General features: G+C 36.9%; 6 protein-coding genes across 45 annotated transcripts in view; 2 read left to right on the forward strand and 4 right to left on the reverse strand.

Annotated features, from left to right (window-relative positions):
- nfya (nuclear transcription factor Y, alpha) overlaps positions 1 to 6,893 on the forward strand; it is a 6,991-nt gene extending 98 nt beyond the window's left edge. Inside the window, exons 1-10 of one of the 38 annotated variants that reach the window (XM_084101529.1) lie at positions 1 to 28; positions 1,711 to 1,847; positions 2,062 to 2,136; positions 3,163 to 3,309; positions 3,794 to 3,946; positions 4,070 to 4,175; positions 4,300 to 4,448; positions 4,563 to 4,739; positions 4,890 to 5,000; positions 6,231 to 6,893. The exon at positions 1 to 28 is cut by the window's left edge and continues 98 nt beyond it. In XM_084101529.1, coding sequence (XP_083957655.1) covers positions 1,767 to 1,847; positions 2,062 to 2,136; positions 3,163 to 3,309; positions 3,794 to 3,946; positions 4,070 to 4,175; positions 4,300 to 4,448; positions 4,563 to 4,739; positions 4,890 to 5,000; positions 6,231 to 6,290 — 1,059 coding nt within the window. In that variant the 5' untranslated portion in view covers positions 1 to 28; positions 1,711 to 1,766 and the 3' untranslated portion in view covers positions 6,291 to 6,893. Of the gene's footprint in view, positions 694 to 1,710; positions 1,848 to 2,061; positions 2,137 to 3,162; positions 3,310 to 3,793; positions 3,947 to 4,069; positions 4,176 to 4,299; positions 4,449 to 4,562; positions 4,740 to 4,889; positions 5,894 to 6,230 lie in introns of those variants that run through there. The other 37 variants (XM_084101498.1, XM_084101532.1, XM_084101502.1 and 34 more) reach the window with 37 other exon arrangements.
- cav4a (caveolin 4a) lies at positions 6,575 to 11,040 on the reverse strand. The gene is made up of 3 exons (XM_084101535.1): positions 10,634 to 11,040; positions 8,736 to 8,923; positions 6,575 to 8,342 (listed from the first exon to the last, which is right to left on the reverse strand). Exons 1-3 carry the CDS (start codon positions 10,850 to 10,852, stop codon positions 8,192 to 8,194), a joined length of 558 nt encoding a protein of 185 aa, XP_083957661.1. The 5' UTR covers positions 10,853 to 11,040; the 3' UTR covers positions 6,575 to 8,191.
- Positions 11,041 to 14,967: 3,927 nt separating this feature from the next.
- Positions 14,968 to 20,827, reverse strand: LOC311074762 (putative G-protein coupled receptor). Its single transcript, XM_084101625.1, has 2 exons — positions 20,606 to 20,827; positions 14,968 to 18,402 (listed from the first exon to the last, which is right to left on the reverse strand). Exon 2 carries the CDS (start codon positions 18,298 to 18,300, stop codon positions 16,990 to 16,992), a length of 1,311 nt encoding a protein of 436 aa, XP_083957751.1. The 5' UTR covers positions 18,301 to 18,402; positions 20,606 to 20,827; the 3' UTR covers positions 14,968 to 16,989.
- A 1,032-nt stretch (positions 20,828 to 21,859) lies between these two features.
- On the forward strand, positions 21,860 to 28,540 carry rrp9 (ribosomal RNA processing 9, U3 small nucleolar RNA binding protein). 2 transcript variants are annotated; one of them, XM_084100224.1, is made up of 15 exons: positions 21,860 to 22,062; positions 22,195 to 22,280; positions 22,380 to 22,492; positions 22,592 to 22,659; positions 23,290 to 23,331; positions 23,433 to 23,559; positions 23,677 to 23,801; positions 24,611 to 24,703; positions 24,985 to 25,085; positions 25,176 to 25,310; positions 25,486 to 25,548; positions 26,664 to 26,818; positions 27,066 to 27,145; positions 27,367 to 27,440; positions 28,326 to 28,540. In XM_084100224.1, the coding sequence occupies exons 1-15, from the start codon at positions 21,994 to 21,996 to the stop codon at positions 28,417 to 28,419; spliced, it is 1,425 nt and encodes a 474-aa protein (XP_083956350.1). In that variant the 5' UTR covers positions 21,860 to 21,993; the 3' UTR covers positions 28,420 to 28,540. The 2 variants fall into 2 exon arrangements, with proteins under 2 accessions (XP_083956350.1, XP_083956351.1); XM_084100225.1 differs by having other exon boundaries at positions 26,664 to 26,809.
- Positions 28,541 to 28,693: 153 nt separating this feature from the next.
- Positions 28,694 to 50,229, reverse strand: grm2b (glutamate receptor, metabotropic 2b). Of its 2 annotated transcripts, none has more exons than XM_084100226.1 (6): positions 49,823 to 50,229; positions 43,625 to 44,207; positions 34,571 to 35,408; positions 33,040 to 34,103; positions 29,815 to 29,995; positions 28,694 to 29,738 (listed from the first exon to the last, which is right to left on the reverse strand). In XM_084100226.1, exons 2-6 carry the CDS (start codon positions 44,090 to 44,092, stop codon positions 29,665 to 29,667), a joined length of 2,625 nt encoding a protein of 874 aa, XP_083956352.1. In that variant the 5' UTR covers positions 44,093 to 44,207; positions 49,823 to 50,229; the 3' UTR covers positions 28,694 to 29,664. The 2 variants fall into 2 exon arrangements, with proteins under 2 accessions (XP_083956352.1, XP_083956353.1); XM_084100227.1 differs by lacking the exon at positions 49,823 to 50,229 and adding an exon at positions 49,610 to 49,748.
- Positions 50,230 to 53,438: 3,209 nt separating this feature from the next.
- tex264b (testis expressed 264, ER-phagy receptor b) overlaps positions 53,439 to 71,414 on the reverse strand; it is a 47,320-nt gene continuing 29,344 nt past the window's right edge. Inside the window, 2 exon segments of the mRNA XM_084100475.1 lie at positions 53,439 to 56,244; positions 65,168 to 65,336. Coding sequence (XP_083956601.1) covers positions 55,961 to 56,244; positions 65,168 to 65,336 — 453 coding nt within the window. The 3' untranslated portion in view covers positions 53,439 to 55,960.

The raw sequence follows: 71,414 nt of genomic DNA on the forward strand, positions 1-71,414 counted from the left end.
AGAGGTGCATCGGGCGGCGGCGAGGACGGTGAGTGAGCGCGGCTGCTGGGAGGGGACGGGACTCGGTCGGTTAGCTGGGGATTGGTGTGTGACGGACCAACCAAATGACTAAAATCATTATAAACAGGAATAGTGTGGATTGTGTATGTCAAGGTCCACTCAGTGGACGGCATGCACGTGTATGTCTCTAATTATGTTGTTAAAACGATAAACAATTTCGAGATGTGGTTTAATTCAGTTGTTTCTTCCGTTAAGCAGCGCTGGCGTCTCATATAGGCCCAGTTTTAGGCCAGTCTTTGTTGTATATTTTCCTGACTTTCGCAGGGTCTAAAATGTCGATTGGAGCCAGTATGTTGAAGTATTGGTTTTAATCAACCAAAAGAGGGTTATTAAGTCTTAGTATTTGTTTGGCTTTAATCATTGGTCTGCTAAAAAATACACGCTAGTGCGTGAGACACGGAGATCGATGTGCTAACGCAGCGCCAGTAATGTTAGACAAAGAGAAATAAGCCACCATATTTTTATTAACACCATATAAACACTGCAATATTGACAAGTCTTATTTAAAATGTGCTGTTTAAAGTAGAAAGAGTTTCGTTTGTGAGAAACATGCATGTTGCAACACAACAAAAGCGTCAGTGACGATACAAAGACTCGACGGGTGAAACTGAAGAACAGCAGATACATTTAATGGTAATAGAAACTAGCAGCGAAACCCAAACACAGTGTTCTTCTTTGTACTTTTAGTAATAGAAAACTATTTTCTCGCCGTTTCCTATATTTGATTTATATTACTGTAGTAAATCTACAAGCAAGGTCAACAACAATATGCTTGTAATGTCATTCAGCATAGCATTTATATTTCAATCATGTAAATAGGAAAAGATTTGCATATATTTCATATGCAGGATAAAATCTGATTATAGCAGATTTATTTTCTTTTGCTTCTCAGTTTAAAAAGTATGAAGACATAATATCAAATTTAAAAATATGACATGTTTTTCTTTAACAGAAAATGGTGTCCCAATCCTTTACAGATTTTTTCTTATTGATTTTTTTTTTTTTTTTAAGCATGCAAAAACTTCAGGACTCAAAGCAAAACGAAATGATATTGAGAGATGAATATCACTATAATAATCGCAACAAAAATGGTTCTTACAGAAAATTATAATATCTAGGGTTTTCTTGTTTTTTTTTATGCATGTTTCGTATTTCTCAGGGAGAGGAAAAGAGGACCATAAAAGTGTTTCTATCTTTAAAATATATTTTTAAATGTACTTTGTATGTGTGTTTGTACCATGATACAGTTTTGGTATCAAATGGTATTACTTTGATATACACCTTGATACTATTTCTGTACCATTTATACTTATATGGTACACCAAAGTACTTAAAAGAAAACCATTGTGCTACAAGTCTAAAATCAAAATACTTAAATAAGTCCAGTAAACTATAAACATGCAAAGGTAACAATACAGGGAATTAATTTAATTACAGAAATTACAAAAATACTTTTTTTAATTTCCAATTGTTTTTTGGGGAAAAACGTGCATGTATAAATGTAGGATCTGCTCACTACTGACTAAAATGATGTATGTAAACCAGCAATACAGTTCAGCATGATCTTTTAAGCTTTTTTCATTAGATGCATGTGCTGTTGTATAAGAGATCAGATTAATGCAACAACATGTTGTTGCTTTTTTTTTTCAGACTTAAGTTCCATTTTGATCTCATCTCTCATAACCCGCAGAAGTCAGACGGCAAACATGGAGCAGTACACCACCGCCACGACAACTAGTGGAGAGCAGATAGTGGTGCAGACCAACAGTGGACAGATCCAACAACAGGTAATGTGTGAAACTTACAGACAGTATCTGGTAATGATGTACTCTAGTGAAGTCTGTACTTCGAAATGCATCAAAAAGACTAGTATATGTAGTAATAAAGCATCTCAATGTGGTATAAAACCATAGAAGGAACGTTTTTGTGTGTGTTTTTACTAATCTGCAAGTCACGTTAGTCAGTATGTAGTATGGTGACAGTCCCTTATCTCTGGCCCAGGGCACAGTGACTGCGGTGCAGTTGCAGACTGAGCCTCAGGTAGGCCAGACTGCAACCCAGCAGGTTCTTCAGGTAGTGGTTGGCTTTCTGAGCCCCTCTGCTGTCTCCAAATCCCCATGCATGCCGTTTCAACTCGCATTGCCTCTGATCTGAGTCTGAGATCAGTTTGCTAGTATTGCATTGTAATGACGAATGCAATGTTAAGGTATCAGATATCTGTGACCTGTGTGCTTTTTGCATCTGTCTCAGTTTAAGTTTATCACTCACTATGATTTACAAGAATTTCAGTGTCCAAAGAACACCCACATGCATGAGTTTTTAGCATGCTTTGTTTTGCAAACTGCATTATAAAATTTCCAACAAGTTTAGAACAGCTGCACCACTGACTTTTTGCATTTCGGACATTTACATGCACTGCATTTTGTTGCATGCATCTGTGTTTTGCATTGCCTCAATGTATATCATAATGAAACCGCTTTTACAAACTGAAATATTTCATATCCATATGCCTGTAATGTATGGAAGCCCATTTGTGCCACATAAGAAAAAAAAAAACATGCTCTGGTAAGTCAAAATTATAACCTAAAAAGTCAAAATTATGACAAAAGTCATTATGACATAAAAAGTCGAAATTATGACATACTAAGTCACAATTATGAGATTAAGAATAATTACTTAAAAAGTTGCAATTATGACGTCAAAAGTTGAAATTGACTTTAAAACTCAGAATTATTACAAAAGATCGAAATTATGACGTTATCGTTAATTTATGAGATGAAAGGTCAATTATGAATTGAATAGTGAAAATTACGACACTAAATCGAAATTAAAAAAAGATTATGATTTCAAAAATTGAAAATATAAGATTAAAAAGGTGAAATTATGATTTGAAAAGTAACAATTATTACATTCTAAGTCCGTCAAAATTCTGACGTAATTTTTTTTAATTATGATTTTAATACTTTTAAGTCATAATTTCGGCTTTTTACGTCAGAATTTTGACTCTTTTTTTCTTGTCAGAAATGGGCTTCCATAGGTAAATTATATTAAAGTTGACATAAAACTAATTATTATTATTTTTTGCATGCATCCTCTTCTAAGGTCCAAGGGCAGCCACTTATGGTACAAGTCAGTGGGGGTCAGCTCATCACTTCCTCTGGGCAGCCCATAATGGTACAGGCCATGACAGGAGGACAAGGTCAAACCATCATGCAAGTACCAGTATCTGGTACACAGGGGCTTCAGCAGGTGGGTGGAGCTCATTTTACATGCAGTTGCTGGTTAAAAATGTCCCATTTTTACCAACTTATTTAATTTCTCTAGTTATTTTAATACTTAATGCTATATAGCAGTGGTTCTCAACCAATTAAATTGATTTAAAATAAGACAAAACAACAGAAAATCAAGATATTTCTTATTTTAATTCAACTTTTGTTTTTGAAGAACCAGGATTCCCACGGTCTTGGAAAACCTGGGTAAACGAGGAAGCCTTATTTTAACACTGTGATTTCTAGACTTGGAAATACATGTAAATTAATACAATTTTATAACTCTATGGGCATTTAATATACATTTATGATAAGCTCTAAAATATATACTTGTGAGTAAAGAATTAAAAAACAACTGGAAAAGTCATGCAGTCTAAGTCAAAAAGGTTGAGAGCCACAGCAGTATAGTGTTCCATCAAGATATTGGGGATGTAATTGTAATGAAATGACTAAATTTGCCACAGATTCAGTTGGTACAACCCAGTCAGATCCAGCTTCCTGGTGGACAGACTTTACAGCTACAGGGTCAGCAGGGACAGACCCAACAAATCATCATTCAACAGCCACAAACTGCAGTCACTGCAGGACAGAACCAGGTATCCTACGATATATTCCAGGTTTGCTAACTTCATTTTGACACATATTTCAACAAACATAAAGGAGCACCTGCTAGAAGCATCTCTTGCAGTTAAATATGCAAGTTCCTGTTAAATAAACACTCATCCTTTGTATATTCTCAGGGTCAGCAGCAGATCACTGTACAGGGTCAACAGGTGGCTCAAACCGCTGAAGGACAGACCATCGTTTACCAGCCTGTTAATGCGGATGGGACCATCCTGCAGCAGGGTAACACTGCTACTCCACTGCAAAACACTAACCCATAAACATCATGCACTTTTAAGCAGTTAAAAGTTAGGTTAAGCTAGTCATACGATGTGCATTGAATGCATTTTTTTATTTTTCCGTACAGGAATGATCACCATTCCAGCTGCATCTTTAGCAGGAGCTCAGTTGGTCTCAGCTGGATCCAACACAAACACCACTAACACCGGCCAGGGCACAGTTACGGTCACTCTTCCCATGGCGGGAAACATGGTCAATGCTGGAGGAATGGTCATGGTGAGTATTTCTGGTCACTTTTATCTATAACCCAAAGGGACTTCTTGCTATACAGATCATCTATTTAGGCCATATTTCCTAACATTTGTGTGTGTGTTTTTATAATTGAATCAGATGGTCCCAGGGGGTGGCGGGTCGGTTCCCACAATGCAGCGCATTCCTCTTCCTGGAGCAGAGATGCTGGAGGAGGAACCTCTGTACGTCAACGCTAAACAGTATCACCGGATTCTCAAAAGGAGACAAGCCCGTGCCAAACTAGAGGCTGAGGGCAAAATACCCAAAGAGAGAAGAGTATGTATAATTTTACTGCAATAACTAATGCTTTATCTGCAGTGATAAAGATAATATGACTCATTATACATATTTCATTGAAATGTGATTGACTGCATATATGCGAATAATCCTGTTCCTTGACCACCTCTTCAATGTTTTCCCTTCCAGAAATACCTGCATGAGTCCCGTCATCGTCACGCCATGGCCAGGAAGCGCGGAGACGGTGGACGCTTCTTTTCTCCGAAGGAAAAAGAAGAAATGGCCATGCAGGCTCTTAAGGTGAGCGAGGGGCTTGAGCTCAGCTCTCATTGGCCAGCCACCTCTGCCCCGCCTCTGGGGTGATCTATCCAATCCCAGCCCGTGTTCCACACGAAAGACTGAACTCGCTGTATACACCTAATTTAACTTAGATCATCCATACGCTGCGGCTCTGTGCCTGAGCTACCTCATGCGTCTGTGACATATTCATGTCCGAACTGTCTCTGTCTGTGAGTTTACTGGCATTTCCAACTAGTTAAACTGAACATGCATACTAAGATACTTAGTATATATGTTCTAGTATATAGTTTGAGCAAATACAATGTACAGCTTATTCCCATGTTTATAACTGATGTGCTTCCTTGCAGCTTTTTTAATAATTTCATTTAGCTGCACGTTAAGTGTGTAGCCTAAAGATATTATGTTTGAGCTCTGCTAATTGGAAACGGCTTCTTTCAAAAAGCTTCAGCTGTAAACATGGGTGATTAGCACATTTTACCCTGTCAATGTTAAAGGTTTCTTGTCTTAAATGTCTAACTGCTACTTTAAAGGGAAATCTTCAGCCTTGCCATCTTTGTTCTGTCTGCATTTCTGCCGTTTGTCCTTCCATGCTGTAAAAACTCACTGGATGCTAAGATGTATTAAGCTGTGTTTATTTGTCCTTTTTACCATCTTACTGGTATGAATAGTCATTCAAAATGATCTGTTTTCATTTGTGATGTATGGCTTGGCTTGCACCTTTCAACGCTCTTCTGTCTTTGTCCAAAGCTGTGGCTTTGTTATTGCTTTTGCTATTTTATGTTTCTTACAGCGGGCTGTATGTGGGCTCTTGTTTGCATTTACATTACAGTTATGTTTGTTACTTGATTATATATGCCCTTTTTATGCAAATAAACCATTGTTCTTGATTTATACTTTGTTAGTAATGCCGTGCATTTTTTTTTACATGCTGATAAAGAGTTTTCCCCATGTTAAATATTCAATTTCTATTGTGCAAAGGGTTGCATATAAACAAATTCTTCAATATAAAATGTAATATATTTTTAGGCTCATTAGTTGATGAATAAATCTCATAGATGGTTTGAAATGAGTCGATCACTAATATTTTGTATATCAGACAATTTGATCACTAGCAGAAAATTCTCTCAATCAGTTCAAACAGGTAAGAGTTCACTCAACACCAGTCATCCCCTAATAGCACATATTGATGAAATTTTCATCATCTTTATTTATCTTCCTTTCTCCTCACAGAAATCTGAGCAGGATCAAGCTGAAGAGGACACAGTGGGCCAGATGATTCAGGTGGCATAAACGACCCTTTCCTCCACGGTTTAGTCAGTCCTTTATACTCAACAAAAAACGAGACCCTCTTCATTCCAACACATGTTTTTTTACTTCCCTGAAGCCCTGTTTATAATATGCTTCATTTCCGTTCTCGTATAGACTGAGCAATTGTTTTAGTTATCCAATACTGCCAGGTAGAACATGGAGATATTGGGAATTTTGAGTTTTTAAACCATCTCACAAGGCTAAACGATGTACAAGGTGTTTACTGTATTCATGAGGAAAGACTTTTTTCAATAGGGTCAAATGTATTCATGATTTGTATAGGCATTTCATTCCACTCTATTTCTTTATTTAATTAAAAACTAACATGGTAAGACATAAGAATCACAAAAATGTGAATTGCATTTTAGTTTTGTTCTATGGGATGTGCCACTGGTTTTTGCCTATACTGGATCAGACTGTGAAATGTTACGATTTTCTATGCACTTGCGCTTTTTTGTTGATCCCCCCAACCATTTGTACATCCACCCGCACTGAAACATCTCCCTTTATTGAAAACCTTCTGTTATCTCTTTGTATTTTCTACTTATGTCTTCCTTGTTTGAAAATAAAGGTTGACTTTCTGTACATGGTTGCAAAGACTGCTTTTTAAACTCAAATGCAACATTTTAGACATCCAATGAAACACTGACATGTCAGACTATTTTTAGCATCTACACATTCTCTTGGTATGTGTCAAGCCATGCTTGTGTTTTCCTTTTCTAAGTAACAGACACACCCGTTTGATTGCTATTATTTATAGATCCATGATGCATCTGTACCCTGAGCTCTACTGGAGTCATCTTATTGGAGTTAAAGGGATAGTTCACTAAAAAATGAATGTTCACTTTATTCTTTTAAGTTCCACAGAGGAAATAAAGTCATTCAGGTTTAGAATGATATTAAGGTGAGTACATTTACATTTTTGGGGTGAACTATTCCTTTAAGACCTTTAGAGAATTTTGAATGTGCTTTAAAATGTCATTTTGAACTGAGGAGCATTTTAAAATGGGAAGTGCATGGATCTGATCTCCCCAACACTAGGGTGCGCTAGAATGGAGCTAATCAGATTAAAATGACAATGGCAGATTGATTGTTTACACTTAAAGCTGAGTGCATTATATAACTGAATCAGCCCTTACTGTTATTTTGGAGGCCTCATATTAGCATATGAAGAGTGAGCCATTTAATTGGATCGTTGGGAACAATTGGTTATATTTTCAAGTGAAAGTGCTTTTGCCTTGAGAATACTTCAAAGAACACACAATGTGTCCTCAATGCAATGCAAAACAGGTCATCAGAATACACAATAGATGTTAATAGCCGTATGTTTAACCATAATCATGAACCAAAATGCAGGATTTCTCAACCCGCACCAGCTGCAAACATGTTTTATGGCACCTTTGGTAGGAAATTAAGAAATTACTAAAAACGAAAACATTGATGAAGTCTGTATAAAACACACAGGGTTAGTTCATCAGAAAATGAATATTCTGTCATCATTTACTCACTCTCGCGTCGTTCCCGACCAGTATGACTTTATTTCTTACATGGAACATATAAGGTGATAAAAATTACAAAAAGCTCCACAGAAGAAAGACAATCATGTGGGGTTTGAATAACACGATGACAGTGAATAAATGACAGAATTTTCATTATTGGGTGATCTGTCCCTTTAAAAATACATTCATACATAAGCAACCTTCATGCATTTCCAAATATCTTTTTCTTGTCAGTCTTTGGCAGTGAGTTAACATTCATCCCGCTTAGCATTTGGGCATGGTCCCCCTTGACATGCACCAGGAGCCAGATGGCCACACATCTGCCCAAAAGTTCAATGTGAATTCCCATTTGAATTTGATTCAACCGATTCCAGTGAATGTTTCTCATTCCCGTGAGAGAACAACATTAATCCCTCTGCAGCACTTGGCTACGCTTTGGAAGAAGGGTAGGATGATTATGTCTAAAACGCTGCTCCATAAAGTTTGCAACCACCCGGTGTTTATCAAGACAACCTGCACACATGGCGTAAAGAACCTGAAACAGAGTAAAAAGTGAAAGCTTAGGATTTCTTTCTCTTAATTGAAATAAATTAGTAGCCTAATTAAAATGTCTTCTTACACCTGGAAACAAAAATAAGTTCTTTATAAAAATTGTGTTTAGTATGCCTATCATATCTATATGCAGGGAATTATGCTGGAGATTTTAGCATGAAAGACCAATTGCAATCATAATATATATATATATATATATATATATATATATTTTTTTTTTTTTTATATATTTTTTTTTATTATTAGGCCTATTTATTTATTTATTTTTTAAAGTTGGCTTTCCATAATATTCAGTGTTCCATGAAGTACATTCCTGTGCAAGCAATGGCAATGGCAAGGTCATGGGTTAAAAGCATTATGTAATCTGCTCGTATACCATATGTGAACGAAGCTGAGGACGGCCAAAAGAATCCCAGCAATGAGGGACACTGGAACAGCCAGCAGAGCCGTGATGATACGGTAAAACCAGACCCTGGACACTTCGAAAAGAGCATGACTCCAGATCCACACCCGATCCCCACTGCGCACCGACACCGGCTCTGCTATCACATCCTCAAAACGAACCTGTCAGAAGAGAAAATTCAGTAAAGTAGCATCTTTTGTTCGCCCTCATCTACCTTAAATTGAAAATGACGCTTTAATGATAGTCGGGTCACCTGACAGCCATCTTGGAAAGTGCACCATGTTTTTATTAATTTTAGTCCATATGAACACTACATTCAAATACAGTAGCCCTTCATTTTATACAAACAGGGAAAGAAGTTGGCTAAACTAATATTGGCTACGCTAATCTTTTACCAGCATACATTAATTCACCAATGAACCTGCCAGCAGTAGTCATAAATCATGATTTAGATTTGATTTTACATTTTAGACATGAATACATTTAAATGTATGAATACAATTAGCTTCTACATGAACAGGGAAAAACAAAGCTGGCTAAGCTAACACTGGATATGGGATATGCTAATCTTTCACTAAAATACATCACCAATGAATCTGACAACAGTAACGTTAGTCAAAAATCAAGATTTATTTTTGATTTGGCATTTTAGATATGATTCTGCATTTAAATATATAAATTCAGCTTCTACTTGAATAGGGATAGACAAGCTGGATAAGTAATCAAGTCCCGCCTTTCATTTAAAACAGCCAATCAGCTGTTTTACTATACATACATGAACTATTAGCCTAATATGAGCTAAAAAAAAAAAAAAGAAAGAAAAAAAGCTACATTTAAAAAAAAAAATTTTTTTTTACCATTGTTAGGTATTGATGTTAGTGAAAATTAGCTTAGCTACAGCTCCGAGTTGAGGGTATATTTTATTTCTCTTCGTCTTTTCCTATATCTGTTTGTGGTACTACGCAGTATTTGGTATGTATTTCAACCTCTTCAAGTATTTTAAATTGAATACTGCAATCTGCAATTTAGTATTAGCAATGGTTCATAACATAAACAATAGTACAGTAGCCCTAAAGCTAAAAGTAGTGTGTAATTTGTCTGGTCAGCTCATTCAAGAAGTTGTTGCTATTATTGTCTACATCATTGAAGATATTCACACATGTTCTTCTAATCCATCTCCTGCTACCAGCTGTGGTTGTCTACAATGTCAATACAATGTTCTTTCCTTTGGATCCAGAGTAAATTCAGTAAATTCAATCTAATTTAACCTAATCTATGTCATTAAATACAGAGGTTTTAGGAATATGATTGATCAAACTCTGTATTTCCCAGTACAAATATCTTAAAATTCTTAATTCAAGATTTACTTGAGAAGGAGAATGACTCGAGATATTAAGTCATGTTTCCTGAAAACAAGCAACTTAATACCTTGTCTTTTTTATTGAAAATTCATTCAATATTAAGCAAGAAAAAACATAATTATTTTTTTCTTTGACATATCTTGTTTTAAGAATAAACTCAATAAATTTGACTCAATTTATTTTATTAAGACTTGTTTATCAATATTTTTTTCATTTACAGATTTTCAGTCTTAAAATCATGTTGCTTCTCAAGTAAATGTGTCTTGATTTAAGAATGTTTAGATGTTTGCACTGGAAAACAAGATCATTTGATGGCTTGGAGATTTTGAGACTAAACACTCACTAGTACAAATAGTGGTTTGTCATGATTTCACCAAGCACTATTACCGGTATGTTCCTGGTTCTTGAAGGTCCAAAGCTCCAAAGTCACTGTCACCATCAAAAGTGACATTCTATAGACTCTATAGTGCTGCAATAAAGACATATTGTAGTCGGACATGAAGCGATTACCTTAAGACACTCATTTATCTGTCTTGGGTCCCGTTCATTGATCAGAGGCCTGGTGTCACTCTGTGTAGAGATCATATCTTCTTCCTCCTCTTCCTCCAGGACGGTTTCCAGCTGCGTCTTCCACGTCTGTTGTCCCTCGTCGTCCTCTCCATCCCCTGCATCCCTCAGGTCGATCTCAGTTTCCCTTGCGTCCGTACTCTGCATCATGGTGCCCGTCATCAATATGAAAGTCGTAAGGTCATAAAGCGGGTCATCAACAGCATCAAAACATGCATAAACAGTTTCACACACTCTCACACATATACACTGTGAATGGAGAGCCGAAGTGCTGTCTTGAAGCTGAGACAGGGATATGGGATATATTAGGAAAGTGACCGTGCCCTAGCAGGCATTCCCAAACAGTCCCCAATGGGAAGATGCCAGCCCCCACTGATACATCTGCTATAAATACTCCATTAGTGACTGGTCAAATACAGGCCACTGGTTATAAGCTTAGAAGAGCTCTTTAAAGAACCTGCGGGTCAAGAACGGAATGACATTTATAAACGGAAGCATTGATTATTGCGCTTGTAAATTTGCTCCAGTGATTATAATATTAAACTCTTTGGACATTATTAGTGAATGAGTATGTGACTTTTTTGTCCTTTAGTATGTGTCTGATAGCTTTGGGGCCATCCATATACTAAAAGTTGGCAAAGTAAACTTTTAGCAGATATGTATTTGAAAAGGCTTCCTCTTCCAGGAAAACGCAGCCAAAATATTAATATGAATAATGTTATTTTCTTGTATAACAAAATATACACAAAATTTAGAACCTAAAGTATTTAGGAAAGGAACAGGGTTATTACATTTTTGTCACTTGAAATTAATATTTTTTTACTGAATTTCAGCTAGTAACTAAAACAACGATTCTCGTTTTCATTTTCAAATTTTACCTAAAATTTTTACCTAAAAAACGGTTTTAAAATGAAAACTGATTCGAAGTATTAATAAAAACTTAATGGACAGAATAGATAACTAGCAATATCCAATAGCAAAACTGCTTTTTGCCATTTAATGTTCACACACACCCACACACACACACACACACACACACACGCTCAATAGCGACCCCCTCTGTTGGCTTTTGGGAAATTCTTGCAGATTTCACATTATGCTTTTAGGAAAATGCGTTTCACTGTTAAAGCCATTAGCAGATCATTGGTTTCTATTTATAACCCAACAGCTGATCTTGTAGCAAATACTAAATGCATAACAATAAATCTGAAATCTGAAAATGTTCACTCTCACGTTAATTCATACAGTGTTTATTACCACATGTTCGTGATTTTGTATACATTTGTATTACTTTTGAGAAAACAGAAATCTTTTTGTAGCTAACTCGCCATGATAGGGTGTTGTGAGTGGTTGCCAGGGTGTTGCTACTGTATGTGGTTGCTAGGGTGTTCTGTTTGGTTGCTAGGTGGCTGCTTGCTTACTGAAGAGTTCAAAGGTTCATTCTTCAGTGATATTTGTCACCTGTTTCATCGTCTGTTTTGTCTGTACTATCATGGTCAGATGTCCTCGTGGTGTTTCATTCTGGAAAGCTCTCATATTAATCACCATCATTGTTTAATCTCACAGTATAAAGCATTTTTTCCAGTTCACCTTTGCTCAGTTTGGATTGTGCGGTTGGATCATCGCTTTTCAAAAACATTATTTTGCCAGCCGCCCCATTTTAGTTTGCTTTATCCGTTAAGTCTAATCTGCATGCAAATCTCCCATTAGAATTAAAAACATGTCCCTAAAAATGATGGAGATATAATTACATGAAACATGCTTTCAGATGATATAGAGCTGAACCGAACTACACAGAATTCAGCTAAAACATCTGGTTAAATACTTGCTGCACGAATACTGTGAAACAGCTGTCCTCTGGCAGATTTACTATGTTCTATAACTTTGGAATAAGTCATAAGATTTTCATAAACACAGAGACAGAAGTTCAATAGCAGAACAAGAATATAAGAGACTGAGTAGAAATACACAAATGCTTTTTTATTTTTGTAATGATTTTGAAAGAAGTCTCTTCTGCTCACTAAGGCTGCATTTATTTGATAAAAAATATAGTAAAAAGTAAAACTAATTTTGTGAAATATTTTTACAGTTTAAAATAGCTGTTTTCCATGATAATATATTTAAAAATGTAATTTATTCCTCAGATGCAAAGCTGAATTTTCAGCATCATTACTCCAGTCTTCAGTGTCACATGATCCTTCAGAAATCATTCTAATATGATGAGTTGCTGCTCAACAAACATTTCTTATTATTAACAATGTTAAAAACAGTTGTGCTGCTTCATATTTTTGTGGAAACTGATAGACTTTTTAATGATTCTTAGATGAATAGAAAGTTCAAAAGAACAGCATTTATTGTAAATAGTTTGTTTTCAACACACTGAATGGCCCTCATTTATCATTCTTGCGTAGAAAAAGGCGTATATGTTGGCGTAAGATTATGCTTACACTCCTCTCACCGCCTGATTTATGAAGCTGTGCGTACCTTTGAAATCCAGGTGTACGCAATACCTGCCTTTGATAAATGCCGCGGCTGAAAACGATCGTCATTAGAATAACACGCCCCTATATATTCAAGTCTCCGCTTCCCCCACGCCCTCATTTTACGCCATGGACACACGGAAGACGGCAAAGAAGATAAACTTGGATGAGCAAATTACCTATCACAATGCATTATTTTACAGCACGTGTTTTGAAACAATTAGCATTTAATTTCGTATCACCTCACATGTATTGGGGTGTACAATAGTGATGATGATGTGATGTGGAGTACCATATATTCACATTAATAATTGCATGACAATTTGTAATATTCTTCTTCTTATTATGATTTTTATTATTAATGACGCTTATTGTTATTTAGAAGAAGAATGTCGTTATTATTATTATTTGTATTATTATTATTATTATTTAAAAGAAGAAGAATGTCATTTTTATTTTGATCAGTGCATAATTTATCTCTTCAACATGTTGTATATGAGGCAATCTGCCACAGTTTTTAAATGAAACAGAAAACTGGCCTAACCATTGTTTCAAAGAATAGTACGATGGCGAGCGCGTCGAGTAGCCTATAGAGTATAAAGCCTTGTTTATACTCGACGCAGCCGCAAGATCGCGAGGCGCGCGCGGCAAAAATGACGTCATTGCGGAGTGGGCGGTCTCGCGCGTTGGGTTCGCAAGACCCAATTTCGCCTGGCGGTGTGCACGGCATTTTTTGTAACAACGCGCGCGGCGCCGCATCCGAAGATGAACGACTTCGAGCCGAATCTGGCCGAGCTCGAATTTCTCACCACACCGGCACCCAGTTTGCAAGTCTAAATGAGTTGCTTACATTTAAAAAATGAGCATACAATAGCATAAAAAGTATTTTTAATGAACATAAAGGTCCATGTTTAATAAAAATGTTCACGAAACTTAATGAAATGTTTAGTGAAATTAGAAAATATGTAAGAGATTGTTAATTTATTTATGTATACACATTCTCATATCCATATATTTTGTTTTATTGTCACTAGTAATAATCTCAGGGTTTAGCCTACTGGGGTTTACACGATTCTTTCTGTAGTGTGGTATTGGTGGCGGTGTACTAAAATAAACATTGTCACGTGTGTATAGCTTCTTCTTCTAACCGCTGATTCCTGATGGTTTAGAGGATAATTACTTGAGTCGCCCCCTATCGTTTCAAAGAATAGTACACCGGCGAGCGCGTCAAGTATAAACGCCTCGTCCGTTTGCGGAGGTGCGCGCGCAGTCTGCGGAGACTCGCGCTGCGGAGCCAGGCGAAAGTATAAACAAGGCTTAACTCGTCCGTTTGGGGAGGTGCGCGCGCAGTCTGCGGAGACTCGCGCTGCGGAGCCAGGCGAAAGTATAAACAAAGCTTGAAACGTCAGGTAAAGCGCACAGGCTCGCAACTGAAGGAATACATATGCCTACAAATCAAATGCTTTGGTAAAGTCACACAAATTAAACATTGAATTCCATGTTGCACAAAAATAAACACTGAAGTTTATAATTAATATATTGGTGTTTTTTTTTACAGTGGGTCATAATATGTCATATCTTTTAGTTTGTCAGTGCGTTTTGTGGTGTTAGGAATTGGTTTTCTGCGCATTTCCGCACTAACTCAAAACGTGCGTACACCACCTCCTGAGCTGGCGTAGGATTTGAGCGTGCCGTACGCCAACGTCCATATTGATAAATCTCAAAGTCACCGTGGTTTTGGGTGTACGCCAGGTGTACGCTGGAAATTTGGTGTACGCACTTTTGATAAATGAGGGCCAATGTCTTTACTGTCATTCTGATCAATTTAATGCATCTTTGCAGAAAAATACATTTCTTACCCCAAACTTGTAAATGATAAATAATGTTAGTTACTGATAATGATGTACTTCAGGCCGTATAATTAGCCTGCATGAAGATGTACATCTGAATAAACAATGGCAAGAACCCAGCTCTATACAGTACCATCCTCCCATAAAAACATGGATACAGCTCTTATCCATCTCCATGACAACAAAAGACAGTAAGGGTCACATTGTTTTGTATAAATAAATACATTGTATGATGTAATGGGTGGCTCCATATAGCACACCATTCAAAATAAGGATAAAAAGATGGTCCACATAAATCAGCACAATGAGCTGTAAACTCAACACAACTCAACATATTGAACTGAATCAGTATCTGTCAAGCTTTCTGTGACTATAGTGTCTTTATTAAACAACGAAAAAATCTGGCTTTCTTACTTTATCCCATGTGTGATATCTACAATGGAAAAGAAATACAGCAGATAGCCAAGTGCATTATAAATAATAGAAATAAATATGTATAAATTGATTCAAAACACTTTTTATAAGTTCTTTTTGTCATTTATGTTACTCAATTGTTTTAAAGAAAGTAAATACTGCAGTAGAAAAAGGTGTTCTCTGTAATGCTCAAAAAGCTGAAGTTTTTAGAAAATTTTGAATATGTTAATAAACCATATTTTAAATAAATATTAAATATATCAGTATCTTTCCAAATGAAAACAAGGCTGAGAGGTCGTTTTTACAACAAATGTTGTAGGCCTATGTGAATTAAATATGGCAAACCATGACTATGTTTTATTTAAAGGTTGGTTATGCTTGATGACATTAAAAGTTTAGGGAACAAATAAGTCATTTCAGTTCATAATGCCATTCAAACCCTAATCAGCTCTGTGTTTGTAAACATGTGGGCGGAGTCACCACTAGGAAGAATTGTGATTGGATCAGAGCCATTAGCTCTCAATGGCTGTTGATTGGATTAAAGGCATTTGTTGTTCATTGTGTCACAATTCCTGTCTTTCCATTCCAGAATTTAGGATCTCTTAAAGGCCCCCTGAAATCAAAATGATAATTTTTTAGCTTTTAGTATAAATATGTTAGCCTTAAGGTTATAAATAAGCTGCCGTGTTCCAAAACAATGACAAAATTCGCATTTAGGAGATATAAGCATTCAAAAGTTATAGTCCCTCACTTCCGCTAAAATGGATCACGGATTTTTATGCTTCGCGGACTTCACATCTTCTGTCCAATCAAATGCTCTCTAGAATCTAAAGCTCCGCCCGTATGCTATAAATACCACCTGGCCAAAGCGACCGTTGACATGTTACGGAGAAATATGGGTTGGAGATGTGTGTTCGATTTCTTAAACACTCGAGTTTTATTCCATTTTCCAACTGTACGATGGCTAAGAATGAAATTTATTCAAACCTCTACTATTGAATCCAACGTATCATCAGTGCTCGGATTCTCTTTCATGGTGCTGTCAAGTACGACTTGCAGTCTGTGAGGTAAACTAAACGCTATTGGCTATTTGAAAAAGGGGAGGAGCCATTCAATACATCCCGCCTTAGCTTCCTGTTTCAGTGGAAATTACGTCAACGCATCATACAAAGCTGCGCGTTCCAAGGCACTTCAGTGGGCCTTTAAAATTATCATTAAGACGTTTGGTATACCATTTCAGACTTTTTATGACCTTAAATTTCCCAAACCTGATTTTTGTTTACTTTTTAAGAAATGAGGACTTGAAATGTGCTCTTAAATACATTTTACTATTTTAAGCGCAACTGCGAGTTGAGCATGCACTGTTGATCCCTGGGATGGATGAATCGTTCACAATAAGATCAATAACATGCCTTTAGAAAATAGACGGAGAATTTTCATTTCATGCTGTCTTTAAAGAAAAATTAAAAAGCGCTTAAAAATGCATCACAGAAATGATTATGAATTTGAATGTTTTTGAGTAACTCCTCAATGTCATGAAAATCTCATGCATATTTTAGGTCATTTCTTCTGGTATTTGCCCCGGTATCCTAAAACTAGTCTGGTCCAGCGTGCTCCTCGGTGTAGCCATGTGGTAGCTGCATCTGACCCCGTCCCTGTCGCCGCTCCTGTGCAAAAAGTGAAAAAAGTCTTCGTGGCCTGAACGTTCGTGGCCCGACACCGAGGGCCGCACTGGCCTGCCGACTGATCGGCAACACAAGAGCGTCTTGCACAACTCCTCCCTGATCTGACGGTTCAGCAGGCCGTAAAAAAACGGGTTTACCGCGAACGTGGAGTACGCCAGCCAGGTGACGGGTCCCTCAGCTTCTTCTGAGGTACTATGGGAGAATCCCAGCGACAGATGCAAGTGGAAGGCAAAGTAAGGCAGCCAGCAGAGCAGGAACTGACCCACGATGATGGCTAAAGTCAGTGCCGCTTTCCCGCCAACCAGCGTTCTCTTCTTCCTGCGAGGGACCGGATTTCTCCGGATGCTCGTGCTGGTGGTGATGATTGTAGTCTGGCTGTTGACGGAATCAGACCGACGCTTCGGATGAGCGGTCGCCATCGTCCAGCTCGGGATCGGCCCTCTTTCCCGGGCAGCCGTGTGGGCGACTTTATAGACGTGCCCGTAGACGGCAATAATAATGGCAGCTGGCACGCAAAAGCAAACCGTGCAGAACAAAATAGCAAATACTCGACGGTGTCCGCTGTGGCTCCAATGGAGAGAGCAGTGGGTTGCGGCAATGGAGCTTCTACTTCCATAACTGGGCCATCCGAAGACGGTAGCAAGTCCCAGCAATGTAGACGCCACCCAGACGAGTCCCATCACAGCTGCGGACAACCAAGGGGTCATTTTAGCCTCGTACCTCATGGGGTGCACGATGTAGAAGTAGCGTTCGATGCTAATCACGGTAACCGTGAAGATAGAGGCGGATATGAGAAAGGCATTGAGGAATATGTACAGTCTGCATTCGAGTACGGAGAAGATGACGCCGGCGAAGAAGGGCGAGCCGCAGACGATGCCGAGAGGCATGAGGAGCGCGGCGCACAGCAAATCCACGATGCAGAGGTGACACACCAAACTGAACTTGCGGAGGTGGGGGACTTTCACTACGACTGCGAGCACACCGCTGTTGGCCAAGAGTGCCACCGCATTAAGAGTCACCATGACTACGAGCCCCGATGTGTCTCGCAAACGAGATTGTGGGTTAGACATGCTCCCTAACTGCATGCTGGGAGCCAGATGCATAGGGTGGCCATGACTCAATGTCTCATTAAGTTCAGTTTCGTTAAGCTCTGTTGCAGGAGGTAATCCAGACGCCTCCATTGTTTACAGTGTAACGCACCCAACACAAAGCAGAAACACAGGCTTCTCCATCTTCCACCAGTCAGGAATGGGGACTCATTGGCTGGAGGTCAAAGGTCAGCGCTGTTGAAAGAATAATATAAAACACAGAATCAGTATAACTACATTATAATAAAATAAAATAAATGGAAAAATTGTAAAAAATAATAAAACTACAAAGTGCATATATACACACATGCACACATATGCAATAAAACACAAATAAAATCAATAGAAAATTAGTTACATAAGTAAGTATAATAATAATAATAAATGCTTGATTTGAAATCGAACATGATTCGATTTGCTTTAGATTTTTGTTTTTAATATGCTGGTTGACCAAAGTTTTAAAATGAAATAAAAAGTTCTTGACTAAAGTCAAAAGCAAGCTATGATACATTTGCTTGGTCTTGAAAAAAATGGGGCGTTCAACACCTCTACATGTTTTTGCTTATGTTTAGGGCCTAAAAATACTATGGCAGTACCAATGTACAGTGATGCGTCAGATGTACTATATAACAGTACTATATTTATATACTGTACCATGGTATACTTCAACTATGTCAAAGAATACCATGGTATCACCATTATAGTGTCCAAAATGACATCCGTGGCATCGTTTACAGAAAGATAGCATAGTACTTGTAAATCTGCAGGTTATTAGCGTAACATGTCCAGTGCATTATCGTGATTCTTTTTTTGGACCCGTGGCTCAACATTGAGAAAGCGAGAGAGGCTTGATCAGTTGGAATAATTCATGGTGCTCGTGGTGCTCTAACCTTTTGAAGCGGAGCATAATGAGCTCACTTGTTTGGCTGCAGCTGCTGGGGTTTCTCTGGCATTAGCGTTAGCATGAGCTCACTGTCACCTGCACATCACTACAGTGTGCTCACGCCACAGACTTCACTCTCACACTGCCACAGACATCATCTGACTGATGCCACTTACTGTACTGTCACTGTAATGCCTAGACAACTCCTCATCACAAACTCTTAAGATGAAGTGTGTAATGCAGAGACTAATTTAAGTAAGCCATAGGTCCCCAAAAAGTCGAAACATTTATATATATATCATCTATATATATAGGGATTAGTAAGATTTATATAAAAAGAATACTTTTGTTCAGCAAGGACACGTTAAATTGATCAAAAGTGACAGTAAAGACTTTTACGCTGTTACAAAAAAAATTGCAGCACAACTGTTTTCAACATTGATAATATTACGAAATATTTCTTGAACAGAAAATCAGCATATTAGAATGATTTCTGAAGGATCGTGTGGCAATGAGATGCTGAAAATTCAGCTTTGCATCACAGGAATAAATTTCATTTTAAAATATATTAAAATAGAAAGCTGCCGTGTTGACACTTTTAACATTTAATGTCTCTTCATTAAGCATTAAAGATGACAGTAATTGTTCATTATATTATTTTTTTACAGTATCAGTACTTGACCTGCCAAGCTTTATTATGATCTCCACCAGTCATTTCATCAATAATCATTAAGCATCTCTAATCTTTTATAGTCACAGCTTGTCAGCATATGTCCATAACGGCTAGAAAATGAATGCAGAGTAATTTGGCATGAAAAAGCACAGCGGCTGGATTACATCACCACCATTACGGCTGCACAGAACGTACCCGCGTGCTTTAAGTTAATCAGTTTGTTCATCTTGATGGATTGTTAATGCCTTGACCTGGCACTACCTCCATTTTCATAGCGAAAAATTACTTCAGAGGAAGTTTCTGCTTGAAAAGTGGATGAAAATTACAACAAATTACACCTCTACAGCCCCCCTCCCCCCGATTCAGACAAATCAGTGACTTCCACTTTTAATCCTGCTGTTTTCTCGGCCAGTAATCTCTCTCTGCTCAGCCGAGATTGTCTGGTCATCTAATAAACAGATGTGCAATGTGCAGATTTTGGGTTATGAAAGAGATGTGCTGCTTTTTTTATGTAGTTTAACATAAACTCACAACCACACATCAACATGAACATACACTGAAACTTCTTCTAAATGTGTTATTGCATTATAATAAAAATAAATCAGAAAGGTTTTAAATAACCAATAAAAACGACTTAAAAAAAAAAATTATCATTATGCATTTCTGTAGTTGTCCAGCATATATGATCAATTATGCAAAATGTGTTGTTTACTGAGAATACATGGATTATTTCAACCTAACACTTGGGACTTTAAATTATGAGATTTTGCATTTTTATAGGAATAAGCTGAATGTTTAAAACAAACAGTAAAGTATAGCAAATGACAATAAAACAATCTCACCTGAAGTCCATCAACTAAGTCTGGTCAATCATCATTAAATGTCCCAAAATCCTGGATCTGTCGGTCGGTCATGAGGAGTGTGTCGAGTTTATCCAGCACTTACTCTGTCTGAGCTTGATGGAGTTGTGTTTGGCTCCGCGCTCGTTGCACTTTAGACAAGCGGAAGACATTACAGAGGCAGATGTACATGATGTGCAGGTCAGTCCATTAGGAGACTCGTCTACTGCATCATCTGTGGACAGAGTAATTACAGAGAGAGAGAGAGAGAGAGGGAGAGAGAGAGAGAGAGAGAGAGAGAGAGAGAGAGAGAGAGAGAGAGAGAGCACAGCTGACCAGGACTGAGGAAGTCACCAGTGGCAACAGTCACTCACACTATTAATATACAATAAAAATACACACATATGTAATACAAATACAAGTTAAATTTAATAGAACATTAGTTACATCCTTTATAATAAGTAATAAGAATAATAGTAATAGTATAGGCCTACCATTGATTAAATAAATGTGAAATCTATTATTATTATTATGTATGTTTGTAATATATGTTTGTATATAAGCGTGCATTTAATTTAATTTATTTATAATATATTAGTAGTAGTAGTATGTGTTTTTATTGCATGTTTGCATACATGTGTACATTTTATTTTATGTATTTATATTAATATGTGCATTTTATTTATAATACATTATTAGTAGTAGTTATGCTTTTTTATTGCATATGTTTATATATGTGTGTGTTATTTTATGTATTATCATCATTATTATGTTTTTAATGTATATTTGCATATATGTGTGTATATTATTTTATGAATTATTAGTAGGTATGCATTTTTATTGCATATATTTCTATATATATGTGTGTGTGTGTGTGTGTATTATTTTATGTATTACTATTATTATACATGTTTTATTTGCATATATGTGTATTTTATTTAATTTTATTTATTTATAATATATTATTATTATTATTTGTAGTAGTATACTTTAGTATTTTTTTTGCATATATGTGTGTATTTTATTTATTTATTTGTTATATATTAGTAGCAGTAGTAGCAGTTATGCGTTTTTATTGCATATGTTTGTATATATGTGTGTATATTATTTTATGTAGCCTATTATTATTATTATATTTATACAGTATATATCAGTTTCAGTCACACAATGTACAGTTATAAACACTATATAGCGCATTAGAAACGGTCGCTGTAATGTATCGTCTCTCCATTAGGCTGCGCTGTAGCGCAAACACACACACGTAAACCACCCGTGAAGAAGAATTACAGGAAGCTTGTGTTTGTGGCCATGTGAGTCGCATGCTAGCAGTGGAAAATAAATGCAGACAATCCTGAATTACGTAATTTAAACAAGTAGTTTTTAACGTCACCATGTCATCTTTCTTTATAAAGAAAAGGGTAATCTCTGCGGCTGTCAACAAAGGAGATTTAAAAAGAAAGGTACGTTTATATTTAGATGAGTGCAATGAGAAATGAGTTTGTATTCATCTTTTCAGCTTTCATAATGTTATTTTAAACTTTTTTTTTCTTTGATATTGTAAAAATATTAACATATATGTATATCAATGTTAGAGTAATGCAGATGATGGCAAAGGGAGATCAAAAAAGTTCAATAAACGAGCGGATGAAGAAATATCGAGCGACTCAGAAAATGAAAGGTAACTGACCTACTGCAGTGTGTGTGTGTGTGTGTGTGAACGCTGATGTTTTACAGTTACTTGAATAAAATCAAAACACATATGGCATTTCTTCTGCAGTGCTGAACCAAGCAGAAAACAACAGGACAATGAAGACGACGAGATCGAGGAGACTCCGCAAGAGAAGAAACTTCGCCTGGCCAAACTTTACCTAGATCAGCTGAGAGATGAAGGTGTGTAAGACCATCATCATCATCATCATCATCATCCACACGAGACTCAAACATTCCCACTGTTTTCTCAACCCTTGTTCTCTGTGCTGTCTTTGACAGAGGATAAGAAAGCTGAGGAAGAATCGTTTGAAGCGGATCTAATAGCTGGAAGACTGCAGGATGATCTGGTAAATCCACTGGTTTTCTTCACAAACTTATCGTTTGCTATTTGATATCAATTATCTAACCTAAGTGTGGTAGACAGTGTGATGTCACACTTTTAGCTCATTTATTCAGAAAATCCTTTAAAATGTTGCATCACTTGCACCAGCATTACTTGTCAATTAAATTTCTAACTTAAAGGGATAGTTCACCCCAAAATTAAAATTCTCATGTCAAACCCGTAAGACTTTCGTTCATCTTCAGAACACAAATTAAGATGTTTTTGATGAAATCTGAGAGATTTCTGTACTCTCCATTCACAGCAACGCAACTACCAAATTCAAGGCGCATAAAGGTAGTGAAGACATCATAAGAGCAACCCATGTGACTCCAGTGGTTTAATCTCAGTTTTATGAAGCGACGCAAGTCTTTACCACTTTATTTACAAAATATAAATCTCTAACACACATTAATGACAGAATTTTAATTTTTGGGTGAACTAACCCTTTAAAATGTTTTTAAAATCTGTTGATTTTTACTAAAACTGTTACTTTGGAGGATGTTATATATGACTACACTGAGTGCATAAAATTATTACCAGTGTAATAATTATTCCTGTTCTCCTCTAATCCCTTGTTTTTATTCATCCTCCACAGCTTGAACAGAAAGGCAAACTACAAAGGCTGATAGCCAAAGACGTGAGTGATGTTTTTCATAAGCTGCTGTGCAGATATATATATCTTTAATTATTTGCCACTGTTACTTCCTCTGTATGACATCTCCCTGACGTCTCCTCTAGCTCATAGCTCCAGACCCAGAAGAGGTCAGGCTGTTGAGAGGACACAAACTATCTGTCACATGTCTCGTCATCACCCCGGATGAGAAATACATCTTCTCTGCAAGCAAAGACTGCTCAATCATCAAATGTGAGTCTGACAGGTCAACTGCGCTCTGCTTTAACGGTCTACATTTCGACTGAGTTGACGTCAATGCTTGTGTTGTAGAGTTTGTTCTTCTGAATGAGTGCTGTATATGACCTTCAGGGGAGGCGGAGAGTGGAAAGAAGGTGCACAAGATCGCAGGAGGACGGAAGGGAACAGAGGAGCGTCACGTGGGACACACCGCTCACGTCCTGTGTATGGCCATATCATCTGACGGGAAATACCTGGTGAGAGGAGATGTGCTAGTGTTGTTCTGCTGGGATTCACTGGCTCTTATTATTTATCAGCTTTCTGCCTCGGAATTACACTGGCTTTATTTTTGTTGCCATGTACTAATATTTTCATCCCCAAGAACAATTTATTGAAATTCAGTAATATTTTTGATAAGTTCTATAAATGTTTTGGACTTTTGTATCTGTGTATACACTACTGTTCAAAAGTTTGGGGGTCAGTGTGTTTTTTTTGTTTTTTTTGCGGTTCTTTTGTATTTTCTATGCATCAAATAATCAAAAAAAAAAAAAAAAAAACTTTTCATGGTTTCCCCAAAAATATTATAGAACACAATTGCTTTCAATATTGATAATAAGAAATGTTTCTTGAGCAGAAAATCAGCATATTAGAATGATTTTTGAAGGATCATGTGACACTGAAGACTGGAGTAATGATGCTGAAAATTCAGCTTTGCATCAGAAGAAAAAAATACATTTTAAAAATTCATTTAAATTGTAAAACTATTTCACAATATTACTGTTAATATTGTTTTTATTGTTTAATATTTATTATTACATAATAAATGCAGCCTGGGTGAATAGAATAGACTTGACTCAAAAACATTAAAAAAATCAATTTATCCATCTAATCTGTCTATTATCATATATGTATTTAATCATTTTATATTTGTGGATTGCATTGTTTTAGAGTAATTAGAATAATTTGACTGTTTTTTGTGCTTTTTTTATGTTACAGTTTTTGTCAGTTTATTGAAAACCCAAAGTTAGATGCAATTTAATAGGTACTTTTTTCCTTTATTTTCTAGGCTAGTGGGGACATGAATAAACTCGTCATGATCTGGGATCCGGTGACATGTAAACATCTGTACAAGTTTGTAGGACACAGAGGCGCTGTATCAGTGAGTACAGGATCTCTTATGGACACGTGCATTCTCTGACCTGAATTTGTTTTTAATGAATCATTGTGACTGTAAAATCAGGGGTGTCCAATCCACTGTCCTACATTCTAATCAAGGTCTTCAGACTCACTAGACACTTCCTCTGCAGGACGTCGGCCCTCCAGGAGCAGGATTGGACACCCCTGCTTTAGATGATGGGAAATTCCAAGCTTATATTTCGTTTTCTTACTGTTTGTACTCATTCGACTGAATTGAACGAAACGCTTCTGCTTCCTCCACAGGGTTTGGCCTTTAGACGAGGGACTCATACCCTCTACAGCGCATCACATGACCGCTCTATAAAAGTGTGGAGTGTGGACGAGAACGCTTATGTAGAAACCCTGTAGGTATAGCAGCTGATAAGAGTATTATAATAAGAAAGAGAACTGTACTTGCTCGTTACTCACAAGGTTCATTTGTGTTTATTCGTCAGGTTCGGCCACCAGGACATGATCACTGGGTTGGACTGTTTGAGCAGAGAGAGATGTGTGACCGCAGGAGGACGGGACAGAACAGTCCGAGTGTGGAAAATTGCAGAAGAATCACAGCTGGTCTTTCACGGACACGAGTGAGTTTGCAGTTGTGACGTACCGTTCTAGCATTATGACCTCAAAACTTCCTCTATTAAAGCAAGAGTTTGGGCTTAGCTACATCAGCAGTTATGATTTAATTCATTTAGCCATATCTAAGGATGAATTCTTTTCACCTTCCTGTATGTAATGATGTCCTCTATCTGTCTGAAGGGGCTCCATTGATTGTGTCCAGCTTATTAATGAAGAACACATGGTCACTGGAGGAGATGATGGGTGAGTCTTTGGCTGTGTCTGAAATCGCCCCTCATTCACTATTCCCTACGTTAGTCCACTAATATAATCCACTTGAAGGAGTTAGTGAAAACGAGCGAGTGAATTCGGGCACTGAGTGCTCCTGAAGATGAAGAGATTTATCTTGAACTCTGTCATGGAATCTATCTATAAATCTATCTATAAACCTTAATTAATAACCAATTAAAAAGGAATTTATTCTTGTATGATATTACGCTGTACCAACATTGGTTTGGAAAATCTTCTGAGGAATTCATTCGGCACATGACTCTCACAGTGCTTTATGGGTATTCTCTAGCCGTTGAGTGTATGTCGGTTGTACACTCGTTATTGTGGGATTGAATGAGTGCGCACAATAACGTCCACTATAGTTCCAATCTCCACTACAAATGGCTGTCCCATCAAATATCGCCCTATTTAAGGGAATTAGGGTGCGATTTTAGACACAGCCTTTTCAATTCAGCTAGATTTTTTTTTTAAAGGTGCATAACTTTCATTAATAATAAACTTTATTACTTTATGCTACACTATCATTGATCTTCTCAGTTGCATTTACTCGTGTTTTCACCAGTGTTGTTATTGTTAAAACTAAAACTATTAACAATCGTTTTTGGTCATTGTAATAAAAATGAAATAATACTTAATATTAAAAAACTTAAATGAAAATTTAAAATGTTGCCTTGCAACTAACTGAAACAAGTTTAGGTGCTAAAATTACTAAAACTGAAAAAATTAAATAAAGCTAAACATAAGACAATATATAACAAAGCTAATAAAAAGGAAAATGCATATAACAAAATTACTAAAACTTAAACTTAAAAACTAATTCAAATTATGAATACAGTACATACTATAATTGTATATTAATAATACTTAAGCAACACTGATTTTTATGCTCTATGGAAGCAGATCATTTATCCTGAGATGATAAATATCTATAGAAGAAATTTGTTATATTACTGAAATATTAACTAAAATCTCAGGAGGTATTTCAGTAAATATTTTAGCTCAATGGATTTCGGTTATCAAAAAAACTTTAGAAATCCATGCTTTAATGCATAAGTGCTGAAATGTCACCTTTCTGTGGTTTTGTCCAGCTCTATTTCTATTTGGACGGTTAATAAGAAGAAGCCGGTGAGCACAGTAAAGAAAGCCCACGGTAGCCATGGCAACACGGGTCTGGAGCAGCCATACTGGGTGTCGTCTGTGGCGGCGCTGCACAACTCCGACACCGTGGCATCAGGTGCCTCAGGTGCACACACACACACACACACTCTCACAGGAAACAAACCCAGTGCACTTAAATCTACAGCCGCCCACAAACTCGCATTTGCTTTTTTGTCTCACACACAATTACCTTCAAGTACAAATATTACCATCATAATCTATCCTCGTTCCACTTTTACCTTGTCCACAAAGCACTCCGCCTTCTGTATTTCCATGCGAGACTGCTCTCCAAACACCTGATTATCATCAACATCATTGTTGTCCCTCCCCAGGCTCCCATAATTCAGCGGTGCAGCTGTGGAAGTGTGGGCAGGGATTCAGAGGCCTGGAGCCGCTCTTCAGCGTCCCTGTGGTGAGCAGGACAGATCCATACAGCTCTAATAGACGGGTTACTGTCCGTCTGCTATTGAATCACGTCCTTTTGTGTGTGTGGAGAAAGCAGCATGCTTCATCTGGAGAGGATGAATAATGAATCCGTTCATAATACCACTGTTTTTCAACTGCATAGTGGCCACACGTGAGGACTCTTACAGTAACCTGCAGTGTAACGAATGTTAATAATTTCTCTTTTAGACTGGCTTTGTGAACAGTCTGAAGTTCTCAAACTCTGGGAAGTTTCTTGTGGCGGGAGTTGGACAGGAGCACAGGTGAAGTGTTTTTAAGCGTAGCTGATTGACACTAATGATTATTTTTCATGTAGTGCCGTTTGCAAAATTGGCCAATCATTTTGTCAGTCAGTGGTGCACATTTTCTGTTTTCAGGTATTCTTTAGTAAATTGAAATTCAACAATTTTGTATGCATTTTATCAGTGGTTTAATTGTATGGGATATATCAACACTATGGCTGCGTCCGAAAACCGAAATCACACACTCTCTTGAGTAGGTAATTATTTTGAATAAAAAGTACGTTCTATATAGTTTGAATGTAATCTGGCACTATGTTCTCATCATGTTGCGTCACTTCACTGCCATTCACAAATCCTCTCCCGCGGCCTCATGGGATAGGAAAGTGTTCATCGTATGCACACTTCAGAATCTCACATGAAGAAGTAGGTCATTCAGAAATGCTTTTTTTTGTCACATACTGTTTTTCGCCTAGTATATAGTAGGGAAGTGTGTGATTTCGGATGCAGCCTATCAGCTATCATATTTATAGTATTGGTCATTAAAAACCCATATCCTGCACATAATATATGATTTTGATCTTCTGTAGGAGGTTTATTTTGCTATCTGTGATCTTGATAAAAAGTTGAGTTCAGCTACTAGTCACTAAAGGTTACTCAAAGGTAGATGGATAACTTTTTATTAATGTATTAATAATATAATACATTGATATTTGTGTTCATTTATTCAATTTATTTTAACAAAATCAATGCATGTACCTTCAAGGCCTGTTTTTTTGCAGTAACATTGTACTACCCCTAGATGGCAGTAATCTGAAGTGAATTGATCCTTTGTGTGTAGCATTTATACATTTCCTTATGTTGACATTCTTTAGCTCAGTGTGTCCTGATTTGTTCTGTCTTTTTCAGGTTGGGCCGATGGTGGAGAATAAAGGAAGCTAAGAACGGACTGTATATCATTCCTCTGAAACGACAAGCGAAAGAGCAAGAAGTGGTCCAATAATGGGGCCTGATTTAGGATTTGAATTTGGTATCGGAGAACTTTTGGTTGCCTTTTTGTTTTCTTTACATGTCAGAAGATGGTGTAAAAAAGAAGCTTTTGATTAAATTTCTATTGTGTTTTATCTGTTTCGCTTCTTTTGTCTACAGCTCTATATACAAGCACAAATCTGTTATTAGTGGTAGAGTCTACATGTTAAACTCAAATGAAATAATGCATTTATTGATTGGTAGAGGAGTGGTGTGAGCCAAATGAAGACTTCAGTGATTTATTTTTTAAAAATAATTTATTTACATATATTACAAGTATAACACTGACTGGTTCACCAAAATTCACATTAAAACATCTGTATTGTTACCTACTTTTTCCCCAAAACTGACAACTAAGAATTTAATGCAAGTTCAAAAAAGGGAAATACATAATATAGTTAGTTTTTCCATCTTGCAATGACACCTAAACTAATCAATGAGGACTGAACGTGAGACTTTATACCACAACACTAAAAAGACAAACTCATCTCCAAATGAAATTGGACTATTTTACCACCAAACTAAAACGAGAAATCGGTTACAGTCTCCCATTTACTGAGAATACAGCATCTAAAATCACATACCCTGGGGTACATAAAACAAATCATAATATATTTTGTGCAAGTCTCATTGGTGATCAAGGTCCTGTGGTTGTAGTAATCACGAGACTGAAACATTCGTTTATCATGCCTTTGCCCAACGACGACTCGCTGAAGTCCAACGAAATACAGTTATAAAGACTGAGAAATCAAAGTCTACTGTTAACATTACTTAAGACTAGTCAACATCTTTTGTAGTGTACATAAATAAAGGGCACATATGGCCAAGTCTAGTTGCAGCATCATGTTTCTTCAAAACAACTTCCATTCCCTTGTCAAGTGGCTTTAAATTTACTAGACTAGCACATTGGCACATGGATTTATAATCACATTTACAATGGTCCTTGTCCTTTCAAAGCTCTTGATCATAAAGAATAGCTTTATTGTGTAACTGAAAGACAAAAACATGCTTGGCCAAGATAGAGGTGACCACGGGATCATTTGGGACACCATCAAGAATGATGCATAGGTGTCCAGGATAAGATCATGAGATAATCTGAGATTGACTCCAAATATTTGATTAGAGTATCAAATAAAGAGCACAAGTCTACGAAATTGCATTCAACTCCTGATTTTGATGATGTGACATAAAATTGGCCCCATCTTGCTTAAATTCGTCTTCACAACGATGATGTCGTAGAGTCCACCACTTCTCGCCCGTTACACACAGTTGGTACTATAGTAGAGGCTGAAGCTGTGGAAAAAGATTATTGCAATAAAGGAAACGATCAATAACCATTAGCTGAAGCTTTAGGAGTGAATGTGGTTACCTTGTGAGTAGGTGGAGCTCGGTGCGGTGACTGCCGTGGAGAATCGGTTTTCTTTGGCCCTCAGAGTGGTCACATTCTTCTGCGGCTGGAAAAGGATGATGTGGATCTTGGGGGCGAAGAGGCAGCCGAGCACCACGGAGCCGCTCAGACTGACGGAGATGCACATGGTAGTGGTCTGCACCTGTACAGGGATCAACCGGATTTAACATGTTCAGATAAGTGTATCATTCAACCTGGCTCACAACAGTTTGTTACCATACACAATGAATGTCATGAACGCCAGCCTTGGTCAGATTTCAGTGCAAAATTAAAAGGAAAGAACTTTTTATATTTTGCATGAACAAATGAAGACTAAAAATAGGCTTTATTTTCTTTAAGCAAAATATAACTTCCTAATTCTTGAATTTGAGGTTAAATAGGGCCGGTTTTTGACTGAACTATGTTCTGTATTCATTGCCTGAAAAAGTTCTGTGTTAAAGTAGCTTTGTAAAGTGATGATATAAGGTAATACCCAAGCACCTTGATATTTACCATGGTACCAAGTGATTATTAAATGCATGTACCATTGTATTTACATTGGTACTTAAAAGAATCCAATGGAGAGATATTATCATAATATCATGTCCAAATAACATGAGGTAATACCAGATTAAAGGTGCTGTATGTAATATTTTTGGCTGAACTAACGCATACAAATACCATATGTTTGCAGATATTTAGGAAACATGTTAAGTTCACATACTCGTTTCTCTAAAAAAAAACAATGCTAGAGCCAGTTATTAACCTTTGAATTGTGAGTTCCGGGTTGGAATGTCAGACTGCATCCGAAATCGCATACTACTATATAGTAAGCGAAAAAAAGAAGTCTTTCCGAATTCACAGTACTCATAAAAGAGGAGGCGAGAAGTACCCGGATGACATATAATGGACACTTTACTATCCCATGAGGCCACGGGAGAGGATTTATGAATGGAAGTGAAGCGATATAACTGTGGAAGGTCACATGACAATGACAACATGGCGAATGTAGTACGTCCAGATTACATTCATACTACACACATTCATATTATATAGAACATACTTTTTTCGCGGTCATGAAGTTATTACTTATTCAAAATAAGCACCTACTCAAGAGTATGCAATTTCGGATGCAGCCTCTGTTTTTGTTTTGGTCTGTGAAATCCCACCCAATAGTATTTCGACACCCCGGGGATGCCAGTTGGCAGAGAAAACAGCATATTGCAACCATGGCAGCCAGCGAACTAACTGGGTCAGAGATTGCAGATTCTACCCGATCTAAAAAGCCTCGGCATCTATCTGAAAAGCTCTAAGACCAGGATAAATCAACTGATCAACTTGAGGCTTATCGCCCTCGTTCCTGTTGCGTGTCCTCAATCTGGCAACCCGCATGTGCGTCGAGTCTGAGGAGGAGGGGCCGGGAAACAACTCTCCCAAATATTTTGAATTTGGACTGTAGTACCCATTTCAACCGCTAGCTGTCAATTTAACATACTGCACCTTTAATAATTTGTCTTAGTGTATGGCTGTACATATGTATGACCTGAACCATCTAATTAAGGTCTTACTAGGCATAGTAGAAACTTCCAGGCAGGTGTGTTGAGTCAAGCTGGAGTTAAACTCTACAGGACAGTGGCCCTCCAGTAGCAGGATTGGAAACTCCTGGTGTATGACATCAAAGCACAGCGGGAGTGATACCTTTCGAATCAATCTCGAGGTACTTTGATGTCATACACGATGTGCAGCCTACTTCAAGTTGAAAACCTAAAGTCTTCAAGATCGCTTGAAAAGCATAGGCAGGTGTGTTGAAGCAGGTTGGAAATAAATTTTACAGGACATTGGGTCTCCAGGAGCAGGATTGACGACCTCTGGTTTATTCAGACTGAGAACCTCTCAAGCCAAAAAATCAACTATTATAGTGGTGAAATAAATCTTTTCCCTGACACTTAATCTTTAGGTATTTCCTCTTCTCTTCTTCCTCCAAAGGTTAACTGGCTGATACTACATAGCACTCCAGAACTGATATTGACAGCACCAAAATGATATAATTGTCTGGTATAGTAACTGGTATAATTCTCTGTGGATATAGCGTGTTTGTGTTGTAAAACGATTTGCTGTTGCAGTGCAGGGATTGCCACTCTTTGCCAGGGGGCATTCTTGATGACCGTGTCTACAGTGAAACTAACAGAGCTCTGACATCTCTCACCCCACAGCGATGAGAGTCCTGATAACATGCGACAGGCAGCCCTCATCCCTCAGATAGTGCTACTATATCGACTAGACATTCACATCACTGTATGTTTGAGCTGGCACACTGAGTTTGTCTGGTTATGAGAGCCGGAGGTCAGCTCTAAAAGTAATCTCCTGTTTGGTGTCATGACTTGCAGAAAACCTCAAGACTGAAATGAGTCTTGAGTTATGAGTTTTTGGCATGTCTTTCGACTGCTTCTGTCTTCTGAAAAAAGCTAAATCTCAAGGATGTTTTGCCATATGGTAATAGGGTATTCACTGCATAATCTAATAAACTCAAATGTATTACATTTTACACTTACGGTTACATTTCAGCAGAAATCGGTTTGGGTCAATGTATGGAGGTTCATGAAGTATCTCCTCTTTAGCATAAGAATCAAAGACAATCTTGCATAGCCACTATTGGCATAAATTCTGGTTAATTTTGCAGCTTGTTCTGGCAAGGAACTGTGCACATAAACAGGATGTTAGATCATTGCTTTTTTTGTCTTTATGTGCCTTTTAGGAGTATGTCTATGTGAAATAAATCAGTGGTTCCCACCCCTAGTCATGGAGTATCTCCAACACAGCACATTGTCTCCCTAATGCAGGGTTCTTCAATTCTGCTTTTGTAGGTCAACTGTCCTGCAGAGTTTTAGCTCCTACTGTAATCAAACACATCTGAATCACCTTATCAAGCTCTCCGGGATTACTAGAAACTTCCAGACAGGGGTGTTGGGCCAATTTAGAACTAAGGAGTAGGACTGGACACCACTACCCTAATCAACACATGATTCAACTTATCAGTTCATAAATAGAGACTCCAAAAGCTGGGTGCATTAGATAAGGGAGACATCCAAAAAGTGTATTCTTGGGAGTACTCCAGAACCACGTTTGGGAACAACTGAAGTAGATGATATCACTACAATAAACTGGCATGTACCTTCAAACTTGTTTCTAACTATGTATCCTACTTACTCTGTAGTCACTGGCAGTGACGTAGAAGATGGGCTGGAAGGCCAGCCAGATGATGCAGGTGGTGTACATGGTGAAGCCGATGAACTTGGCCTCGTTGAAGTTCTCTGGACATTTCCTGGTCTTGAAGGCATAGAAGGTGCAGAGGATGATGAGGATGCAGTTGTAGGTGAGGGACACCAGCATGCTTGAGTCCAGGCTGTTGCATTTCAGAGTCACCACATCTCTTCGATCTGGACCCACCTCTTTCCTCACACCCGGTGCCTCTACCAGCAACCAGACAAGAGCGACCAACAGCTGGGCAGAGATCAGTATGGCACAGATTGCTACCTGAGAGGCAGGGCTGATGAATCGTGGACGTTGGGCACTGTCTCTTGCCCCACCAAAGATCCGAGCAATCCTGTTGGTCTTCGTCAGCAAAGCCGAGTAGCAAACCGCAAAGGAGGAGCCAAGGCCAAGACGACGCAGGGTGCACACAAATGCCGAAGGTTTGGCAATGTAAATGAAGGTCATGGCATAGCAAAGGAGTACACCAAATAGCAGGATGTATGAAAGTTCTCGACCGCTAGCTTTCACCACCGGGGTGTCATTGTTCCGTAAGAAAACCACAGCCACAGCAAGCGTACACAGCATCCCCAGACAGGCAATGGTGACGGGTCCTACTGCCCATGCGTCCGACCAGTGGATGTACTCCTCCGGAAGCTCATAGCACCCTGTGAGGTTAGCAAGGGGCCATTCTCCAAATCCACAGTCCACACAGGTAAATTCATCTAGGAGGTATTGGTGGGGTTGGCATGGGATGCAAATCCAACAACACACGTCCCCAGGTTGCATGCTTTTAGCTTCATTGGGTTGGCATGGGTCACTGCACTGAGATGTAGGAATTGCTCCACCCGCCCAAGGCACCAGACTGGTATTGAGCACTAAGCTCTGTGCCCAGTAGCCTACCTTCCGGTAGAAAAACTTGTTTTCCTCTTTGTGGTAGTGGAAGATGTTGTAGCGACCCAGGCAGTCACCTAATGAGGTGAACCGCACCACGTTCTCAGTGTCAGCAGGCCTAAAAGGGGCTGAAAAGGTTTAACAACATTACAGTACCTTTATTAAAGTCTGAATCCTGAAGCCATAGACTACATGCAGCATTTTAAATTTAATGTGCAATTCATCTCAATTCAGAAACTAATCTTAGTGATGTAATGTTAGCTAATCTCTCAAATTTATTTCTAAACATTTAAACTGAAAGATTTAATCTGTTGAAACCACATCCAATAAATCAGTATATAGTTCATGGTCTGTCAAACTGATTATCCTGTCTGAGATTGCATTCTCTTGGAGACCAGTTGAGAGCTCTCTGATAATTTGATAAAGGATGTGTGGCAAGTGAAATGAAGTTTCGGTGCATCAAGACTTATTGGTTAGATCAAATTTTAGGTAGATAATCGAAGAGCTGCTTCATAGATTGGAAGGAAATGTTCTATTGCAAAATATAGGACTAAATGAAATAGAACTTGAAAGATCTCAACTGGTCGCTACTCACCATCAAACTTAGTCTTGAGAATAAACTCCCGGTAGAACCTCTTTCCATTGCCTGGCTTCATGGCGTCGCACACCTTTGTGGTATTGGGGCACACAGCTTGCCGCATGTTGTGCAGGGCATAGGCCATGGCATAGACTGCATTCACAACAAACATGATCTTTGATTCTGGCTTAAATGACCCATTCCTCAGACTATTACTGGCGCAGCCGTGTTCATGTAGACGACAGCCAAACCTATGTTCCCAGAATTCCCTAAACCATGGGTTCCGTGTGTTCAATTCCGGTGTTAGCTTGGTGAAATAGTCTTCAAACTCCCTTATAGAGTATGAGGCAAGCTCAATGGTGAAAGCCCCGTTAGCGGCCTTCTCGCTGCCATGGACTACGCTCTCCTGCGCTCCCCAGCCGTCGCTGGCCACCCAAATGAAGGTAGCGTTCATCCTGGCTGCGGCAGAGAGCAGTTCCCTTGCATCTTCACTTCTGGTGAAGAGAATCACCACTTTGGCATTGGCTTTTTGCTGAAGCGAACGAATAACATTTTCATAATTTCCTCTGTTTACTGAGCGGCTGACTTTCACTGAAGTTGCGATGCAGATTTGGCGTACTCTGGCTTCTTGTTGAAACGCATCAATACCCGTCTCACCGTAGTCACCCTCTGAGGCTACGGTGGAAACGTAGGTCCAGTTGAAGTACCGTATGATATCAGCTATGGCTTTAGCCTGATAGAAGTCTGGTGGGACAGTTCGGGCGAAATAATCATAACGGGATTTGTCGCTGAGCTTGGCACTAGTGGAAGCATAACTTATCTGTGGGATCTGGAAGAGTCTAAGAAGGTTTGCCACCTGCAAAGAAAGAAAAATAATTGATTATTAGGCAAAAATACTTTTTTATAATAGAATTTTATGCAACCATTTTACCACACTTTGCATAGACCTAAGATTTCCACAAGACGTAGCAAATGTAGCTTAAGTAGATGTTTTATTAAAGGAATTAGGCACATTATCTACATTATTTTAACATGCATCCATTAATTATGTAAACTGTAGAAATGTTCATCTTTTTTTAATTTCTGTTTACTGCCAACTTTCTGTGGGTGGCAGTAGCACAATGGTAATTGCCTCAGACAAATAGCAATGGGTTTCCTGAATATGGGGTAATCTATAATGAGCCTAATTTACATAGAATGCTTTTTTGCTCTGAAAAGAATGAAAGTCGCCTGTTTAAAATAAATGTTAATATGGTGCAATGCTATTTCAGTGCAAATATCAGGTTACGAGGGATTGTGAGCAGTTATGAAATAAGATGCAGGTTTTTCCACTAAAAAACATAGCGCAAAGCGCCCTTTGTCACTGAAAATGTTTGTTTTTGCTGTTCAGTATCTACCATAAATTAAAAACCCCAGTTTCCCAATGAGTCAGTGACCCACAGATGCTCTCTGCAAACTTGGTAAGCGCAAGATGTCCCATAACATTCTTTTTAATGTGGGAGGGAGAAAGATACAGCTTTTACCTCTGTCCTGTTTTCCTATCTCCCTCATCTGAGCCTATCATTTCAGGCCATAGTTTCATGGGACTCAGACAGATCTAATTCTGATCACGTAAGATAACTGTGCTAGCAGACAAAATTATAATGTTAGATATGGTGTAAGTTTTCCTCAGGCTGACACCTTCAAAATCTGATTTGAGAGATATTTTTCCATTTACACTAAGAGTGTTGACAGAGGAAAGAGAAAATGTGCTATTTTTGTTACTTGAGAATATTGAAAAAATTTAGCTGAAAGTCACAGACCATGAAATCTTTAATTCTACTGTATTGTTAATGAACTAGCTATTATCACAAGAGGACGACAGAACATACAAGCCTGACTGTTAGATGGATAGCATGATTTAAATAATCACTCAAAATTGAACAAAATTATTTGGTTGTAGCTGTTGGGTTCAGCTCTCAGCTGACAGACATTAGAGCTGATGGGTGGTGAACGTACATGTCAGTTTCTGACAAGCACACTTACATAGCTCAGTTTATTCAAGCCGGAGGGAGAGCAGACAGTCTGCAAAGAGGTGAAATTGAGAAAATCGGATTCATTTAGACAAGTGCAATCCGCCACAGAGGAGGAACGCTGGTTTGGCATCTCACCTCTGCTAAATTTGACAATTGTCAGGCTAAATCGTAATCAAAAGTGAGAAAAAATCCTTGAATTAGCCCGGTTTTTTTTCCCTGGCATTTAAATTTCCCCAAAAAAGGAATTGGCACACCACCCACCCATTAGAAAAATAGAAGAAAAATCAGGATTTAAATGAGCTTGTGTTGTTAATATGTGTGAGCTGTCTGGAAATCGAATGCGGTCGTCATCAACACTTCTTAAGCGCCACTGGCCACTGCTTCTCAGCTTTAGAAGCTCGAGCAGATGTTGATATTCCAGTTGCGTATCAACACATTCATTTTTTTTCAGAAAACAAACGGCAAGAATGCCACTGAAGCATTTGACAGGGATCATCTGAGCTGACTCTAGTGTGAGTACTGTTGCCCTACCCAGACAGCAGAACATGGAGATATAGACCTCGCTGCATTTCCCATTCTAAGAGGAGGTTTTTTGCTGCAAATCATAATAGCATAACATTAAAGTTCCAGTGAGGCTCTTAAAAGCAGCAATACGTGACATTGTCATTGCACCTGAAAGTGCGAATTCAGTCAGACTAAAACAAAAATTGTCATTGAAGGAAGGATCCCAAGACATATCTAGAGGCCAGTGTATCATATAGAGATGAGCTTCTTTCTGCTTGAGCCAGTAAGCAACATCTGAGCATGACCCAGAACAACCCAGCAAGCAACCATCTAGAACACTGGTTCTCAACCGGGAGGCCGTATTATGACCTAAAAGTATTATAATAAGACCATGCACCCTCAGCAACTATCTATTTTAAGATACAGGGCTCCCAGTGTCATAGAAAATCTGGATATATAAAGGAATTTCTAGACCTGGAAAGATCAAGGAAATTAGTAAATTCTTAAAAAGCCATGTCATTGTTTTTTCAGTTTTTCTGGTTATGTCAAGTGCTAAGATATTTAGATAATCGGGTAGAAATTGCTATTTGTTAGTAAATAAAAATGTTTTTTTCTTATTTTTAAATATATATTTTTTACAAAAGTAAATTCATTGGTCACATTCATTGAAACTTTTGGAATCAAGAAACTTATTTTTTTTTAAAAAAAACTTATTTTTATATATCTTTAAATAAAGTTTGAAAATGAGCAGGAGAAGTACAAGAAATCTCTTGAATATTGTCTCTGAGAATGGAGGGGGCCTCGAATTAAAAAAAGCTGAGAACCACGTGTGAGTGTGTGTGCGTAAGAGTGTGTGTGTGTGTGTACTTGTACAGCTATCTTTGTGAGGACAACTGACCTAGCAATACATTAGCAACCACCCTGAACACCCTAGCAATTATCTAGTAATGTCTTGGCAACAAAACACCTTGGTAACTGCATAGCAAAAAAAAAAGAAAAGCACACAGCATTGTGGATGCAAGTTTTCCAGAGGCAAATAACTCTCACAATTTCATAAAAAAATTCAATCCATAATTTAGTTGTTCCTGACTTGTAATTCTTAGTTTTAACATGAAACGGATGATAATCCAATCTTTGTGCAATTCTCATCTTATTTAAAAACATTTTTCAAAGGCTGGTCAAAAACAAAGCTTCATGGAGGGTTGTGAAAGAATGATTAAGTGTCTGACCCTGTCCTGAATGTGAGCTGCACACCCAAATGAAAGGCTAAACAGGGTCAAGTGATGCTCTGTGACAGCAAAACCCCTTTTCAAGCTTTCCCAGCCTCCAAACATCACAACACCATCTGTTTTTTCCCAGGACACTTCTTCACCAAGTGCTACTGAGCCAAACGGTGTCTTCACTCTCTGTTAAGAGCTACAGAATTGCAAATGACTAAACATGACAAACAAATAAACAAGGTATGCATAGTGGTTTGAAATATTGGAGCGCTAATTCTAATTTAGTTTTAATTCTCTTTAATTATGTGGGAAATGCAAATGACTTGGCATTTATATGGCATTAATTATGAGTGTTATTTGTCTGTTGTTTTGGCATCCCAAGAACACCACATGCAGTTCCAACCTATTAACATTTTCAGTGTCTCAGACCACAGTGGAGATCTCCATATGAGTGACCTTGAGACACACACACCCACTCCGCTATTACATACAGAAACACTAACGAACAGTGACTCCTGGCAAACAACTTCTTCACCTTAAGAGACTTGCAAGCATGAAATAGACAATACTTGCTCTTAATTCCACGCAGCACCTGAGGATATTTTGTCACGTTTCATTATTATTTATAATTGTGTGCTAACACACACACACACACACACACACACACACACACACATTTTGTGCTAAAGAAACATGATAATATATTCCGTCACCTTGTGCGGGAGAGAAAATGTGCTGGCGATGAAAGGAGCATGTTGGCTATTGATTGGTTGGCATTATCAAATGCATTCCTCAATAACTCTCCAAATGTCTCGCATATACAAAATCTCAACTAACAGTTTTCTGCCTTTTTAATGAGTCCAATCTGACATGAAAACATTAAATTCAGATTTACTAGTAAGTTAACTAGTGCAAAAGCACTGTAAATGTGGCCCATTTGACTGATATTTTACAAGTCATTCTAAAGTCATATGCCAACAACACTCTGTCCATCTATTGTTCATTTCATGAGCTACAATTAATCAACGATACCAACAGCCACTGTCTCACTCCTACAACTGAGCCATTTTGGTAGCCAAAATGCTACTATAAAAGTCTGAAGTATTTGGTGTTTACTTCACAACTGAACGTCTGTGTATGTTATGTGTTTGCTGACTGTACAGTATGTTGATTTGAGGTGTAAATTTAATACACATGGCTCATTGAAATATGGAAGTCTCTGGTTCCTTAATTCTTTATGCAGCATCAAAGGTGTTTTAAAAGCAGGTGTTACAAACTCATTAAAGCATGCTTGGGAGTTTTCATTGCATTTATACCATTTTGACCAGCAGGTGCCAATTGTTTCCGAGTTTTAGAAAAGCTTTGTTTCTCGCATCACAAATCATATGACGTCAAAAGACTTGGAATATAGCACATAAGCCATATGGACTACTTTCATGACACATTTATGATGCCTTTTTGCCATTCAGAACTTATTTTGCTTTGGAGCTGTGTCATAGACAAAACAAAATCAAATGAATTTGAAATGGCATGAAGGTGATTCATTATTTTTTTTTATATTTCTTTTAATATCTAAATAATGAAAGAAAAAACAAGCCACATTTTCCATGATGTCTGCTTGTAATGATGTGCGTTATGAATATGAATTTAACCATGAGATAATTAAGCTATCAAGAATGATGTGCATTGTGAGTTGTTAAACCATGACGATTTTGTTTATTCCCTCTCTAGGGACCTGTCACTCACGAAATTAGCGGGATAGTCTGCCAATCTCATCGCCACCACCCACTCCAGCACTCGATATAGCTCTGCCTCCCGCCACCATTACCCACACACACACATAAAGCTTTGTACCATCAATCGATGGATGGTAATATGTCAGCCCTGATTCCGTCTCACAATCCAGATGGCAATGGGTGAAAAACAGGTGTGAGAAAACCAGCGAGGACATGTGCTACCCTGTGTGTTATCTCCTTTATATTCATGTTCAGTCGTGTCATGCTTCTTTGGGTTCCCTGCCAAGAGCGTCTCTCATTTACCACTGGCGAACGAGCTCCAGGCTGCCTGAAGACCCCTCGAAGCTCTTTCACCCCAGTGCTGGACAGGTGGCATGGGCTTTGGCAGGCTTGTCATGGCCTTGTTGTCCAGCACAGTTGGAAGAGCTCCTCTGAGACCTTCAATTGCTGTCGCTGGCTGTGAAATGTTTGTGTATTTCTCTGCACAATATATTGTGTAGATAAATAAATGCAGAATTTCTTGGTACATTATAAAGCATAGTTAAAATATTTGGTTATATATTTGTTGACTGACAAATAGATCAATTTGTGTCAATATTAAAATGGATTTTTTTTGGAATGCCATATGATGCTACTTTGGGACCACAGGAAAATTATGTCATGGCAACACTGATTTGCTCATGGCACCACAGGAAGGTGCACTATAGTTACTATTGAAGGTTTGGGACAGTGACATCAAAGGCACCAGACAGGAATATCATGATTTTATGGTTTTCAATAAGAACTGGCAAAAAAAAAAATTATAAAGAAAAAAAGAAAAAAAAAAGTATTTTTGTGCTTATTGTTGCTGTTGTTATTATTTCAATTTAGCTTTATTTTTATTTCAGTTTTAGTTTAATAAATTCTACGGAAGCCCTGAACCGCAATGTAAAAATAAAATAAAAAAATCCGTAAAAAAAAAAAAAAAAGAAATCTAAAATTACGAGAATAAAGTCGAAATATTTCGATTTCAATAATTTATTTCAATAATTAAAGACAATTTTAAATAATTTCAGTTAACAATAACAATGCTTACTGGAATGATGTTTTAAAGGTGCACTTCACCGCTGGCAAAATGGGCTTTCAATAAAACTTGGCTGTCTATACAGTAGAAAGGTGATTTTTTTTTAAATCGGACCAGAGAAAACAGAGGAAAAAGGCGGTTGTCTTGCCTTTTGCCAAAAAGATAGGAAAACTTCAACACCCATAATGCACTGGGCATATTACTGTCCAAGGCCACTCCCACTAATCTGTTATGGATACGCTTACCAGAGTCAAATACAGTTTTGCTTTAGAAGGAAATACTTCTTAGCAAACTTTTAGTCGTAATGATGTCGACTTGTATTGTTCTCGGGTGCAAGAATTCAAACAGTAAACGTTTAGTGGGAGTGAGTTACTTAAGGTTTCCAGTGAAGCATCCAGCACGTTGTAGGCAGCGGCTAAAGGCTGCAAAAAATCATAAATACGGAGAGAACGCCGTGACGGAAAATCTGAAAAACCTCTGAGTTTGTAGTCAACATTTCAAACTGGATGACCACGAACAGTGTTTTAGGCCAAACAAACGCTATAAAACGGTAAGAAAGCTGTTGCCATAATGTTCCATTTTTACTATAATGCTGTTTAAAGAGGCATAGTACGATACAATTTTCAGTGATAAACCTGATAAACCCTTACAATAACTGTTCTGTTAATAACCCTCTGTTGATTCGACTCTCCGTGGGCGGGGAAACAAAAATGCGGAAGTATAATCTGTAGTTTTCACGAAAGCCCTGCGTCATCAGGCTGAATTTTGCTGACAAATAAATGTGAATTTCTTGGTCCAGGTAATACGGAGAACGAGTAAACATTGTTAATTTCCTCATACTATCGGACGGCAACGTAACGTTTAAGTTCTGAACATTCAGTATGTTCTCGTATTATGTTGAACTCTTTTATCAATAACTCTTTTATCAGGTAAAATAAAATTTCTCATTAAATGACCCCCAACATTTGGCATCCATCTTACTAGTGCTGAAGTTGAGCTTAGATCAGGACCATCTGTCTCCAACGTGTGTACCGTGGTTAACAATGTAAATTCCAGCACAGCTGATGTACCAATTAAGCTACGATTCCAACCATATAAAACGAGCGTAGGGCAATTAGCGCTCAGTTGTCTCATGTTAATCACAGCCTAAAGGCAGAGAACCGTAATTAACAAGCTGTAGATTCACAGTCTCTGGGCACGTCGCTCAGGAGGAGGTCAGTCTGTACAAAGGAAGCTATTGTGCTGACAGAGATATGGGTGGATGTATATGTTGCTTGGGTTTGATAGGGAGGAGTTGAGTGTAATGTAACAAAAAGAGACGTGGTCAGAAGTACTTCCTCTGTATGTTATGCTTATGTTATTTTTTTGCGATACGGTTTGAATGTGCTTAATGAACATACAATGATCCTAAAAAAAAGGTTTCAGTTCTTTTTGCAAAATATAATTTCTTCTTTGAGTTTTTAGGGTGAAATTTACTGGAAATGTTCTTGATGGGTTTCATGTGATTCACCTACTGCAAGGAAAAAAAAAGTTCTTAAGAGCTAAACCCTCCATTTTTATTTTTTTATTTTAAAAACGTTAGTATAAAAAAAACATTTTCTATTAATTTAAATAAAATAAACATTACCTAAAATAAAATAAAATAAAATAAAATAAAATAAAATAAAATAAAATAAAATAAAATAAAATAAAATAAAATAAAATAAAATAAAATAAAATAAAATAAAATAAAATAAACATTTCAGCTACTTGGCAATATTTCTTATTTCATTTAGTTTAAGTTGAAGTACAAATTAAGTTGAAGTAGGTAAAATTAAAAAAAAATTCTAAAAAATATTAACAAAAACTATAATAGTATATCAATGATACTAAATTAACACTGTACCCTTTCATAATCCATTAAAAATCATATCTCTTAAAAAACTGAATTAATACATTTTTTGATAATCTTGGCTCATTTGCAAAGTTTGGCTCACATACAACAAACTATACATTTATTGATAACACTTTACAAGAAGGTTCATTAGTTAACATTAGTTAATGTATTAACTAACATGAACTAACAATGAGCAATACATTTGTTACAGTATTTATCTTGGTTAATGTTAGTTAATAAAAATCCAGCTGTTCATTGTTTGTTCGTGTTAGTTCACGGTGCATTAACTAATGTTAACAAATACAACCTTTGATTTTGATAATGTATTAGTAAATGTTGAAATTAATATTAACTAAGATTAATTAATGCTGTAGAAGAATTGTTCATTCTTAGTTCATGTTAACTAAGGTAGTTAACTAATGAACCTTATTGTAAAGTGTTTCCCATTTATTAAATTTGTTATGAATCTTTTCCAGGTCAAAAAGGACCTGAATGCATTATGAAGAAGGTCAAGATCTTTTTCTTGCTGGTCCAAGGTGGCCTGCCAGGTTTATTGATCAAGAGTCAAAACCTACTGACTGATCTTGTAATCTAGATTTCTTTTTTAAGAAAGATGGTGGGTTGCATAGTGTTTAGATTGATGTACGTTCTACCGTACCTGTATAGAAACATCACTATATGATCCTCCAATCACTCCAGAAATGGCCAGAGGCAATTCATCCGGCACAGGATTCGACCCATCCGGACAGATGAAGCCTGGCTGATGCACTTTCGTGAGAGAAGCCCTCACGAACTCCAGCGACTGCTCTAGTGCATATGTGTCTTTAGAGCAGGTGTCCAGTATATGGGCTCCCAGCTTCAATCCGGGCAGGATTCGGTTGTCCTGGTTAATTTCGTCCAGCGCCAGCAACATGGCCTCCAGCCTCTGGATCCCGCGCTCTTCGTTTATCTTACCGCAATCCTCCATCCCTTCGCCCTTCTCGTGCACAGGGAACAGCCCTCCGATCACCAGGTCTCCATCCATGATGATCTCCCGCTTTGATCCGGCCAGGGGTGGGGCGTACCTGGGGCTGGTTTGGGCCAGAGGAATTAACAGGAACAGGAAGATGTGCGTAACCCGAGCCATGTCAGGGTTTATGAGAGGTGAAGAACCCTTATAACTACCCTGTGTGGTTTACTTGGCTGAAATATTTACTAAGTCTGTCGCTGATTGTAGACACATCTCGATATCTCTTCAGCACCTGAAAAATAGACATGAATATCATTGACTTGTTGACTTTCCAACTTATAATGCAAAATAAACAACACTGAAAATGGAAAACGTTGTTTTTACATGATTAACACATGAAGCATATAATGCACAGTGTCACATATTACATAAGAAATTGAATTTTGATAAGGTTTTGTGGTTGCAATGAGGAGGCGGGCATGTCTAGATAGTTATTCATCCTGATTGAACTCAACGTTTCAGAGGTGAGGCTCTGTTTTCTAGCTTCATTAATTCAGACACATCAATAACTCCCAGTGACTCCGTAATTTTCTCAAGGTGTCAAAGGTGATGGATATCATCTTTTAGGTTATGAAAAATTACAACCTGAGGCAAGAGGATGAAAAAATGAAACGATAAATAATTTCAGCTGATAGGAAAGTCTTTCGCAACTATATATCACACAGACTGAGCTTTCGTCTCTATTCAGAGATGCCAGGATATCTCCATTACGTGTCTACCACACAGTTGCAAAGATTGTGTTTTTTTACAGTACACATTTTTCAGATGTTTTTAAAAGCCTTTTCTACACTGCTTTAGGCTATAGTTCGCCTGTTTTGTTTGTTTTATTGATGTTTGGCATTACCTACTCTCTCTTGTCTTTCATTGAACTTTGAAGTGAGATGTAAATATAAAATGATCTTTGTATCTCGTATGTGTGCTAAAAAAGGATGTTCAAATTCGACTCTTGATTAACAAGTTTCCTCAACATCCAAATTTCTCATGAAATACAAAACCCACCATCACGGTCCAGTTCTGTGTTGCTTACTAGTCCTGGGGCCTCCTTAATAAAACGTGCGTACAAACAGATTTGATCTTAGAGAGTATGCTAAAATCCTATCCTATGTTCACATTTATAAAAACAGTCTTCGATGTGGAAAGTGCTTAGCGCCACGTCAGGGTCTAAGCAGACGTACACACTTTTCCCTGTTGCAGAGTGTCGGAGTACTGCAGGTTTTTGGAAATCGAAGCCATTCTTGTCGCTCGCCATTCTTAGGTAAAGGATTTGAACGTTGACTGGTGCTCTCTTATATTATATGTTAATGACATTAATTAGGCGCATTTACAAGGCAGAGATCTGAAACCATACAGCTGTGCACAATTTCAAGGTAATTTGCGATTTATAGATTTCACATCTGGAAGAGAGGCGTACACACGTTTTTGCGCATAAGTACGCACATTTGAGAAATGACATAAGATCAAATGTGGGACGGTTTCAATGCAACATTTGAAAAATGAGGTCAGAGATCTCGATATGACTCAGGTTCAAAATTCCATGTATATCTATGGGATTTTTTTTTGTACGTTTCATCATTCGTCAGGTAAAAAAAATGTAAGTCAGATTGCTTTGAAGAGTAACAGCAAGCACATCTCTCTTCAACAAGCGACACAAATTGAGGTGTCATTTCCGTCTGTAGCACAAATGGTTCAGGATCAGTTACGGGCCAAATTTTAATTGTTAGGGTTAATGGTTTTGAACTATTCTGAGGAAAAGTAATACTGATGCTTGTCTTAGTCAGCATCTAATTATAAAGTCTAACATATTTTTCTCTGAAAAGGTTTTTCTTTTCTTTTTTCCAGTTTCTCTGATTGTGATTTTTGTAAACGAGTCACTAGTATTGCAAGATATATAGTATCAGTTATAAACAATACAGTATATATGTGTAAACTGGACACTGTACCACTTTATTGTCTTAGATATGCTGATGAATATGGTTATTTGAATGTGAGGGAGATGTTCCTCTGAGCCTCTGGACACAGGGCAGCTTCACCTCTAACTTTTCAAAAACACCATATGAGTTTTAATTTATGATAAATCATGTATATTCATAGTGTTTCCCCTCAACATCTTGTTTATTAGGCTTCTGTTACCATGGAAACAAGAAAAAGTGGGTGGGTTGGGGTGGCAAGGCGGTGTGATAAAGATATATACTGTATATTCTAATTAATATGAGATCTGTTATCATAGGTGTATTAAATTGAGAGATTATAGCAAGTCAATAGAGTTAATTCTTTGTAACGTCGGGAAAAAACTTGGTAAAATTTCATTGTACGAATCCTGACCTCAATCTTTTCAAGTGTGTCCAGAAAAAAAAAAAAAAATACAATTGGTCAAACAATATGAGGTTAGATCAGAAAAATAATGTATCTTTAATTTATCTCTAAAAAGTATCTCTCTAGATGTTATCTTCTATTTTCTAAAACAACATGCCTTTGATTGACACAAGGGTCATGTTTATTGTTGCACTGATCAAGTACAAAATAGGGCTTGAAATGCTTTTTACAAAATTAAAAAGTTACAAATACATTTTAAACAAATGGTCAATGAAAAGAGATGCTTGATTGTCAATCTCAGGAGGTCAAGCAAACTATTGTATACTTCTAACTATTACCTTTTTATTTTCAATTCATTTTCAGTGAGGTCCGTTGTTTATCTACATACAGTTTTAAACCCTGATTTGTGTGGTTTTGTTAATTTCTTTGAAGACAAAAATAACAAATTAAACTACAAATAAATAAATATGCAAGCATGGTTTCTATGCCAGAATCATAACAAGGCTACAAATTTAGCCTTCATTAAGCTGTGATTCAGTAGCTGGCTGGTTTGGGACCAAATGTTGGTTTGTAGATATTGACAGACAAATATATTTGAAGAAAAATTATGTTTGATCTTTTTTTTTTCATGCAATGAATACATTTGGTGACAGGGTTAACTGATGGCATTGTAAACTTTCTTAAAAAGTCATTAGTTATCAATTTGATACCTCAATTTTAGGTGCGTTCTTTAACTATTAAAAGAGTACTGGTGACTCTCAGTCCCCAAACAAAACATGAAGGGTTATAGCTATAGGTCAAGGGTTTCTAAACTTCACCAACAGCAGCAGGAGCAGTTGACCAAAACTACAAAAACATTTAAATAACATTAAAAACTAATCATGGCTTTTTTATCTTCTCTGGAACAGATGGAAGCAACAGGCACCCTCTGTTCGCTGGACAAGAGAAGAGAGTCAGGGTAATGGACCAGTCCATGGTAATAAACTGAGGTCTGGACATTAGTGCAGTAGTAGAACAACAGTAGTCTCACTTGAATAATAAACATTCACAAATGTCAACGTATTTTTTAATGTCAACAGCAGCTTTGACACTTAGGGGAAGACTGTTCACTGAAGAGTAACTGAGAGGAGGTTCATTACTGTGCTCTTGAATGAGACACTTCAACCAAGGTTGAACCAGGGGCAATCAGTGCACTATAAATCGCAACGGAAGGAAAGCATGAGCAAAATGACAAGCAATCAAGATATCGTAGTGAGAAATCTTTTTAAAAAAAACACTATATATATGAATTAATTTCATTATATTAAACTAGCTTGATAACATCATCACACAAAGTATTCAGATTTGTTGGACTGTAGACCTGGATATCGATATATATATATATATATATATGTATCTCGATATCCAGATCTACAGTCCAACAAATCTGAATACTTTGTGTGATGATGTTATCAAGCTAGTTTAATATAATGAAATTAATGATCACATCAGTATATAAATCTTTATGAGAACCTACATTTTTCTTAATGACACGTAATAAAATGATAAATAATAATGTTCACATCTGATGGGTGAATAAACCTTTTCCATCAGGTTGCGGTGTGATAATTATGATTAATGGGCTTAATTTCATTGCATTTTTTTTTTTTCAGTGTAATCTGATTGAAGAGCGGACCACATGGATCCCATCTCTAACCCCAGGTTATTTTGGCCATTCAAATCTATAGATAAAATTCCAAGTAACCAAGGGAAGCCACAATGAATATAATGCTGTGAGAATGTATGTGTATGAATGTATATGCGTATGAATGCTTGAATTCAGAGCTTGTGGGAGAATTAGTTCCCTTGATCCTCTTGTTTTGGCAGAATTTATGTGTATACTCAGAGACCAGATGGGATTTTACCAGTCTGGGCTCACTATCAGCTTGACTGCCGATAAGTATAAAGTATAAATGATTTAATACCTGACATATATCAGTAAAAATATTACATTTCTAAAATATTATTGTTCCCACACAAGGACCAAGACACACTTTGGTTTCATTGATAATTTCTGGAGCACAGCCAGACCAGTTGAATGGCTCAGTAAGGTTGCCAAGGACGAAAGCATTCACAGACATGGAGCAAATTAACTATGAGATGTTTATCTCAGCACGTCCAATCAGCTTTTCTCTATGGGTTGCTATGGATGCTTTACACTATTCAGATCCAAAGTGTCAGCGGGTGAACAGAACAAGGGTGTTAAGTTTTGCAAGAAGTTTCCTCCTCAACAGGAAAATGGCATGTTAATGGCCAGATTGTGAAATCTGAAAGGTGCTCCAAGGTAAAATTATGCTATTCATATGGCCAAGCGTGATGTGCGGCCAGTGACACCAGTTATGAATATATGTATTTGTTATGGCTTGATCTGGCGTCAACAAAACCCAAATTAGAGAATTCATCAAACTGAGTCATTGCAATTGCATTGTTGTTCTTTAAGGTTGTATGATAATTATAATGTTTTGGCTTCACTGACTTTAAACAGTTTAAATGTTTGCTTGACATAATTAATGCACTTAATTAAAGAAAGCACATAAGCACAATTATGAAATGCTTCAACAAGTCTGAAAAGCCTGAAAATGTTTCTCAACAACATCTGTCTGAAATATTAAACACAAATACGTAGTCTGGGTTACAGAACACATTTGATATAATTCTTTAACCAATTTGAAACAGGTTGACGTCTTACTATTTATTTTTAGACATTTATAGTATAAAATAAACAATTATTTCTCTACTAAATATGCAATATTATATCTCGAAGCCAAAATATGACAAAAGAAGAAAAGCAATCAGTTGCAAACCTAAAATATTTGTTTTGCATAAAGCATAATGTTTCCATTCAGCGGTGCACTGATCCACACATTTCTTTGTAATGCGTTTCTGTCAGAGGTAAAGTTGATTAGAGAGTTGAGCGTGTCAGGTTGTCAGTCACATTTCTTTTGTGTTCAAATATCAAGTGCACTTATAGTCAACAAAGGATCAACATCTCAATGACATTCAAATGCAAGCCTGTCCTGTTTGTATTCGATCACACGACAGGTTTGTGCTCAAGAAATGCCAAAGCATCCGTGCACGCGCGCGATAAGGCAATTCTCCGGCACTTTGACATGCTCTCATTATTGCTGCATGTAATTAATTGTTCCCTATAATAAATACTTCATATGTGGTGGTATTCACAGCCAGTCTGATATTTCCGTCATGCAAATGATTTTAAAATTGACCAAAGTATGCGCAAATGCATGCAAATGTTGCGCGTGAATAAAATGCATGCTTGCTTACCAGTGAAGAATTGATCTGGCAGAAATTCAACACCTTGTGCAACTTGTTTCAAGAATGCAAAGTTGATTTTGCTTTGGAATTGGTGAGAAATCAGCTTCCATTCATGATGTTCCCACAGGTGCAGGTGTTTGATGTGTTTGGATCTGTCCTCGGTGCTGAAACAAAGACCTGATGAAGCGCAGAACGTGATGATGAGGAGGAGGAAGATCTTACCTGTGCACAGCGTAATTCACTCGCAATGATGAATGCCTTCTCGTTAAAAGCAACGTGCACCACAAACACCTTCTTCAGACCAGCTAAGTCCACTTAATGGTCAGTTCGGCGCTTTCTCCTCAGTCTCAGGGTTTTGTGAGAGCGCAAGAATTCAGTCCACACACCTGCCATCGTGAGAGGTTTAATAAACTCAAACTAAATCTCCACGGATCCATGGTTCGGTCACGATTTTCCAAACGTCTTTTACTGAAACTTGAGAGACGATTTTTATTGAACAATATTGCCCAGATATATTAAGTGGCGCCTCAGTAACAAATGTTTGGTACCCCTACGATTTGGTCTTTTAATTTCAAATAATGGATGTTGGTGTTCAGGGTTCGAGCTTCATGCATTCGTGAGGTTCGGGTGAAACACCAACCCCTGCGCCCCCTCCGTCTATGCTCTCTCTCTCTCTCTCTCTCTCTTTCTCTCTCTCTCTGGCTGCTATATGTGTGAAGATAGGTGGAGTCATAACAGTGCTTTTCTCGTTTAAAAATCGTTTAACTAAGACCCATTTTAATCATGGGTAAACGTTATCTTGTGTTGAATAGCCTACTTGGTAAGTAGCCTAATTGGTAGACAGGTTGCGTAATTTCCCACGGTAGCCATTTGACGTTTAGTAGCCTACATTCATTCTGTAATAAAACTCTTTAAAACAACAAGTAACGTTAGGCTACAACAATCCCAACGAGAACGCGAGCTGTTTTAATCGGAGTCACGTATAAATATAGGCTTATAACTAATGAATGTCATCACGTAAATCCTCACTGTTGTTTTCAGTCTTCTGCAAGTCAAAAAATGAAATTTATAAAATAAATAGAAGTAAAACGCATTTTATCGAAACATGTTTATATTTCCCTTCAGACGTTAAAACTAAAAAAGCGTATAACAGTTTCTTGTTGACGTGCATGAATATTTAATGAGGCAGTTTATGATTGGTTGTCTGCTAGCACGCAGCAAATGTCGCAACGTAACTCCGCTATATTCGTCTCAAACGCCACAAAAGAGATTTAAAAAAGGTCAGAAAAACCACAGAAGAAAGTTTACCATCGCTTCGACATTGCAACTGTTTCCATCAGAAGCTGAAACCAAACAACGCCAGTTTCTACAAATTTTTAAGGCGCGTGCATATTTAATGAAGCACAGAGGCCATTTATAATTGCAGGCCATTTATATCTCTTTCATGAGGCGTGGATGACAGAATCGGGATAAATGTATTTCATTTGCTGAAATAATACAATGTATGAAAAGAATGAATATAGAAACATAAAATGAGAATATCAAATAAATTAAAAACAACAAAAATCAAAGAAATTACCATCTGTAAACAAATGATGCTGATCTTTTTATTGAAACATTTTTTAAAATGTTAACCATGGTGTGAGAGAAAGTGTCGAAAACAGAATTTCATCATTTAAAACATGGGCGTATCTTGTTTTTGATTAAATGCTTTGCTTGAAAAGTGCTTGGGCTTGTATTTTTTTTTTAAATGAATCTTTCTTGAAGAAGAAAAAAAACTATATATAATTTATTTTTAACAACATGAGATGCATAGAATTATAGCCTTACAAGCTCTACAAGCAAAGAAGCCTAATTACATTTAGGCTACATTTAAGCCAAAGCAAAGGAAATGCTGCCCACTTGCAAGTTCTGATTTGCAGGGTGGATTCTAACTAACTATTAAGAAAGAGCTTTTAATGATGTGGCTATTCATCTGTGCAAGACGGCACAAAATAAGGTATAATTACAGAACGAAACTTAATGTACTGATGGCTCTCTGAGAAAAGTTCAAACTGTAAGTATGCATCAGCAGAAGTCAGTGCTTAAGATCCAAGTTCCAGAACACTGTGTTAAGACCCCTCAAGCGCTGTCCAAGTTCTGTTCTCCCAGATTCTCAACCAATTAAAGGGGAATCAGGAGGGGGTTGGTCGCTGATGGAGAGACACACACACACACACACCGACGCGAGCACAAAGCTTGCTTTGTCTTCCATACACACAAATAATTTGGACATTTTCAGAGGACGGTGCATGGAGAGAAATGCACAAACCCACAGTGGTGATTAGAGCAGCAAACACTTGCAATAGATTATATAATAACCACCTCTAACACAAAGGGACCAATTTTGCCTTGAAACAGAGGTCTGTTGAACATCATAATGGCAGAGAGATCCAGAGACACCAGACTGAGTTTTGGGGAGTGCAAGGACGCTCAGATATAATTTTCAGAAATTGCTCCTAACTTTTCCACCCATACGGAAATACAGTATAAATCTGTCACATTTTTAGATCAATCTGAAAGCTGTGGTCAACCCTCTGGAAAAACTGTTTCGAGGTTTGTATGATGCAACAGCATGTAAAACTGTCCATTGATATGCTAAATAACAAGCTTGTAAAGCATTCATGCAAAAATAACATCTATTTGTCATATTCAGAGGTAAAGTAAGCATGAAAGTGAAGTTTATAAATAGGTCAGCAATAATAATTGAGTATATTCTAAAATGCTGCAGAAACTAATAGCTGATTCTGTGTATAGGTTCGGGTCAGTTAACTTGTCAGAGTCAAAGTTCTCAATCAACCAGTCACAGGCAAGAGGATCGAGGTACATTAACTAGTCTAGATTTGCACAAACTTATCCAGTTCATGGCTTTAAATCTTTGAAGGATATTTAGAGTTTAGTTTGATGCACATAGCTTTAGATTTTAGATAACTAGAATTTCGGCTTTGTTTTTTATCTGTGAAATAAACATATTACTTTCAGAATGACTGAAATTCTGTCTATTTTTTCTCTAACATACTGTATTTTAAAAGTCCCCCTATCATTTTATCCATTAAAACTCATCTTTGATCACCAAAATGACATATTTAAACGTTTTTTCCTTGAAAAAAGAATTATGCCTAGCTTGAATGTTACTCTACACCCTTCCCTCATTTAGTATACCTAGTTCTATGAATATGCAAATTAGCCCCGCCTCCACTCACTCGCAGCAGCTCAGAGATCCACTGGTTGATCATCACACGTTTACAAGGTACTTTGTGACGTCAGAAACACCAGAGATTTCAAACCGGGTTTTTAGACTGTCTTTGGTTCACTGAAAACTTTAAAGTCGCCATGAAAGGGAAATGGTGATAGTCTTTTCTTCCCTATTGTGATGTATATCCGAGTCAAACGGCTTTTCAAACAAGAAAAAAAAAACAACAACAAAAAAACAAGAATTGTCAATTTTGATTTTATGGTGACTATGTTTGTCATATGGTAAAGTCATACACCACCTCCAACAAGACTTTGAAAGAAGTGGGAGTATTTTAAACTCTTGACCATGTCTGAATCTGACGGTCATGTGATGTATTATTTTCAATCAGTGCCTATAGTATCAGCGACAATGTGGATAACGACGACACTTTGAAGTTTACTGCGTACATGCACTTCAGTCTGCAGACACAACATAAATCGATCTCTTGGGAGACCAGACAATTGTTTTGATTTGAAAGAAAACAAAGAAAGCTGTACCAGACATAATACAGAGAGGGATTTACAGTTGGTGTCTGTCGGGAGGGCAATAAAGAAACAAGACATCAAAGTTCTGAAGTTTATTGGAACTGGTTGATTTTTAGTTATCAGTCACTATAGGCCAAAAAAAATAAAAAAATATTTTTGTTAATAAAAATAAAAGATACACTCAATATACAAATATACAAATAAAATACACACAAAAAATCCGTAAAAATATGGTACGATGTAGGCTACTGTATTCATTTGACAGGTGTTTTACCTGTATTTTGAATTTGATTGCTTTGTGTTTTAGGGGGTAAACGGAAATATCCGTAAAATTACTGGATAATGTCCGGGTAATAAGCTGGCAGAACTTTTTCTGTTATTAATGTTTTTTTTTACATTTTTTACAGTGTGCACAATACACAATAAAACATAGCTAAAAACAGATGAAAATAAAATACGAAATAGAATAAGTTTAAACTGAAATAAAAGTTCAAGCTGACGTTCTAAAATGACTAAAAATATATGATTTAAAGATAAATAAAAATATTGCTAAAAATAAAACTAGTAAAAATGACAAAAGCACACAAAATGACTAAAACTAAAAGAAAAATGTAAAAAAATAAGAACCACCAGTTCTGTCTGTTAAAACCATTTATTAAGTTGCTCAACAACTAGCAGAACAAATCATTAAGAATTGAAATCAGACATATATGAAATATTATAAACTTTATCTAAACTAACAATATATCAAGTTTGTCCTGAAGTGTGTGTGAACTCGCACAACCTGAAACTCAATGGAAACATTTTCTAGGATAAACATTCACAATATCAACAGAGGACCACAGCTGGTTCTATAATAAAATATATTTTTTTTTTACAAGAAATTCAAAAAGTTGTGAATAACACCTGGAAATGCATCAATATTCATCGTATAGAAAATACCACTGTAATAGCTGAAAAAAAATATACTACACTGATCAAGTGTAATTTGTAAACTCACTGGAAAATCTGATAAATTATGATCATATAATCATGTGCTCTATAATTGCAAACTACAAATAAACAAGTGTTGTAAATCTGCTGCAATCGTCTCCCGAGCGAGGAAATGTTATCTGTCAGTTTCTGGTGCAAATAAAGATTTGGTTTGTCTATGAACATATGGCTTTGATGTATGAATATTCAAGTCACAGAACTCTTCAGTTTTAGGAGTTTCTTTAGGCGCAAATTAGTAATTACTGAAGGAAGAAGACAGAATGTGAGGATACAGAATAACAAATTAGACTCATATATAATTGAAAGCTGAACATCACGTGAATAAATCACCAACATCAATGTCAGTTTAACTTCAGTCATTAGGAACTTACGATCAATAACAAACAAACAAACAACAGATTCACTGATGAAATACTAGCGAGGATGCACTAAATAAAATTATGAAGATGCTTTCAAGACATTCAGGTTACCTGGATCAATATGTTTGTCTACAGACACAATGTTGTACCTGCCGATTCCCTTCGCAGTAGAAAACGATCAACTAAACTACTTTCTTGTATATTTATTAATAGAAGCATGTTTTCCCACACAAACACTGGACAAGTTCACCCAAAAATGAAAATTCTGTCATCATTTTCTCACTCTCATGTTGTTTTTTGGGTCTGTTGAACACAAAGGAAGATATTTTGAAGAATGTCAGTAACCAGACAGTTATGGACCCCATTGACTTCCATAGTATTTTTTTTCCATAAACTGTTTGGTTACCAAATTCTTCAAAATATCTTCTTTTGAGTTCAGCAGAAGAAAGAAATTCATACAGGTTTGGAACAACTTGAGGGTGAGTAAATGATGACAGAATTTTCATTTTTGGGTGAACTACACCAGTTTAAAGGGATAGCTCACCCAAAAATTAAAATAATGTCATTATTGTCATTATTATTAAGAAGAATTAAAACAGTACATAGTTGACAAGCCATACAAAGGATAAAAATAAAAATCCCCGTAAAAGTGATCCATATGACTCTATATGCACTATATTCCAAGTCCCTGGAGCCACACTATAGTTTTCTATGAGAAACAGACCAAAATAAAACAAATATTCACTGATAAAAAAATCATAATTTTCACCAAAACATCATTTATTGTCGTACTTTTGCAGAGGGCAAGATTATCTTATTCCTCACACAATCAAATGGCTTCAGATGACTTAGAATTTTATTTATTGCTATTGTTAACTAAAACTATTAAAACATTTTCTGTTAATTGAAATAAAGCTGTAATAAATGTTTTATTACAAAATAACACACTTGAAACTAAACTTAAGAGAGAAATGCACAAATTAAAAATGATTTTAAGATTGTTTAAGATGATTCTATGATAGTATATAAATAATACTAAAATAACACTGCTTGGAAACAAGTCATATGGACCACCTCTATGGTGCTTTTTAGAGTTTGAAAGCTGTTGAGAGTACGTAAAGATTCTACTAAAAGTAATTTGGCTTTTGAAACTACAAGAACAATGGCAGAATTTTCATCTTTGGGTGAACTATCCATTTAAAACCAACTATATTCACATTTCCCACAATTCCTCTTTCCATTGGCCCTCTCACTCTTCCTCAACCATCATCTCTCTGTCTTGGCCCTGCAGGTTGTTTTTGCCACTTCCTGTGAGGGCTGGAGGTGTGTGTTCACACCCGTCCGAGTCCAGGTCCAGCTCCTCGAAGGAAGAAACGCTGGAGGTGTCGCTTCTCTCCACACGCTCAAAGTCCCAGTGTCGGTCTCCGTCTCCGTGCGAGTGCGTCCTGGTGGTGGACGGGGCAGGAGAGGTGTCCCGGCTGTCGGAGGGGGGCAGGCGGCTCACAGAACTGCACTCGCTGTGGGAATCATCACCTGTGTGTTTACAAGCACACACCAAACACAAGAGGTGATTCATTTCACCACAGTCTCACAGAAAGCAAGCAGCACCTCAGCGAATGAAAGCATCTCTTGTACGGCTAGCATACAAAAGCTTGTATAACATCTTCGTTTCCTTGTTTAATAGTGATTTCAGGTTGTTTCTGCACTGGTGCTACTCGCTAATTAACAGTTGTGACTGTGATTGTGGAAAGGAGATGAGGAGTGTTTGGAGAACTGCATGTGTTGGCATTGGAGTGTGTGAACAAACACCTTTGCAGATAACTAGGTTTCTAAACTAGCTGCTATACAGTTGTTTTTAGCATAAATTACTAGGCGGTTGTTTACCGAACCATTTCAAAAGAGCTCAGCATCCCTCAGATGCACGTCTATGCATTCTTTCTTTTTTTAACCTGTTTTATCAAATACCAGGAGTAAATTGTATATCTCATTGTTAAGAAAAGTAGCACTTGCCTCAATACGTTTGTGGTATCATTTATGTGGCTGAACTCATCTGACCACCTACCAACCATTCAGAACACCCTAGCAACTGCATGATAAGATGCAAAAAATACCCTGAATATCTTAAACCTCACAGCAACATGGTGGCCTCACTCAATATTTTCTTTACAAATGTAAAATCTCGATTTTCATATTTTTTTTTCCTGCATGAAAAATAACTGGATGAACCAATACTAAAAATCACGCCAATACTGATAATCCGATAATTATTATGATTAATAACAATTATCGGCTGATGATAAAATTCTAATAATTCTATACTATTTTGTCTAATAATTAAAAAATAAAATACCTACAACTAAAGCATTTTTAAATAGTACACCAGTGTTGTTACCGTTAACTAAAACTACTAACTTCATTATATATAATAAAACGAAATAAAATATAAATATTACTTTAAAAATTACATGAAAATTAGAGAGGATGCCTTTGCAACTATCTGAAATAAAAGTAAAAAATATATTAAAGTTACATAGAAATATAAAAAAACTAAGAAAAAGCACACAAGACTGAAAATTTAAAAATAAATTAATACATATTTAAATAATACTAAAATAACACATTCGTAATTCTTATTCCTGCATGAAAAAGTGCTTTGAAACATAGGAATGTGCAAATATTAAAACTCAAGCAAATACTAATAATCTGATGATCATTATGATCATCGTGGCCAATAACCAAATAAATGACAGATATTAAAGGTCTTTACTATTTTTGAGAATAAAAAATAAAAAATAAAAGTTACTTTTTATTTCGATAGTCCACTTTGGATATTCAGATATTGGATAGAAGTAACTTTGTAACAACAAATGTAAAAGTTGGGGAAATGATCATGTACAATTAAAAGTCCAATATCAACAAACGTGGATAAATGAAAAAATATGAAACATCAGCCGATTAATCAATATGCTACCGATATGGTCTGCCTTCCTTTTGAGAGATAAAGCTTAACCTTCGATTCAATTAATCTTCTGCATCAGGAGTTTTAGACACACACACACACACACACACACACACACAGTAACTGACAGTATGAGAGAGGACAGACAGACTAACAGATTGAGAGAGGCGAGTTTCACCGAGAAGTGTGTGCGCGCTCATGCTGTGTGTGAAGGAGACCCCGCACGCTCACACTCTGTGTGTCAGAGTGACAAACGTGTCAGGACCGTCTGCGTCTCAGCTTTTTTTCTGCTTATGTCAGTGCTTCTAAGATGAAGGGATGTTTTGTGTGTCTATTAGATGACCGTTCACTAAGTGTTGTTTATCTGCCTCCTGCTCTTCCTGTCAATGTGGCATTTTGATAGGGACGGACAGACTAGATGAAGGGGGGATAGCGAGGGATGACAGGGAACTGAGTCTATGATAGAGAGAGAGGAATAAAGAAAGAGACTGATAGTGCCGGAGAGAGAGAACAAAGTGTCCTTCAAATGGCATCAGCATGCGTAGCGGAGGCCTCCGGAAAACTGTGGCATTTTATAAATTATGCTTCAATAACTCACAAATTTCAACAAATGTACCAGCCATCTTTTGGTATTTGTTTATGTGCATTTATACATTTATATGTGCCAACAGTAATAGTACTAAAATATTTACATTTAGAATCACTTGAATTTAAAGTGCCCCTATTTTAAAGGTTCCTGATTTTGTTTTTGTAGGAGGTCTCCTACAATAGGTTTACATGCAGGGTCAAAAAACCCACTAATTTTCCAATACTATATATTGCACATCACCTCATTTCTCAAAGAGTCTGAAAATGCTTTGTTCGGAGATTCTGTCTCTCGAAACCCCTGCTTTCGGTGAGCCTACTCTGCTCTGATTGGTCAAACGGCCTAGACTGCTGTGATTGGTCTACTGTGATTGGTGTCGGAAATGAAACGTGTCCATTTTTCATGTCAATTCGATCCTGAGTAATAGCCTATGCATTTAAAGCATACACTACAAATTTGAAATATAATTTATTATTATTTAATTATACTTATTAGCTGATAAGTCAAGAACAGTTTTCAGTTATTTCCTTTAACGAAATAATGTTGATTTTATTAAAAAACATCTTTCAAAGGCCTGTTCTTTCAATTTAGTGTTACAACAGAGACCAGAGCTAAAAATCTGTTATTCATGTAAACTGTATATAAAATAGGTATTAATTTGGATTCAAAGAACAATTGAAAATGAAACCTAATTTGTATGTCAAAATCGTTTAATTGTACATTTCTCACAAAGTAATGCAGTCTTTTCTCAAGCAAAGAGAGAACCTTAGTGAGCGTATGCTATTGCCGATCACTATTTTGTGATTAAAGAAATGTAAGGTGTTACAATTCCCCTTGGTTTCCCATATGTGACGACACTTCACCCACACAGCCCCTGCCATTTAAAGCACATTTCAGTGCAATATGCCTCTTTGACAAAACTCATTTTGCAGCTGTTTCGTGAACAGCATCTTTCACCAGGGAACAGATGCTGAAAGCTTAAATCTGAGCTGCAAGGTCAGCTTCACTTCAGCAAAACACAGCGATTTCTTCCGCATGACAACTGAAACATCACTTGACAACATCATTTGCGATATCTGCTTAAAAATGCGTAGCTGACACATCGCTGAAACCTGACATTAAGTTTTTTTTTGTAATTTAACTCAATCTTTAAAAAGAGTTGACAGTGCATATTAATAATTAAACGGTCAGTCATTTCTGACTTTACAACTGCAGTGAAACATCCCTGGCAATTTCAAAACCCAGCGCAGACATCTGCTCGGAGACAACCAGAAGTACTTCAAAATCAAGGACTAGGAAATCTGTTTTCTTCTGTTCACATCTGTTCTCTGCACTTTGTGTCACTACAGGCACACTGCTGTCAGACTTCTGCTCATTAAAAGTTGAAAACATTTCACAAAAAAAAGGGTAATTTTTTCAGAATACTGTTGTGTGCACTAATAAATCATAGGACATGTTTATTTTGCTTCTAGGAAGAGAGTTAGTCAGACAAAACTGACAGATATACAAGTGTAAAAGCCAGGGTTCATACACATTTTCCATTTCAAAATTCCATACTTTTCCAGACTCAAATTTCCAAAACCTCTCTGTAGATTTGTGAATAGGGGGGTAACAATATATCGTGTCACAATATATCGCAATACAAAAATGCAACAATATGTATCGTGGATAGTGACAATATGTGTATAGTTCATCTAAAATAAAAAATTACTGTGAGAAAAAATTTAAGTTTTCAGAGTTTTAGTGTCATTAAACTACTAATGTTGAATATAATGCAATTTTTGTGGGTCCTGATAATGCCAAATGTCTGATGTTACCAGTAAAAAGTGGCTTACATTATTTTTTAATATATCTAGTCAGTGACAGAGTGCAAGCATATTCATCAAAATAATTGTGAATTTTCAGCTTCAGAATCATGAAATTTTTTATTCTGGTGTGCATTGGGTTACCAGCACTAAGTCCAAGCCTATTCATTTACACCCATGATTTAATATCAAATTTATCATTTTAATCAACAGTAAAAATTTTGTTAACCTTTTACCATATGTCTAGGACAGGGGTCGGCAACCCAAAATGTTGAAAGAGCCATATTGGACCAAAAAAAAAAAAAAAAACATCTGTCTGGAGCCGCAAAAAATTAAAAGCCTTATATAAGCCTTATAATGAAGGCAACACATGCTGTAAGTGTCTATATTAGCTTTATTAGCCCCCTAGTATCAAAATGATAAGTAGGCTACAAATACATAATGAGCATTCATGATTAAATGTTTATTTTCCCTGCAGCGCATCCTGGAGAGAATGACGCACCACGTGACTACTCTGCTGTACGATCGTGGTTTAAGTTTAACTTCCATTATAATTTTAATGTATTATGTTTCGTTTTATTTATTCGTGTATTATTTTTACAACGTTGAAAAACTTAACCCTTTCACATGTAAGTTTAAAATATTCTGACTGACCCCAATGTGTCACTTTATGGTTTCCATGGTGACGCGTCATTGCGTGTCACGTGACACACCGCAGCAACAACAGAGCTGAATGAATGATGTTCTGCTTTTATGTCATTTTTCCTTTTGTATTCAAAATATTCACAAATTTGTTAGATATGGCATGAAATATCTGATATTCCGATTGTCAAATATATGCAAGTGGAAGTGTTTTGTTGTTTAAACACCTTTATAACGATCGCGTTAGTTGAGCTGTATGCGCGATGGGCGCCGCCATCTTAGTTTGTGCCGCAGACGCAGTTCAGAGAATCGGATCTGTTGGATTTACAACACGTGAATTCATCCACTTCTCCCGAAATACATAAAAGTAAGTGGCTGGTGAACTGGGAGAAGAATAGAGTAAACTTTAAAGTTACTTACACAATGTGTATCTGATATGAATAAAACGTGTCTAATTATAATGTAAAGGATTATTATTGCCTCTTCCTTTAACATCAGTGTGTATTTTACAAACTCTAAATGTATTGTTTTTTTAGTACTTATATGTCTGAAACCTAAAATAAACATTATGTGGTTGAAAACACTGAAAAGTTGTGATATATGACAGCTCTGAGCGCGCCTGTCTCTGGCTCAGCGCCAGCCAACGCGCGAGAGCACATTTGAATTTAGCAGTTGATCACGTCATGCACTGACCGTTCTAATCACACCGGTGTGATTGTACGTGCGAAAGGGTTAGAATGTTTGTCATGTTTTTCCTCCTACAGAAATTATATTTAAACAAAAAATATTTTTTCCATTTTCATATTTTTGAAAAAGCTCCAAGGAGCCACTAGGGCGGCGCTTAAGAGCCGCATGCGGCTCTAGAGCCGCGGGTTGCCGACCCCCGGTCTAGGAGAATGGCCATAATATCGTATCGGGACTTCAGTTCGTGATATGTATCAAATCGTGACATGAAGGTATTGTTACACTCCTAATATTTAACATAAATTGTTCATACAGCATTATTTTCAGATTTTACATTTGGTATATACTACAGTCCTCTGTAAATATTCTTATTTTCTGTTTTTTTCATTGGTTTACATAAGTGATAACATGCGCTTACATGATGAGAAGAAACCTAAAAAGCTTTATAACCTGCATACTGTATATTCACCTTTGACACATCAGTTTGATAGTGTTATCATGGTTTGATGCTGAATGATCACCAAACAGCAAAGTACAGTCTGATGATTGTTTGCTCCTTTATCTGTTGCTGGTTTGAGTGGCACACACACATTCAATTAGTAATGTTCAAAAGAGACTCGCTTATGGTAAAAGACAAAGTGCTTCACGTAATGAAAATGTGTGCCTTGAATTTATTAAATTGTGTTCGACAATCACTAAAGGATTACTAAACTTTTGCCATGAAAACATGCCAAGGTCATGGGTTTGAATCCCAGGAAAAAATTTGTAGCTTGAATGCCATGCAAGTTACTTTTGATAAAAACGTCTGCCAAATGCATACATGTAAATATTCCAAATACAGTAATCATGAAATTTTATTTTCATTCTACTGCGGAAGACAAAAATAAAAAGAACGACTGAATTACTATATACTGTTTTTGTCCAAACAATGAAAGTAAATGGGGTCAAAAATCACATTGGACCTCTTTGACTTCTTCAAAATGAGAAAAAAAGACCAAAAAAAAGAAAAAAGAAAAGAAAGAAGACAAACTGATGACTTTTTTTATTTTTGGATGAACTATCACTTTAACTTATTCCTAAAACACTTATAGAACCAGTATTTTATTTATGTTGCTTTTATTAAAAGCCAATGTTGAAAATATTAGTAACACTTTATAATGTTTCATTTGTCAACATTAGTTAATGCATTAACTAACATGAACTAACAATGTACAATATATTTTAACATTTATTAAAGACAAGGGCCACACATGGGCCATAACTGGCTGAGAGAAGGCCAGCAGTGCCAGCGGAGGCCACATTCAGGCCAAGATCACTTGCCGTGCGTGCGTGCACCATGAAGCTTTTATTAGGCTACTAAGTTTGTGCTTATGAAACCACAACTTCCAGAAGAGTTGCATTGACAGATGCGTCATGATGACACTTCATTTATATATACACAGCAAAAACCCAATTTTAGATCATTTTAGATATTTTAGGGTATTAAAATGTCAAGGGTCGTGAGCACAACTAAAGAAAACACTTATTATTATTATTATACTAGGGTGACCAAACGTCCTCTTTTGCCCGGACATGTCCACTTTTTACGTACTGTCCCTGGACCGTGTGTTATAAATTCATGAAAATGTCCGGTTTTCTACGTGTACTTTAAATTGACTGGTATGGAGCTAGAATTGTGTCTTTATTACATGCGAGAAAATGATCTGAGAGAAAAAAAAAAGTTTGAGAGAAAAAGTTATCACACTGATAGCAAAAAAGCATTTCATGAGAGAAAAAAGAATATTTGAGAGAAAAAGTTTTCATACCAATAGCAAAAAATAATAATATTTGAGACTAAAAAAAGTTTTGAGAGAAAGTATTTTCTCATAGAACATAAAAAAATATAAATTTGAAATTTTTAAAATTATTTCGGAGAAAAAAAATCTCTCTCAAAATACTTTGAAAAAAACTCTCAAATATATATTTTTCGCTATCAGTGTGAAAACATTTTCTCAAAAAAAAAAAAAAGTGTTTCTCTCAAAACGCTTTTCTTTGCTCTCGATGCAATTTCTTGCTCTCCAGTCAGAATTTTGCTTTCGCTGTGAAAATTGTGTCATGGGCGGGGCCACGTTCCTATTGGCCAGTCGGGTGAGCATCGTCTTGTCTTGGGAGTCGAACTGAATCATTACACCATTGTTCAGTTCACCGGCATAAATGCCGCTTCTGCCTTAGTTGAGCATATAATACACAACCTTTGTTAAAGGAGAACTCCGGTCAATTTTAACATTGAGCTCATTTTTTTGTAAATTTGGAGTGCTGTCAGTACAGAGAACAACGACAAAAATTGGTGTTGCCTACACCGTGTTATCCTCTTTTTAAAATATGCACCCTGTTGACTTCAATGGGGCAAGTTTTAAACCTGCTTTTAGCCTCTTAACATCCTTGATGTGTCATTACAAGTGCACAGCCAATGTGAGTGATTCCTTCAGAGTGAACATGGGTGAATCTGACTGCAGTAGATGTGAAAGATATGAATAAAAATGAAGTTAATTCGGCCAGCGCTCATACCTGTATTTATTTCCTGTTTTCGGTCGAAGTCCATAGTAGTCGATTGTCGATTGTACTATGGACTTCGACCGAAAACAGGAAATAAATACAGGTATGTGCGCTGGCCGAATTTAAAAAAAATGAGCTCAATGTTAAAATTGACCGGAGTTCTCCTTTAATGCAAGTTAATAAAAATGTTCATGCTAGTACACCTAATGTTGACAGATACAACTTTTGATCTTAAAAATGGATTAGTTAATGTTGAGATTAACATAAATAATGTAGAACTATTGTTCATTGTTACATCTTGTTAACTAATGTAGTTAACTAATGTTAATAAATTGAACCTCATTGTAAAGTGTTGCCAATATATTTAGCAATATTTATTTCTGATAAATACATTTATAGAGCATTTTCAACGTTTTATGATTCAGACGATTTCGTGTTAGATTCTAAAGTTATAAGCCAATAGCTGGAAGATCAAACGTGCACTTGAACAGGACAGTAGGAATGAGACATGCTGCAAAACATATTCAATTTAGCAGCACATTTAGACCCAATAAACCAGCAGGCTTCATATTTGTCCTTTCATCTTCCGTCTTCTCTGCTTTAATCTTCTTCCTCTATCATATATTATAGTTATCATTATGTGTTTGTTTCAAGGTAACAGACTAACAGGTGTAACAGGCATCACTGGGACAGGACAGCTGGTGTGGACAACACACCCCTCACAAACAGCTCACCTGTGTTTCATATTTGCTCGGCGGTACCTCTGGGCTTTGGTCTGACCAGGGCAATACGCCATTCACACACACACAGATTGTGTCTCATTATCACTAGAGCAGGTGTAGGTGAGTTCAGCCAATATGACACAACCATAACAAAACTCCATAAGGTGGTAGTTAATGCCTATTAAAACACTTTCATGTGAAATGTCAACCATTGAAATACACTGGGCACACTAAATGTGAACTTGTTAAATTGACAATATCTACTATTAGTGCTCAATAAACAGTGGGAGGGTTACAAATCTTTAATGGGAGCCAAAAAGTCCCTACTTACATCATTGTCAAACCAAATAAACTATGTTTGATAGCTTACATGTCTCTTCCTGTCTAAATGGGCAGTTCTTAGCCAAAATAAGTATGTAGATAATCAAAAGAATGCCTTTGCTAAACTTGTATTCCTTTAATTGGTGTACTGAGAGTTACTTTAGATAAGAAAGCATCAATAGGAAAGCCATAATTAATATACCTGTGATGTCCGTCCTCCTGTCCTCTTCGGACTCTTTTCCCAGTAACCATCTTTGGGCCTCTCTAACTTCAGGAACATAGAAATCCCCCTGCCGAGCCAGCGGACTCATATAGTGGATCATCCCGCCTCGGTAGATCTCTAGAAATGGATGGGCACATAATTTCCTTTCCTAAGAGACACACAGACAGAATGATAAAAGATTTTTTTTTGAATAAAAAGTTCTTTCAATCCAACCACATATAAAAAAACCTCCAAAAGAGAATGATCCCAGCACTTTTCAAAGCTGAAATACACAAAAGTTTAGGATTTTTTTTTTTTTATGTTTAAGAAATAAATACTTTTATTCAGCAAGGATAAACTTCAAAAGTGACAGTAAAGACATTTATAATGCACTAAAGACTTTATGTTAAATAAATGCTGTTCTTTTGAACTCTCTTATTGTATATCATAGTTTACACAAAAATATGAATCATTAGCATGAAATTAATTAGCATATTAGAATGATTTCTGAAGGATCATGTGACACTGAAGACTGGTGAAAATTGTAATGATGCTGAATAATCAGCTTTGCCATTACAGGAATAAATTATTTCAAAAAATCTCTTCTATCCATCCATCCATCCATATCGAGAAAATAAAAGGAAAAGTTGAAAAGCTAAGAGCAGGTCATCCACAGACACTAAGATTAAAGCGCTGTATCCACCCACTCTTCCTCCTTCCTATTCTCAGTTTTCACCCTTATTACTCACTGATTTTAACACTCATCCTGAACACACACAAACACACTTCTCATCAAAGCTAGCAAAGCTTGCTTCATTTCAATCAAATTTAAGGAGCCCCCAAAAGAGTTGTTAAACCTCCTAGTGAGACAAATCTGTCTTGTGATATTTTCATTAAAATCTTACGAGCACTAAATCACACTAATTGAAACCAGGAACTTTCCAAACCCTTAAGAAACCAATTGCTGATGTGTCCAAACTGTAGCCAGCATGTGTTGCTTTCCCTTCAGGCAGGGTGTAGTTAACAGTAGTCAAATGTTACATCAATATTCATTAAGCTGATGAATATTTTAAAGTGAAGTGTTGAATATGTAAATCAGAAATGGTTTGAAGTGCAAAAATATAAAGATGATTGATCACCAGGTTGGACAGGGATTATATTTAGATAAGTTAGTTTGTAGAAATCACAAACAAAAAGTCGAACAACTGGTCCCCTCCAAAAAGAGACTGAAGCAAAATTAGCAGCTGACATTAAAGGAGGTATGTTTAGTTGTCTACATGTACTCAAAGAGTCTGGGACATCAGGGACGTCTCTGTTCGCCCACCATCTGCTTCCCACAGACAAAGGCTTTCAACACCTGTATGGCAGTCAGGCTGTTATGTCTAATTTAATTCTGATAGATTTTAGTCAATATAATGACCAAAATTCTCTTTTAAAATTATACAATTATAAAAACACATTCATTTTTACCTGAATAACTCCTCATTGCCTTGCCTTTAGCATTAGCATACATTCTGCTCCTACAATTTAAATCACAAAGAAATTCATAGTCTGAGAAAGCAAAAGGCCTGATCTGAACCTTGAAACGGCGCTATTCTACATCTGACAGATGATTGACGTGTGCTGTCACGAACAGAGCTGGAGGACTGGGGCCGTAAACAGGGACAGGAGACAGAAGGGACTAGAAGCTGGGGGATTACGTAACGCTATTAATATCCCAATATCATAAACAATGTATCCATGCCATACTGTTTGAGATCCAGTCCCTCAAGACCTGAAAAAGGAAAATGCACAGATGAGCAAGTTTAAAAAATGTCTGTTGAGTTATTGATTCAAACTCTTAGGTAACAAAACTGGGCCGATTGTTTGTGCAAGGATCTACACTTCATCTAATTTATCATTATTAGAAGTTTTGGCTTTTTTTAAAAGTCTGTCTAGTGCAACTTAAAATGCTGATGCATAATCCATAAGTGTATTGTCTTGGTCTCCCTAGTGGAATTTTCTAATTGGTTTATGGCTGAACTATTGATTCTAGATAATTAACCAGCTCACAGTCTCATGTGACACTCTGCAATCAAAATAAAGCTGAAGGGCAAGAAGTTTCATATCCACCATCATCATATAATCAATACTCTTTCCCTCAAAGAATCAGCTATTGTTCCAATATTTTACATTTACCTACTAATGCAGACCTACAGACTTATCATCCCCTTTCATAGAGGTCTGGGTTTGTATTTCATATTTTTCTCCAAAGAGTTTCCCAAAACTCCTCAATAAGTAGTTGAGCCAAACCAATTAACCTAAATATATAAAACTGTGGAAAAGACAAAGGTTTAAGATTGTGTACTTAAAAAGATTTACCTCACAGCTCTTTATGGCATTAGTAGCTCTTTCATTCCGTTATAATACTTTTATCAAATACTTTTATCAAAAACTTTTTATCAAAAACTATCAAAAACTGAACTTTCATAAAAAATATATTACACTTTGGAGAACTTGAATGAGGTAGGAATGAGGTAGGGGTAGGAATGATCTACCCCTTTCTCTCAGATTGGCACCCACACTAAGTGTTTTTAAACACAAGCTTAAGGAATACCTCCTCACATTAGCATTTAATGGGGTATAGTAGTTGTTTGTGTAGGCTATTAAAACTGAGGGGTTTATTTCGCTGTTTTTAACTGTGGTTTTAGTGTTGTGTGTTTATGCATAGTCTATGTGTTTTTGATATTGTTTTTTGATATTGTACAGCACTTTGTTCAATGATCAGTTGTGTAAAAGTGCTTAATAAATAAAATGAATGAATGAATGAATGAATGAATGAATGAATGAATGAATGAATGAATGAATGAAAAATGAATGGCAGTTTTACTATCGGAAACCTACTGCTGAGCTCTATTGCCGTCAACCCTACTTCAGCACTGTAGTACAAAGCAAATGTGATTAAAAGGAATAGTTCATCCCAAAAAGAAAATTCAGTCATTATTTTAATCACCTCATTCCAAACCATATTATTTTCTTTCTTTTGCGGAGCACAAAAGGTAGATTTTTACACAATATTAGGCTAATATTTGAAAGAATAATAACTCTTTTCAGTATGCCTCAAGTGAATGAGAAATGAGTCTGTCTAGCTCCAAAATGACAAAAAAAACCCCCAAAAAACAGCATAAAAGAGTCATTAAATGATCATAAAAGTAGTCATATAACTACTAAGTCATTAATTTTTTTTAAATCTGTGTTGACTGACATTTCAAGGTGAGATATGGGATATCCATGTATAAAAACAATATAGATAAAATTAATGACACGGGAGAATGTAGGAAAAAATAGAGAAGCAAAAAGGCTCCATTGCAAACTCTAAGAAAAGAAAACAGATGGAGAGGAAAAGAAGAGGGATGGCTGGGTAAGCCAGAGACGAAGATGAAAAGCTGTCAAAATTTCTCATCCAAATTCAAGAGGAAAGGTTCTATCTCACACTCTTCTCTGTATATCCTTTTAATTAATGTTCCCTCATATAGATTCAGTCTCGCTAGACTCACAGAAATAGAGAGAGAAAAACAGGGCATGGAAATGCCTTCCTCTTTTCTTCTTCTCAACAGTAGCAGAGGGTATGATAGGCATCGATTGCCTTTCTACACTATGAAAAGGATCTTGAACTCGGTGAGTGCTCTGAAATCTGTTTCCAGGCTTTCATTCATTCAAAGAATCACAGAAATACTGAACTGGATGGAGTAATGGGCAATTTCCTAATGAAAATGTGTCAAATGATAGTACTTTGTTACACACTGAAAGAGACATGATACACATGATGGACTCAGAATACAGTCCTGAAGAAGGGCATTATCAAATGAGATCTCTTTAATATCTCCACTGCTTCCCATAGAAAGCAAAGAGATTGAATGGAGATTAAATCCTGTTGTTTTTCTGAGAAACAGAACCTAGTAATCTCAAATGTCGTTACCAACATCTGCAATCAAAAGTCAAAGATCTCAAAAAGAACTACAAATTTCTTATCAAATACTTCCAGTGAATTCCAATTAAATCTTTTTTTAACATTATAAGTGTCTTTACTGTCACTTTTGATCAACTGACTGCATCGTTGCTGTAGAAAAGTAACAATTTCTTCTACTGACCCCAAAATTTTGAATGGTAGTGTAAATTAGTCTCTTGAGCTAAAAAGAGGAACCTCACAGCAATACATATTTTCTCTTGTCGAACTTGATTGTGCAACCAGATTACCATTTTCACAGATCACACCCTGCAGCAAAAAAAAAAGAAAAAAGAGAAAAAAAGAAGATTATTAACTAAATAACAAAATGCCATATTTCTCCTTCAAGGAGAAAGACTCTTTTATAGTGATGGACCACTGCCATAAAATATCCCCACTATCTTCGGTGTCTCCAGGGATGGCATATCTCAGGAGAGAATAAAGATAAGACGCGGAGAGAGACTCCATGCTATTTACGAAAAAGACATGAGTGACAAGGAGAAAAGGCCCCTGCGGTGACTGCTGGAGAAGCCCATCAAATATTTGGCTTGGTGATTGAGTAGCTTTAAGATTGTCTGGGACGTCCCTCCATTGCAATTCAAACTGGCCCTGCATTTCGAAAGGTGTTGTTTTTCTTCTGCAAAAGAAACATCGATAGTGTGTACAGGGTATGTTAGAACCAGTTATTAAAAATTTGTTGTGATGTTTTATATATATATCTCCTTATTTATTTCTTACAAGGGAACAAACATTGATAACAAAAAGATACCAAAATCTCTCTCAAACACAAAAAGAAAGTAAAAAGGGAAACAGAAGGTCAATCTGGCTACCACCAACAGAGAATGTCTGTGAGAAATAAAACATTATTGATGTATTTATATAGCTTTATTCCTCTCACACGCCACAGGTTTTCATATGAGAACGGATGAGTGTTTTCTTTTCTTTGGTAAGTTCCTTGCCTGGGGATAAACATCTGATGGAACGACAGTTTGGAAAGGAAAACCCTTTCCAAAAATACACAGCATGCTTTCAGAAAAATAAACAAAAGTGTTTAAGATAAATTTAGGACTAAAGACCACCTCATGGCCCAATGTACAAATGTACTGTTTCTAAACTGTTTTGCTGTCTCTAGCATCTCACACACACATACAACGCAACGCTTTGTCTTGGGCAACCGCGGTGCATTCATTGTGGGCTGAAAGTGCTACAAAGAGATGAATGTACGAAGAACAGCACCAAACCACACATCTATGAAAAAGGTCAGCGCATTTCTGAAGTGCTGATTCTGGAACAGTTCATGTCTTTGTTATTAAAATCAATTATGTAGATGGGTGATCCCCTGATCTTCCATACTTCATGGATTTGTTGTCGTTTGAGATGAATAGCCTAATCATGTCTAAACTGCTTTGCAGAACTAATATCTTTCCTCTGTGAAGGAGATTCCCAGTGGTAATATCATCTTAAGTAAAAATGTCAAAGATCAATCAGAAAGAAATCTATCAGAGATATACAGTTATTAGTGGTGCTTGATAAGGCTTAAAGGGATAGTTCACCCAAAAATGAAAATTCTCATTGGTTCTTGAGGAAGCTCAAACGTGTTGCGTCACACGAGAATGAACCTCATTGGTTCTTGCTGAAGATCAAATGTGCTGCGTAACACGAGAATGAACCTCATTGGTTCTTGCTGAAGCTCAAACGTGCTGCGTCACACGAGAATGAACCTCATTGGTTCTTGCGGAAGCTCAAACGTGCTGCGTAACACGAGAATGAACCTCATTGGTTCTTGCTGAAGCTCAAACGTGCTGCGTAACACGAGAATGAACCTCATTGGTTCTTGCGGAAGCTCAAACGTGCTGCGTTACACGAGAATGAACCTCATTGGTTCTTGCGGAAGCTCAAACGTGCTGCGTAACACGAGAATGAACCTCATTGGTTCTTGCGGAAGCTCAAACGTGCTGCGTTACACAAGAATGAACCTCAGTGGTTCTTGCGGAAGCTCAAATGTGCTGCATAACACGAGAATGAACCTCATTGGTTCTTGAGGAACCTTAAACATGCTGCGTTACACAAGAATGAATCTCATTGGTTCTTGTGGAAGTTCAAACGTGTAGCGTAACACGAGAATAAACCTCATTGGTTCTTGAGAAAGCTCAAATGTGCTGCGTAACAAGAATGAACCTCATTGGTTCTTGTGGAAGTTCAAACGTGTTGCATAACATGAGAATAAACCTCATTGGTTCTTGAGAAAGCTCAAATGTGCTG

This window comes from Abramis brama (genome assembly GCF_963993115.1).
Source record: "Abramis brama genome assembly, chromosome: 23".
Taxonomy (NCBI): Eukaryota; Metazoa; Chordata; class Actinopteri; order Cypriniformes; family Leuciscidae; genus Abramis; species Abramis brama.

What these genes read in the sequence shown, in the direction of transcription:
- cav4a (XM_084101535.1), bottom strand. Translation starts at nt 10,852, where the DNA reads ATGACGGGCACCATGATGCAGAGTACGGACGCAAGGGAAACTGAGATC. An exon ending in AGATAAATGAGTGTCTTAAG is followed by an intron (nt 8,924 to 10,633) that starts GTAATCGCTTCA and finishes CTCTTCTGACAG; the next exon opens with GTTCGTTTTGAGGATGTGAT. An exon ending in CTCAGCTTCGTTCACATATG is followed by an intron (nt 8,343 to 8,735) that starts GTATACGAGCAG and finishes ACTCTGTTTCAG; the next exon opens with GTTCTTTACGCCATGTGTGC.
- LOC311074762 (XM_084101625.1), bottom strand. Translation starts at nt 18,300, where the DNA reads ATGGAGGCGTCTGGATTACCTCCTGCAACAGAGCTTAACGAAACTGAA.
- rrp9 (XM_084100224.1), top strand. Translation starts at nt 21,994, where the DNA reads ATGTCATCTTTCTTTATAAAGAAAAGGGTAATCTCTGCGGCTGTCAAC. An exon ending in AGCGACTCAGAAAATGAAAG is followed by an intron (nt 22,281 to 22,379) that starts GTAACTGACCTA and finishes TTTCTTCTGCAG; the next exon opens with TGCTGAACCAAGCAGAAAAC. An exon ending in CGCTCTTCAGCGTCCCTGTG is followed by an intron (nt 27,146 to 27,366) that starts GTGAGCAGGACA and finishes TTTCTCTTTTAG; the next exon opens with ACTGGCTTTGTGAACAGTCT.
- grm2b (XM_084100226.1), bottom strand. Translation starts at nt 44,092, where the DNA reads ATGGCTCGGGTTACGCACATCTTCCTGTTCCTGTTAATTCCTCTGGCC. An exon ending in TCTCAAGACTAAGTTTGATG is followed by an intron (nt 34,104 to 34,570) that starts GTGAGTAGCGAC and finishes AAACCTTTTCAG; the next exon opens with CCCCTTTTAGGCCTGCTGAC. An exon ending in GAGCTCCACCTACTCACAAG is followed by an intron (nt 29,739 to 29,814) that starts GTAACCACATTC and finishes CTTTTTCCACAG; the next exon opens with CTTCAGCCTCTACTATAGTA.